Source organism: Momordica charantia (assembly GCF_013281855.1).
Source record: "Momordica charantia cultivar OHB3-1 chromosome 1 unlocalized genomic scaffold, Mcharantia_2.0 BLBB01000001.1, whole genome shotgun sequence".
NCBI lineage: Eukaryota > Viridiplantae > Streptophyta > Magnoliopsida > Cucurbitales > Cucurbitaceae > Momordica > Momordica charantia.
This window is the reverse complement of record NW_028275157.1, coordinates 11,573,107-11,632,856: the sequence shown is the minus strand read 5'-3', so window position 1 is coordinate 11,632,856 and position 59,750 is coordinate 11,573,107. Positions and strand designations below refer to the sequence as shown.

Below are 59,750 nucleotides of genomic sequence, written 5' to 3'. Positions count from 1 at the left end.
CAAGGCGGAAAGCTAAGGAGTACAATCAAAACCCAAAACTTTTGATAAACTCAAAAAACACGTCACGATTTCGTGAATGTCGCCTTAGTGGGTGAATGAAACTAACAATCTTCAAGCGACTTGCCAGATGTAATATTTCATCACCGAGTAAGTCGTAATATTTCATCACCGAACAAACTCGCTTTCAATTAGGTTAGTTTCCTCTCTTCCTAACAAACAAATTATTTTAATACAATTGAACTATGTTTCAATCCTGTCTTCCCTCTGCAGCAAATGATTTTTTGAAATTTTATAATGTCAATAAAGGATTAACTAATTCAAAGCCAATCAATATAAATAAATCACCCATCAATATAAATAATTTGATGATAACAAAATTCAATTATCAATTGATTTGCATCTCTATATATTTTTATAGATACATTTAACTATTTTATTTGATCTATTTCTTAAATGGCTAAATCTTTATTTTTTTTAGCTTTAACCATTAGATTAAAAAGAAAAAGCTGAATCTATAAATGCACTTAACCTTGCACGGGAAAAATATTTCTCAATTTTAATATTATATAAATCATTTTTAGTTTTATATCTTAATTTTTTTTGAGGGAATTTTATCTTTAAAATGAAAGCTGGTAAATAGTACTTGTGCTCATACTTATGTATTCTTAATTTTGCTACTAGTTTTTAGAAAAGTTTTTAAAATTTAAGCTAATTTTTAAAATAAAAAATAATTTTCAAATACTTTGTTTTTGAAATTTGACCAAAAATCCAAATGTATTTTTAAAAAATATAAACATATCAAAGAAACTGTGATCAGCAAATGGACAAAGTTTTAAAAAACATAAAACTAAAAGCGAAATAGTTATCTAATGGACTTATATTATCAACACATCTTAATATTTGAACTAATAGATTTAATTTAATTTAATATTTTCAACATACTCTCAACCAAAGATAGACTTAACTATGGTGGACTAAAGCATATCTAAATTAGTAAAGACATTGGTAACATGTTTCAAAGGTCGTAAACTCGAACTAACTATATCTTTTTCATGTGACCATATTAGATCTACTTATTCAAATTTATAGTTGAGTCAACTGGATTTGTCTAATTGTCTTTTTTTTCTTTTTTTCATTTATCCGTCATATTAAATGAGTCAAAATTCATTTAATATACATATACACTAATCAATTATTTACTCTTTCTAAAAAAAAGTTATTTACTCCATGATATTAACAATAAAAGTTGCATAGAATTACAATTCAAAGTCCAAGTTTTTTAATTTTTTTTTATAGTTTAGAAACTAAATAGCAACACATATCGAATTTCAAGAAGTAAATTTATACTTCAACCTAAATTATTTGATAAAAACCTAACACTGACATTTATTTTTCATAAATTATTTTGTTTATTTACTTGATGAATAAATATGCCTTAATAATCCAAGTCATATATAGCATGACAAAGTGCTAGCTAGCTAGATTCTAAAATGAATTCAAATATATATGTTAAGACAACAACTAATAAAAGATTTGTTTTTTCTCCAATGGGTAGAAACTAAAACAAAAAATTTTAAATTTAAGAGACTAACACAATATTTAAAAGTCTATAGACAAAAAAAAAAAGAAGAAGATTTAAACTTAGACGAAAGTTAAATAATGAAAATTATAATTATAAAATCTCATATATTTGATTAAAATGAGTTCACAAGTATTAATCCACCTAAGTTAAACATTAATGTCTTTTTTTTAATAGGTGGTGTTTGATGTTGATTTTTAGGTAAAGTTCACGTAGGTACCATTTGAGTGTTATGTATACACCTTCGAATTTGGTAATCAATATTTGTACACATAAATCTTTCACCAATGTGGTTCTTTGTCGAATGCACTCCGATAATTAAGTTAGAACTCAAGTACATGAGAGAGCAAGAATCTCGAGAGTGTAAGAGTTTGCTAGAGGATGTGTGTTGAATCCTCACAGTGAATTGTGTAGGAAAATTTAGCTTATCATGATTAGGGCTTCCAACCATGTTTGGTGTGTCCATACAGAGCGCTCGACGTCCTTTTCAATATGCTCGACATTCTTTTGGTATACACTCGACGTTCGTTCCAGTACGCTTGACATTCCTACAGACTCCCTGTGTCCCTATCACATGTGCCTTCGGTGGCACCTAATCGACCATTTCCCAACAAGTTGTAAATTTGAAACTACCTCTTTAACGTTAATTTGATCACAGATCGAAAGGAATAAAATACACATTATTATCCCAATGATCAATGGTTTTATCTCTGCCCGACAGTTATTGAGGCAGAAAAAACCACTTCTTTTGTCTCTCTCAATTTTTAAAATTTGCATTTTGTTTTTGAATGTTACATTATATTGCGTCTTCGAAAAGGAAAAAAAAAAAGATATTTCTTTTCAAATTGATGGACAATGAAATAAAGAAGAAGAAAAAACTGAAAGGATTGATTGACAGCACATCCATCCCACTGACTGTCTTATGATTTTTTAAGAAGAGGATTTGACGTTTCACTTGTCTTTTCATTCTCTCTCTCTGTTTTTTTTTTCTTTTTTCATTTTAGAAAAAATCTATTTTTTTTTAAATCTCTCTCTCTCCTCTTCTTGCTTTAGCTTTTGTATAATAAAGACTTTATTGCTTTGTATTATTTTATGTACTCTTGTATCCTTCATGTACAGTCCTCCCCCATCCCTTTGTTATAGTTATACTCCCATTTAGTTTTTCGCTTTTTTCTTTTTCTTTTCATTTCAGTACAACATATATGAGATGGGATGATCAAACTCACAATCTTTCGATTGGAGATATATGTCAATTACCATTGAGCGTTTTGGCTTTCGATTTAGGTAATATGAGATAAAAGATTCGAATCTCCAATTTTTTTTTTTATCGAGAATATTTATCTTAATTAGTTGAGTTATGCTAAGTAGACATTTAATTTTTTTATTAGAAATTCATAATGTTGTAAGGGAAAAAATCATTTTTATCACTATATATATTTAGCTGGGTGGTTAACTTCAACATTAAAATTTTAATTTGGTCAAATTGGATTTTAAATTTGAGGGAGAGTTAAATTATTTGAGTTATTTAGAGTTAAATTAAAAAAATATATAAAAAATCTTGTACATCCACTTTATTAATAATATGATAGAAAAAATTTAGCTACAAAAATTAGTAACAAAATATCCAAATCCAACTAAAAACATATCTCATAAAATCAAAAGAATTAGTATAAATTAAAACAACTTCATCTATTCTTTAAAACAAAAAACAAAAAACAAAAAACAAAAAACTTCATTTGGACACAAAATACTCATAGGTAGCCACATATTGTCAACAAAATGAAAACTCCATTAATTGAGTTAATTTATGTTTAGATTTTAATTTGATAAAATTTAAAATTCAATGTCAAAATTAACTCACTCAATCAAGTAAAGAAGGGAAAATTAAAGTGAATCTTTCCTAACAATTTAAAAATTTGTTAGTATTCTATTTTTCATTTTATACATATATATGTTTGATCAAGATTTTGAACACATTATTAATTAAATTAATAAATATATATACTATAGTTAAAACACAATTGTATCAAACAGTGACATAGTTTAATTTTCTATTTTTAGAAAATAGGTTGTTCGTTAGTAGTTTTGATTTTTTTTTCCTTTCTAAAAATGAGCTATTTTGGAATACAAAATCCAAACAGATTTTTATTTCAAAAATTAACAGAGAATGAGTTCAAACCCATGATCACACGGGCTCATATTTCTAAAAATAGAAAATTTTGCTTGAGACTGACAATCTATTTGTGTTACAGATTGTTTCTTTAGTAACATTTAAAACATAATCAACATCAATCAATAAGAGTCTAATTCTGTTATGTTTTCTACTTATAAAAAAAATAGTAATCCGTAAATATAACAATTTTTTTTCTCCAATGTCACTACTATTATCAATTTTCTACAATTGATAAAATATACATTAATGATATCCTAATTTAAAATGTATTATTATTTATGTGATAAAATATATTACTAATTACCATTTTTTTATAGTAGACTTTTTTAGGTAGATTTATTTTTAAAAAAACATTGGACTGCCAGGTTTAAGGTAACGAGGTAAAAAATAAAATAAAATAAAAAAAAGCCCCTTATAGGTAGAAGAGACGATGTGTGATTCGTCGCCTCTTCGAGAAACGACAATACTATACCATAGAGAAAATAATTTTTTTTGAAGCGTTATTGTTTAAATTAGTTTGAAAGTTATAATATTTTAAAAATAAGTTTTAAATGAGTAATATTAAAAAAAATATCCACTAAAATGATATTATTATAGATAATTTCATTTCTTCAATACAAGTTAAAATTTCTAAGAGTTGCTAAAATTGAGAGACTTCATCAAGAATAAATCCTCATAAAACTAAGAAAAGTGATTGAATAGGAAAAATGCAAAAGAGAGGAAGAAGGAAAGTTTGGAGAGAAAGAGAGGCGTACGTTCAAAATTTACAAACAAGAACCTTTAAAATTTCTTTATGTTTTCTTTTATTAAAAAAAATTAGGTTTAGTTTAAAAATATATATATTTTAAAATTCCCAACCAAATTGTAATGACTAGAAAGTGTAGGGTGTGTTGACGGTAATATTATTGTTTCTTGTTTATCTCACGTTATCAAAAACTTTTTTTTGTTTAACTTGGCTTCTTAGCGGTGAGGACAAATCTTGTCATCACCGTCATTTAATTTTTATAAAAAAAGCCTCCATTGCTTAGTCCCGTAAAGGAGTCAAGTATTTTCCAACTTTTCAAAATCAGAAAATCAAAGCCCCTCAAGAATGGCACAGTAACAAAAGCCTCGGACCTTGTGGTATCACCTATCGATCTAGGATTCAAACCATGTACTGGTCATCGTATTGCTCAAGGCGCACATCGATTTCGAAAAATAAAAGAAAAAATTCAGAAAACCAAAAACAAGACGGTAATCTAATGAACTACTCAAATTCACAAAACAGTTCCTCGGTTATTAATTTGTTTTCTTAGGGTTTGCCTTTTGTAAGATTCAAATGGGGCCAAGAAAAAAGATGGAAGAATAGAGAGTGAGTCTTTGGAAACCTCTGAAAAAACTCAGCACATCTCTTTTGTATATACATATATACATACATTTAAATATATACATATATAAATATAATATTCAACTACTTATTACAGCCAAATTGAAAGCCGACAAAACACAGAAAGACAGTGTAAAACGTAGTACTGTACTAAAACAGTAGCTCAAAGCTCAACAGTTTTGGCTGACCCTTTGTTTGTTTGTGTGTAATAATCCCACTTGCATGTCCTGTAATAGACAACACACTCCCAATTCTAAGCCTCATCACATAATTAATAACCATAACCATAACCCTCCCATCTTTTGATTTCAATGCTCTAAACATCCCATGCAACTTCCCCATACTTTCCCCATGTCTTTCATGTCAAACAGATCGAGTTCGATTGAGAAAGCAGCTCGGTACGAGTACGTAACGTCGCATTCGAACCCGATGCATCAGTAGAGGGTATATTGGGATGAAGGAAATATGGAACGTTTAATGTCAATTCATGGAATTTATTGTTGAGTTTGGTTTCATCAGAAAGAAAGTCTGAATTACTTTTGAAATAACATAATTTGGATAGATGCTTTTTTTGTTATTTCTTGATCAATCGTGAATGAGAATCCAAAGATATAGCATAATATAGAAATTCGTTTCTAGATATATAATTGATATGTCGCTCTCTGAAATTGACTTTGAATGCAATCGAGTAAAATGAGATCTAGATTCCCCTCAGAAATATTAAACAGATCTATCAATGAATTTTTGTAATTAAAGAAAAAAATTTGAACTGTTTGAATATGTATATACACTATGAATTAAAGTTTTTGTTTTCCTATTTTTACTTCTAACTAAATGTAATATTTTAGTTGTACTTTTTAATATATATGTTCTATAAATTCCATTAGATGATCATATAACAGTGGTTTGAAATTTGTACTTCTTCAAACTAAGAGGAAGAATCCTCTTTTGGCACATTACAAATAATATATGCAACTATTTCCTTGAAAATACCAATATTTGTGATATTATTCTTTGAAAAGATTATTTCAAGACTAAGTATTAAATTAGTAAGATATATTGATTTTATAGATGATAATTGTGGTTCCAAAAGACAACCTTAAAATCATTTTAGAAAATGCTCTAATGAAATCATCTTTCCAAAAAAAAAAGAAGATTTTAATTACTATCATGTCATGAAAAAGAAAGTCATAAAATTTAAATAAGTTAACTAATTAGCTTCGTCTAAGTTTAAAAAATTATTGTACTTATAAATAAATAAATATATATATATAAAGTTTTGTATTAAAAAAATCCATGAATTTGCGTACAATCTCCAAGTGTTTGTCAAATGTGAATTTTCTTTCTCCAAAAGCATTTAATTTTATTAGAATCGAGGGAAATTCAGATGAAATAGATCGTTGTGCCCGTGGATAAAATCCTACTAAGTAATTTCGATACGACCACGATGATACTAAATCATATATACATTGGTTACTCTCCAAGGTTAACATAATACCCAACTCAAATGTGCACTCGTTGATTGGAATCGAAGAACTTGCTCATAATTATTTTGTAATGAACCAAGAGAAAAGCAGTAGAAACCATGGAGAACTTTACTGTAATTCTATATCTATTTCTTCCAAACCAATAAACCCATATATATGGGTGAGGCCAAGAAATCATTTTGAAAACGATATAAAATAAATTAAACGTTATTAAATGATACAATTAATTTTTAAACACTACAACTGTCTTTTTAGTACAGTATGTGGGATGGGGGATCAAACTCACAACCTCATGGTTGGAGGTAAATGTCAATTAACGCTACAACTATTATTAATCAATGTCACGAAAATAAAATGATTATTATAAAACAACAAATTTATTTTGTAAAACATATTTTTCTTTTGTCATTCCCAACAAATTTTATTTTTAAAATCAGTGGTTCAAATCTCCGCACTCTCACATTTGTTGTACTTTGTACAATAAAAAGAGTCATAGTCTAAGGAAAAAAACTTTCATTTTTTTTAAACTATGATTATTTAAGCTATATACAAATGTATGCATAGAATATATGTTATGACTACACATATTTTTTACTTTTTTTTTTAAAATGCTTGCATAGTGTTGTAAAACTTAAGCTATCATTTTCCATATCTTGATATTTAAACCATCAATCAAGGTCTCACCCAAATACACTCAAAAGTCAACTTAATATCATTTTTTCAACAAAAATAAATAGGATTGGAGATTTGATTTAAATGAATGATTAGTGATCAATAATATTTGGAGGGTTGTGAAAAATATTTGTAGAAGAGAATAAAGTGGGGATAATGTGGTTGAAAATAATATTGAAGGTGGGTGTGGGTATTAATTGGAAATTTGACAATATTATAGTGAATATATATGCAGACCACTAAAGTAACAAAGGGAAGAGGCAAATTTTAAGCAAAACCCCACTTTTTCCCTTTGACCCTCCACCAATTAGGGCACCAACACCATCATTCACTCAGATCACATATCAACATTCTTAAGTGGGAATCACGTTATTGTGCCCTACCCTTTCCCCTTATCGATATTAGCTTACGCTAGTAGATTTCTACAACTGAAAATTATTAGATATCTAATATATGAATTAAATTTATCTAATCCATCAACTTAAACTTTCGGGTTGGGTGGTGGTTTATTTATCTTAATATGGTATCAGAGCCCAAAAGCTCAAACGAGCATCCGGTCCAAAAATAAGATTCGACGAAGATTGATAAGCCAAAAAAACCACGATCTTTAGGGACATGTTAAGGATCTTACATTGATAAAAGAATGAACCTTACATAGGTCTATAATAGACATGGGTCACTCCTCTCATTACCACTAGTGCAGAACTCGAATTTGAGACCTTGTACTTCAAGGTTCCAAGCACTTGCCGTTGTACCATCTCTCTTTCTCTCCCACTCTTTTCTCTCCCTCTAAGGACCTTTTATTGGGGCCCTAAAAGATTAATGGAGGGTCGTCTGACCTATGACCTAATTTTTCACGCAAACTATGAACAAAGTGCAAGAAGAAGTTGAGCTTTTGGTAGTATAGGTGTGGCCCATTCTTTTAACACCATAACCTAATGGTTTTGGGGTGCAAATGCCGTCCCATCACCTTTCATTTCCTTCACAAATAATGTAATTTCCTTTGTTTTTTTCTCCTTGTTTTATTTAGGGCATGATACTTGCAATTTCACTAAGCTTCCTAAAAAAGAAAATACTTAAATATTTTTCGTTCGATTGGTTAAGGATCCACGTTGATAAGATAAGGGACCTAACTAAGGGTTTATAATATAATTGGGCTACTGTTCTCCTTGCCAATTGGTTTTGACATAGAATCTATGAAAATATTAATACGATATCAGAGTCCAAAAGTTCACATAAGAGTTTTGAGATAGAACCCCCTGAATATTGATACAATTAAGACCTAATGTAGTAAAATTTTACCTTATAACTTTTTTCATATAAATATTTTAATTTTGAAGATTTAGGAAGAATAAATTAGAGATAACTTTAATTTAATTTTTTTTTTTAGTATAACATGCGAAGATGAAAATTGGAGGAGGGAGAAAGGAGGTGGAAAATACTTTGATTCCTTAACGGTGAGGACCTTTTCGCCACCATTAAAAATTGACAATTCATTAATTGTTATAAGAAGTCTTTGTTTTTGCAATTCTCTCTTAATTATCAAATATTTAGTAGTAGTCAGAACAATATTGCTCTTTATAAGGAGAAAGTATTTTCCACTCTGATGCCTATTTTCCTCGGCTAATTAAACCATATTTAAGGAACTCTAAACACCGATTTAATTCACACTAACGCTATTAGCTCTCATTTTTACCTTTTTTTTAGACAATTTATATGGTTTATCTCGACAGATATTGGTTGATAGAATCATAATAATTACTAGTTGATTGCCATATCATCTAAATTTCAGCGTATTTGTAATTATTCTATAAAATTATATCTTTATAACGATAGTATAGAATCTTTGGAATCGTCAAATTAAGTATAGCTCAACAGATTAAGACACTAATCTCTATCAAAAGATGGTGAGTTCAAAAACTCACCCACCACATGCTATACTGAAAAAAATCTCAATTATATTAGATCAAGGTTTAAGCTGATAAATAAAATAAATGTTTTAATATTATTTTGGTCATTGTATTTTCAACTTTAGTTTATTTTTTGTCCCTATACGTTCAACTTTTGTTCATTTTAATCTCTTTACATTCAAAACGCTTATTTTGGTCCTCATCGGCAAATTTATAATACAAATTTTACATACAATGGAAACCTCTAATACACATTTATGGCTCCATTTCAAAAAATTTAGTGAGTCTTAAGTATTATTGCTAAGATTGTGATCGAAAGAAATGAGATAAAAATGAAAGTGAAATGACCATAATGATCCATTTTTAAAAGAACAATGACTAAAATAAACGTTTTGAAAGTATATGAACTAAAATGAACCAAAATTGAAGATACAATAACCAAAAGTGTATTTTGAAAGTATATAGATCAAAATGATCCATAGCTGAAAATTTACCGACCGAAATAGTATTTAAACCTAAGATCTACCGTTTTTACTCATCGCGTCCGGGGTTTAGTTTGTTACGTTGATATAGTGATTTTGATGTTTTGACAATTTTATAATCATGCGGAACTGAATTTGAAAGCCATATTTCAACCCAAACGTTTTTGGGAGTCTTTTTCTCTCTTTCGCAACCTTTTCAAGAAATGAATGAAAAATTAATTAAGATCTGATTTATTGAAATTCATAGATTACACGAATATGCAAACAAAAAACAAATTAAACGGAAATATATTGGAAATAAAATTGATTAATCATATTTATCATGTGAAACTTATGGAAAAAGAGTGTAATTAGCAAAATAATCTTATTTAAGAAAATGGCAAATCATATGGCTTTAATGAGGCTTGAATTGTGTTGATTGAGATAAGTGTCATGTGCCCCAGTACAATAATGTTGCTAATTCTTTTGGCTTGATCTATTGATCATTAGAATTTTTATTACAAGATAATTATAAATTCTTTTTCAATACAGATTCGAACTTATAACTTTATAGTCGAAAATAAGTGTCTTAACCAGCTGAATTATATTCAAGTTGTCAAATAATTATAAATTTCACTATAATTTGAATATTTTATGAATTATGTTGGGTGTGTTCTAGAAATAAAGTTTCAAAAATCACTTTTATTTATAAATTTATTAAATTTTATTCTTTTATCCACTAGATTTAATAAAATTTGTATATATATCTTGCGAGCCAGAACATAACTTTAAATTTTATGGATTATATGTTTGAACCCTTTTTTATATTATTAAAGTTAACGATAAAATTTGATAGAAATATATGGCTTCTATATTTTTTTAGCTAAACCATTAAAATATTTGAAACAGTAATTATAAAAATGATGATATATGGGTTCAAGTTGAATACAACTTCTCTAACATTTACAAAATAATTATGTTAAAGAAAACATTTATAAAATAATTATTTACGATGTTAGAGGTTATTTTAGGGATTTTGAAACTTTTTTTTTTCTAATTTCATGTTCCAATTCTTGTTTTTTATTGTTTATAAAAAAAATAATACACGCGTATTTAATATTTATTATTTTATTTCTATTTAAAAAATAAACAGATATACATTTATTTCAATTTAAAATAATAAATGTTATTTTATACTTTATTATATAGGAATTTCTTTGTTCAAATTATCTCGTTCTAAAAACACTTTTAAATCTTATAAAATAAAAAATAATTTTACAAACTACTTTTATTTTTTAAATTAAAGTTTTCCTATGATTTATAAATTCTTGTAGAAATTAATTTCAAGACATAGAAAATGGTTAGTAATAAATATAATGGTCAAAAATAGAAAGCTAATGACAAATGTTTTTTTTTTTTTTAATATCAAACTAAGTGCCTAAATTTCTAAGCATATCATTTAATTATTCTAAAATAAGCACAACAAATATGAAATTTTATTCCAAATATACTCATATTTTGACGTTCATGATCATAGTAACAGACCACAGACAAGAAATTAGAACTTAATGGATAATACATCTTATGGGTAAGTCCAAAACATCATATGTACGTAGCTCCATTATCCCACGTGGATTAAGTTAATGAAGGATTGGAGGGAGCTGAGTGTACTCGGCCCCGGAATGCACCAGACGATATGTATATACGAAGGATATAACCAGCAAATAGGGTGCTGACACCTTGTACTCCAAATTACGATATGCCTTAGAGGATTGTCCAGATCATTGCTATGCCTCCTGCCTCCATATGCAGCACATAAGAGGAAGAAGTATGTTCATGACCCAAGTGCGACCTAGTACCCCCAGTGTCCGCCCTACGCTTAGAATTTACTCTCTCTCTCCATGTATAAGGAAGAGAGCAATCCTAATGAAAGTAAGTTGATTTTTCCTACTCAACTCCTTTTGAGAATTTGTCACATGTACACTCTCACCTCGAGATTATTGTTCTTCTACTCTATTTGCTTCATACTTGTTTGTTCCCAACATGCATATTATACCAAGTTTTAATTTCAATCAACTAATTGACACTGAAGCCAAATTTGAACATAATTCAACTGGTTAAGATATATGTTTTATCATAAATTCAAATCTTCAGTCTTACATATTGTTGAACTAAAAAAACATAATTAACTTGAGCAGTAAGTTTAAGTTATCATGCATGAATATCTCTCTTTTATAGGTTATAGGGACGATCAAATTCATGTATCGCATTTAAAGTTTTTAATTTTTTTTCATATACAACGCTATCAATAATTTTTTTTTTGAGTGAAAAGTCAGGCTAAAATTTTGATTGAAAGAAATAAGATAAAAAATCAAATAAAAAGACTAAAATTATGACTTTTTAAAATCGTTTAAAAAATAAATGGACTAAAATAAACAAAAGTTGAAAATAAAGAGACCAAAAATAAAAGTTTATATATAGTGATCAAAATGAGTCAAAGTTGACGGTAGATTGAGGAAAATAATTTTTAAACCTAAAAATATATATGAGAGAGAAACAGAATCCTAACCGTCATCATCAACCTTTGATTCAAATTTCGAACTCCATATTTATGCTAAAATTTTGGGAGATCAATTTATTAAAAATAGTATTAAAAGTAATTTATTCATCCTTACACATTAGTTACTAACTTTCTTTTAACAAAAATCAAAATTTTTTAATCAAAATTTGATATTTAATCATATTTTTTAATATAAAATAATTAATATATAAATAATATAAATTTTTGTTACAAATTTCAAACCCACCCATCAAATACAAGTATACTAACTTAGGTTTAATTAAACATCTCTCATGAGCATAGGTTATACAACCCTAGATTCTTTTTACATACTCTCCTAGCATAACAAATTCAAATTTAATAAATCTAGGTTTAATATAAAATAATTAATATATAAATAATATAAATTTTTGTTACAAATTTCAAACCCACCCATCAAATACAAGTATACTAACTTAGGTTTAATTAAACATCTCTCATGAGCATAGGTTATACAACCCTAGATTCTTTTTACATACTCTCCTAGCATAACAAATTCAAATTTAATAAATCTAAAGCTAACATTAAACATCTCTCATGAGCAAGGTTATACAAAGATTCTTTTTACATACTCTCCTAGCATAACAAATTCAATTTATAATCTAGGTGTTACAAATTTCAAACCCACCCATCAAATACAAGTATACTAACTTAGGTTTAATTAAACATCTCTCATGAGCATAGGTTATACAACCCTAGATTCTTTTTACATACTCTCCTAGCATAACAAATTCAAATTTAATAAATCTAGGTTTAATAAACCCATGCAAAATCTCTAAATATATAATTATCATACCTATTTTGGAAGATTTATATAAAATATCTTCCGAATGAATACGATTTTTTAATAATACTTTTTATTTATTACAAAGTTAAGTAATACTTTTAGTCGTCTACAATTATTTAGTAAACTATATTAAATACACTCTAAATTATCGATTCTTCGAGAAATAAAAGAAAAAAATGACTTTTAGAATCATTGATTTTATTTTAAAAAATATATTTCCAAAAATCATTCCAAACACACCGTTCCTCTCGCCCCTCTCATCCTCTCCGTGCCCCCTCTCTATATAAAATATAATAATACTTGCTCCTAGCCGGTTAATATGAATCTTTCTATCCTATGGCTATTAAAAATTTGACATTTAAAGAAAAAAAGAATTATCTTCGCTCTCCTTTTGTACCTTCTTCTGATCTTCTACTTGTCAAAAATCATTTATACCGACCAATCAGAAGGCAAATATTAGGTTAAAATACTATTTGGTTCTTGTACTTTCTCATCTTTTGTTCATTTTGGTCATTATATTATCACAATATTGATTTTGGTTCCTGTTATTTCAAAATGTTCGTTTGGTCCCTATATTATTAAAAATCGACCACTTTGTTCCCTATTTGCCAAAATTCAACACAAATTTCATACACAGCCGATGTTCTCTAATATATATCATTGGCTATATATCAATAAATATATTGAATACTGCGGTATCGTATTGAAATTGTGATAAGAAAAAGATAAAAAAAAAAATAAACGAATGATCAAAACAATCCCTTCTTAAAAGTAGAGAAACTAAAATGAACATTTTGAAAGTATAAGAACGATTAAAACGAAACAAAGTAAAAAATACAGCAACTAAAATAAACCAAAACGAAAAGTAGGAGACGATATTATTTTTGGAGTAAGAAAGTTAGGGGGTAAATGTGGCATTGTTGTGTATTGCATTGCATTGTATAGACAAAAATTACAGTGGGTAGGGAAGGTGGGAAGTGTTTTTATTGGGAAGTTGTCTGATGTTTTAATGATTTTCATAGTGGAAATGACAACACATACACATGAGAGAGAGAGAGGGGGGGAGTGATGTAGATGTTTGAATTGACATGTCACAAACACAAACCCTAGAGCTGAGTGAGTGAAGTCAGTGGTGCACCACAAAACAAAACCAAGCTAGGCCAATTTCCCTTTCAAAACTCTAGCCCTAACTACGAGTGGGTTCCGGCGTTAAAAGAATTTCACGTTGAAAATATAAAAGACCTAACAAAGGTGTATAGTAGACGAGAACTAACTCTTCTAATTGTTAATTAGAACCCATGAATATATTGTTAAGGATCTCACGTTGAAAAGAAAAAATGACACTTAACAAAGATTTATAATATAAATGGACTACTCCTCTAATTGTCAATTGGTTTTGAAATAAAACTCCATGAATTTTAATATATATCAGAGTCAAGCAAGCTCGAACGAAAATCCAAAGGTTCGACGTAATTTTAAGGTTAAACATATATTATCGTGTACTTAAATAAAAACGTTTTAATTTAATCCCTTAAAAACGTTTGAATTATTTAGAAGGTGAACTGGAGAGAAGAAAAGTTAAATTTTCTATACGTAAGAGAATTAGTACCATATAAATTTATTCAATTTTTAACAATTTAGCCATAGAAATTAGAGTATAATTATAAAATATCAAAATAAAAGGACTACATAAATCAATTAAATAACAAGGACTAAATTCAAAAATAGAACTAAATTAAAAATATAGTTATTATCATGATTTTAACTTTTGGATTTAGCAATGAAAAAAATTTCTAAGTTCAAGTTCCCATAGTTTTGTTTTGTCGTCATTTTATATTAATGGTTGGACTTTGTGTGTGTTAACATCAAAAGACCACCTATGAAGGAAAATATTGAGAATATACTGAAAAAGACTAAAATTTTCCCAACCAATCAAAATTTTCTTTTTTTTATTTTTTATTTTGTGGTGGTTTGACATTGAATAAAAATGGAGATTTTAAGTTTTTGATTTCCTATAAAATGTTATTTCCTCTCCATATATTAATCGCCTATGTTGTAGATCTTATGCTAATTATATCCATGAGCCCACATGTAGAGAATAATGTTGAAAATGTATTTATAAGATAAAACGTGTCCTAAATTATTGATCATTTGTGAGTTTTCATTCTAGTCATAATTTAATATACCATAAGAAATTGACTATTAAACTTGATAAAGCTTTTTTTTAATTTTTTTTTCTGAAAATGAACGATCTTTTCTAATGTCCTTTTGGAACTTTCTCATTTTTCAAGCATTCACAAATTGATTGAATCATACCAAAAGAGTGCAACGCGAATAAACCACATCGATCTTAGTTATAAGCGAAAGAAATGTATAGTTGAAAAAAATAACATTTTTTTTTTATACAAGACATCTGTGGCTTGTTTGGTAATCTTTTATTTCTTATTTATCATTTTCTGTATCTGTTATTGTTTCTTAAAAAGATATTGTGTAGAAATTTTGAAAATAATAAAATCAAGTTTTTTTATTTCTCTTTCTATTTCCAACTTTTTCTAAAACATACATGAAAATATTATTTTATCATTTATTACTTACAAAATGCGTATTAAATATAAATAAACATAACATAAATTTTTTTAATTAATATTCAATTTGAGAATAAATTTTTATATAAAACTTTTACTTTCATCCATTTAAAATTTTAGAAAACATGTTCCTCTTTCTTTTTTCAATATAAAAAAATGAACAAGAAACCGGACACATAAATTAGTTACCTAATGCAATTTTATTCTTTTATCATAAAATAATAAACAAAAATATTAAAAAAATACATTTAGTTCTTATACTTTCGTTGAAGCAACGATTTAATACGTTTACTTTCAAATTGGTAACAATTTAATCCATAAATTTTAATATATAACTTGCAAATACCTGTAGTTTAAAATTTGTAACGATTTTAGTCCTCAATCGTTAGATTTTTTGTTAAATTTCTTATATATGTAAATCAATAAATCTACGAAAGACCAAATGTGTTTATAAATTACAAAAATAAATAAATTAGTTTAGGATAAAAATAAAAACTCAATTTTGATAAGATTTATTTCACAATATGGACAAAATAGTTACAAATTTTAAAGTACATGTAATAAGTCGTTACAAACTAAAGTTCATAAATTAAATCGTTAATGAGTGGAGATACAAAAGCGAGAAGTGTTTTTTTAACCTAAACAAAATACAAGAAACAGAAACGTTATCGTAATCGGGCCCTCGAAAAGTTAAAAGAGAGATTCAAAAGCAAAAACAAGAGAGGGGAGAGGGGTGTCATAAAATCGCTTTCATTTAGTTATGAGATGTGAGAGAGGAGAATTGAATTGGCATCATTTAAATACACAACAGATTACCACTGTTGCTGGACAGTGCAACAGTGAAAGAAAATGGCAGAAAATTATAAAACTTTTAAAAAAAATTAAAAAGAAAAGGTTTTTTTCAAGAGACTTTTGAGTTCTGAAGGGCACTGATTCCCACGTGCTAACTGTGCCCATGCACATGACCAATTACACCACAGAGAAAAAATTTAAAAAAAAAAAAAAGAAAAAGAAAAAAAAGATTTCTTTCAATATGGGACTCTTCATTAAAATTACAGATAAGAAAGAAGAAAGGTTTTGAAAGACAATACTCTCACATGTCTTATCTTTCTTTTCTTTTCTTTCTTTTCTTTCTTTCTTTCAAGGTCTCTCTCATTCCTTTTGCCTTTTCTCTCTCTTCTCTCTCTCTCCTCTCTCTCTCTACTGTGTGGAACTGCAGTTGCACACTGACCCATTTTTGTAATTTCCCTCAAAAAAACCCAAATGGGTTTGGGGATGTCTAATATTGTGTGTATAAATGTATGTTTCCATATATATGTGCATGCATTAGTGTGTTTTGGGGGACTCTATTAATCTTGATACGGTATCAGAGTCTAAAAAGTTCGAACGAGCATTCAATTTAAAAATTGGATCCGGTCAAAATCTTAATGAGTTAAAAGAACTACGATTTTGAGGGAACGTATTAAAAATCCCACCGGTTGAAAATAAAAGAAACCTTATAAAGGTTTGTAATAAAAGAAACATCTCATTGTCGATTAATTTTAAGATGAAATCCACGAAGTTGATATATAAATTATGTGTGAATGTATTTGTGAGAGTGGGATGTTAAATTATAAAGGTTTATAAAGGAGGGATAAATTATAAATTTGATCTTTATGATTTAATCGTCATAGTTTCGATTTTGTTTATATAATTTTAAGAGTTTTAATTTAGTTCCTACGATTAAAACTATGTTTCAATCTCATTCGTATGACAATCCTCACAAAGGATGCTTTCGTTAACATATTCACATGTTTCTTTTTTATACAATTGTTTGATATCGTCTTGTAACTGTTAGTCGATTATATTAGGGTTCTGGACAACTGATCAATAAAAATTAAAAAGAAATAAATTGTTTGGCTAAATGGATTAGGTTGACATGTCATGATGGTTGGAAAACTAATATGGATTAAGTCAAACTTTCTTTGAATATTTTGTTAAGTTATTAAAAAATACAAACATTTTTTGTGTTATAAAAAAAATTTAAATATAAGAAACTTTTTAACATTTCTTTTTCTACTCAATTACTTTTGAGAAGTATTTAGTCAAACCCCTTGAATTATAAGGTTGATGTTGAACTGTTTTTTATTTAATTTTAATTGGCAAAAACCCATAAATAGATCCCAAGTACTTTTTCTTTTGGGGCAACTAGAGAAATGACTATATTAAATAGTTTGATTTGAAAAATGGCCAAAATAATCAAATATCACGAAAATGGTTAAAAGGCAGTTAGAGTTAACTACGAGATTTTATGTGGACAAATTTACCCTCCCATCAAAATAGGTAAATTTATCTTGACACTACCCCTATGAAATTGTGACGAAAATACCCATCATCAAAATCTTTAGTACACCTAAATTCTAGGAAACAAGATAGTAAATCAAAATTATACCGTTCAAAAATTTTAAATAATATCTAGATTTAGAAATTTTAAAAAATGTAAGATAAAATCTGTTGAATGCATACTTTGAAATAAAAAAAAAGATTGAATCAAAGTGTAAAATAGACTAAAAAAACGTAAAATCAAATTAGAAAAATGGAAAAATAAAGATTGAAGCTGTAAAGTACTGTTTTTAAAAATATAGATAGAGTAGTTGAAGATTAATATCATGTTAGGATCCATTATGGAAGGGAAGGCAACTCAAATGACTCCTTTCCACTTTTGCCCTTAACTCCTTCTTCTCACACTTGCCTTAACTCTCCCTTCTTAAAAATAAATAAAATTTGATTCAATCAAGTCTCAAGCCCCTCAAGCCTCGGCTCCCTCTTCAGCGTACACAATTTTCGACATCCCTCTTCCCACTCTTGCCAGAACCTAAAGAACCTCATTCGGATAAACTTTCGGTGTCCCTCTTGGGGTACACAATCTCCTAGCTTCGTGATCTCTGATTCCTCTAGTTGAAATCAAAATCTCTTGATTTCAATGGGTGGATAGCTTTAGGCAAAATACCTTGAAATCAAAAATTGAAATTCTAGGTGATTGTGTGATTTTAATTTTGAAACTTTCAATTGAAATCCTGTGTGATTTCAAATTGGGTACAAAGATTCTAGCATTCTTTCGGCAAAATCCTTTGAAGCTTTCGGGTACAAAATCTATTGAAATCAAAAATTGAAATCATCCATTGAAATCCTCCAAACTTCGACGTTCCTCCTTCAAGGGTAGGTAGTCGACTGTTTTTTTCTTTTTTTTTTTGTAATCGACTGTTTTGTAATACTCCAAACCTCATTGTTTTTGTTATCCAACAAGGGTATTCATTGATCGATTTTGAATGTTGTTTAAATAATTGACCGTTTGTTAACAACCTCCGATATTCAAGGGATTTTGTTGGACACAACCTGTTTTTAGGACACCTTGTAGATATGGTCGGTTGGGGAGATTATATTGAAAATATAATTTAGATTAAATAATAAATAATAATAATATTGTTAAAATTAGATTGTAGTTTAGTTTGAAAAAAAATTTAAATAAATTTCCAATCTTAAATCTATCTTAAATTTCAAATTTCAATAAATTTAAACTCAGATCTCAATTATGATGTTTCAATAAATATCATTAGTACCTAGAACTTGTCAATTCTGATGTTTTTTAGCTCAATGTAACCATTTTATTGTTAAACATTTAAAATATATTGTAAAAAAATCAAGAACATCCAATTAGATTCCGGTAGAACTAATTGATACTCATTAGTAATATAATATGTGGTACTAATTGATACTCATTAGGAACTAATTAATTTTAACAATATTAGGAATACGCATTCTTATTTGTTGGTTCTATCGGACGAATTTTTTTTGGGCTTGATTCTTGAATCTTGTGGAGTTTTCTTTTTTCATTAATAATATAATTTTCTAAGAACTGGGTTTGCTGCAATAGGAAGATTCTTTCGAGTAATGTTTCAATAACTCGATGACTAATTCTCATATATCAAGAATTAAAATGCAGCTTTTTAGAATGTAATAATCATGGCATATTAGTCATGAATGTTGATGGACAATGATAACCCATGGCCATCTACTCTATAGAATCCTATATCTACCCCGTTGTATTGACGTCTCTTACTTATTTTGTGAGATAACTTCTAGTAGCCATATATTTACACATTCATCGTATCTCCCCTTAGGTAAATATTAATATATGTTTCCTTGATTGCTAATATGCATTTTTTGTTTTGTTGGTTTTAGTTACCTCTTTGCCATATTTTATGCATTGATCTTTGTTCCGATGCAGTGATAAAGAAAGATTATGCAATGCAAAATATGGCTATTTTCTGCAGATAGTTTTCAATCTATTTTCGGCGTCTGAACTTTCACTACCTCTGTAGATGGTGTTATATACGGGCTTAGTATCTACAACTATGCAGTAGTCGCTGCACCTGACATCCGCCAACAGGGATATGACACACGCCACGTCCTTATCTACTAACAGCCTCATAATTATCGACTTGCCAGAACCATTTCTGAAAAGTGAAAGACAGTGTAATTTTTTTTCCTTCTGGAAAATAAAGATCTCTAGAGATACATTCACAGAGTTGTTGTAGGGTGGAATCGAATGGAATTGAAACGTGCCAGGTAATAAACTCTTGATAATTGTTGTGCTCCTCCCAACTAAAACCGTGGCTAACAATGATCGCATAATGTTCCCGCATTGATTGATTTAATTCTTGAAAAAATGTAAAAATAAAATGGGTGGAGATTAATGATCCATTGTGTAAGAATATTAAAGAAACATGTATTTTGTTTGAATCATATATGTAGATTTGGTGGTTTAAATTTTGTGGAAATATTTTAGGAATTATATAGATTTTGTGGTTTAAATTTTGTGCAAAGATTTTAGGAATTATGTAGATTTTGTAGTTAAGGTGGTTTCAATATTAAGTCTATAATTAGGGACCGATTTAAGGGGATGTGGGAGGCCTAAAACGTGGATGGTAAAATGGAGAAAGATTGCAAGGGCAATCTGGACATGAAATGTGTGGAGGGATAAATAAGGAGTTATATACCTCCCCAAATTTTAGGAAATCAATTTTAGCCATGTCATGCAATTTAGAAAAACTTTGGCCATTTTGCTTAACGATAACCTGTGAGTAGCCATTCCTAAGGATTTCTTTTTCTTTTATTTTCTTTTTAACATTTAAAACCCCAAATCCATTTGTTGAAAAACAAACCATTCATCCACCATTTTAGTGTGATTTTATCTACTTGGGCTTAAGCCCATGTACTTTTATATTTTGTGATTAATACCTATTTGAGTTTATGTCTTCCAAAATACGGGTTCTATTTTCATAAATGTCTAAAGTTTTTCAATTTTACATTTTTAAATTTCGATTCTTTTTTTAATATTAATTTTACCCTTATTTATTGTATTTATATTTATTATAGTTATATATATTTTTTTAATTTAAAAGATTTAAATCCTTAAATTGTAATCATATTCCTTTAATTATTGTGGGCCCATACAAATTTACAACACTAATCCCTTAATTCACCCCTTCAAAAATATTTATTCCCATAATTTACCAATATTATTAATTACAAAAATATCTCAATTCGTCTCTCTCCTTGTGTAATTTCCCACTAGTTGTCAGAAGCCACTGCTGTTTGGACGGATTCGATTCAACAACTACTTAAACATTATAAAATATATCCGACTAAACTTTTTGAGTTACAAAATATATCTAGATATAATCTAAATCCTATATAAACTCGGATATCTTACAATTATCTTCAAATTACTTACAACTATCTCATTTAGTTAATACTCTAATTCAAACTAGTTAATACTTACAACTAAATGATTTTAACCAGTGGAATCAAACTCACTATAAGATATATCCCCGTATATACAATAGTTCACACCTAAATATTGCACCATAGAAATCATAACAGTACGAAAACAACCATTGAAGATATATGGGTATGAAAGGGGTTTCGAAGAGGTTTAATAGTAGTAAAAAAAAACTAGAATTTTCAACATTGTTCAAATCTGAAATCGAAAACTAGGAGGATATAATGGAATGTAAAATATACCGATTTTTATATGGTGAGACAAAACAAACCTTCCGGTCGGTGACTAGACAATGGTCAGGATAAAAACGAGAACGAAGGAGAAGCTGGACGGACTACTCCGGCGATTGAGAAGAACGGAGACGGAGACCGGAGACGAAGGAATGCAGACGGCGGCCGGAGACAAAGTAGCAGATGGAAACAAAACGACAGAAGAAGAATAATAGTTGACGAACTGCTCCGACGATGAAGAAGAACGAAGACGACGGTCGGAGAAGAAGGAACGTAGATAGCAGCCGGAGACGAAGAAACGGACGAAAACAGAATGATAGAGAAAGAAGAAAAGTCAGAGGAATGAGGTTTTCGAATTTTTTGAATAATGGGAGATTTTGGGGATTTGGTATTTTTTTACTTTGGAAAGTATAATTAGGCAAAATTTAAGGGATTTAAATTGTAACCTAACCAATTTTTCATTTTAAAAATTAATTAATATTGAGGGGTAGATAAAAAAGATATACTATTAATTTTGGTGTTGGGTAACATCTTAAATAGGATTGTTTCATGACAAAAGTGTAAATTTTATATATTCAATTTTTCATCTAATTATAGTCTCTAAATAACTTATCAATGTACCAATCCCTATATATTTTCTACTCTTTATTCACGATGTTCCTCGTGATCAACAAAAGATATCGAACCTTTCCAATCGAAATCTACATGAGCATAACACAAATAGTTGATTGATACGATTCAAGAAATGATTTTATATATGATGTTGAATCTAGCATTTAATTTTAGATATTATTTTGATTTAGATGTTTTATTTCTATTATGACTAGGAATCATTCAATTTATAAATAGGATGATATGTTTTGTATCAGATTAAGACATTGAAATCAATATGAAACCTTATTTTGTAATTCTCCCTATCTTCTCTCATCCATAAAGGCCTCGTAAATTTAGCATTGAGTCAGAGGCTCGAACTTTCCGCCCTTATAGTTTAGTTTTTCTTTTCTTTTCTTTTCTTTTTTATCGAAGCTTCTCTCGTGTTATTTACTAATAGAACTCTATACCATAGTCTCAACTACTTATTTGTTTATCTAAGCATTTCATTCAAATCACTAAATGTAAACCCGAACACTAATATCACTTGTTTAGACAACAAATCCGACTACTCATCTTCATATATGTATATAATATTTCCTGTTTAGGCCTATACTCACATCGTTTGATTTTGAATAATCCTACTGGAAATGTCTCGTACTAATATAGACGTTGTCTTTATTTATAAAAACTCACGATCTTCCCTCCTTTAAATCGAATGAAAAATCTTTAGAAAGGGAGAAAATTCAAAGAGACAGCAAAAGCAAGCTACAGAGAAAGAAACATTGTGCTAGATTTGGAACTGTGACTGTAGACATTTTTGCCATTGTGTGCAAACATGTACCATTCAAGATCAAATTTTTATTGAAACTTTCAACCTTTTTCCAACTTCAGAAAGTGAAAATCTTTGAAGATTAAACTAAAGAACAAAAACCATACACTATATGTAATATATTGCTGTTCATATTCCATCAGTTACAGTAGCTGATCTTCTTACAAATGTATGAGCCAATGGCTTTTTTTCTTTACACTGGAAAAGCGAGAGACTTTTTATTCCTTTTTTCGAGTTCAACAATTTTGCGGAAGGAATTTGAATCTTTGTCTAGGAAATAACAAGTATCTTATCTATTGAGCTATTATATATTCGGATCGGTAGCTAGTTCAATTTTGACTTCAATGTTTTTGGAAGTTTCAATTTTACCCTCAACATTTGAATTTTCCCTAATTATAATGAATTTTTTATCACATTAACAATCCAAATTTTTTAGATATTAGGTAACTGTCTCATGAGATTAGTCGAAATGTGCGTAAGCTAACCCAAACACTCATATATATATATACTCAAACACTCGTGCATATCAAAAAATTAGGAAAAAAGAAAAATTAAGTTACATTATTATTCTTTAGTTTCTAGGGAACTCTTATTTCTCAAGTTTTCTTCGACTTATTTGATTGTGACCGCATATAATATCAACGCAAGAGAAGAAAAACTAAGAGAAAATAAAAATTAAGAGTCATGACCCATTTGATAACTTTATTTTATTTATTTTTAACTAACCATTATGTTCGAGGTACTATCAATTTAAAAAGAATTAGTAAATTTAACTTAATTAGTATTCAAATTTTAAAAACTAAAAATAAAATGTGATCAAAATCAAACTTTTAACTAAGTGATTTCATTATCCAAATGATTAGAATCTCAAATTGTGATTAGAGAAACAATTTATTTATAATTTTAGATGACCACAAACGAAACCCCTTGGAAGTAGAAGGAAAAAGAAAAACTTTTGTTACTATATATATTTTTTAAAAGAAAAATTTTCCGGTCAAACTGTGCCTAGTCATTGAAAAATTGTCATGGGTGACTCATTGGTCCAAAGGGACTACCAGCTATTTTAAGAAGTTGGAGTCCAAAACACAAAACAAAACAAAAAGGATAATTATAGAACTAGTTTTTTTTTTATTTGTTGAAATTGGTAAGTTTTTTAAAATTATTTAATAATCACTTTCGTGCATTAATCAATCTTAATTTTCGTAGAACTAGTTTTTTTTAATTTATATTTTTTCAAAATTATTTAATAGTCACTTACCTGTATTAATGAATATTAATTTTGTACCAATCTTAATTTTCATCAAATTAGAGAGTTTTTCAAGTTTTTTAAGTTATGTTTTGGTAAAATTAGTGTGTGAATTTGAATAGAGAGTAAAAATTTAATGATTCAATTTCATAATATAAAAAATTTATACAACTTACTAAAGGTAAAAGTTAATACTCCATTCCTTCCCACGCCTTAAACGTTGATGTCGATGGAAATGTCATGGAAATATCGATAAAATGTTGATGTCAATGGATATTTCTGTAAAAGTTATAGAAATTAAAAAATCGTAAAAATATTTAAATTAACAAATAAACATTTTTCATATTTTTAAATAAGTTAATATTAGTGACATTTTGTTGATATTTTTTTATATTTTATCAATTTTTTGTACTACGATAGAAAGGTCGATTTACTCCTCGTATCAATGTCGAATCCATGAAAATATAGACATATCGATGGAAATGTCAAGCCATCGAACTCTAAACCCTAATAAAAATAAACCATGCTTCACACATAACTGAATTCAAACAATAAAAATAGAAATAGAAATAAATTTTTTCCTCAATTTATTCTTTTTAATTTTTGTAATTTATATATTTATTGAGTGGGAGGGGACAAGCGTGGGGCTGTGTTGTCAAATCAGTGTACTGACTGTCCTCTCTTTGACTCTGTCCCTCTCTCTCTCTCTTTTTCACTTTTTTTTTTTTTTTTTTTTTTAACAACTCCCATTATTCTCATCCTTTTACTTACCCTTCATTTTTGTGGATTTTTTTTTCACTTTTATAATTATCTCTCTTTTTTTCTTGTTTTATTAGATAGAAGGATTCGAACCTCTAAGCAGCGGGACCAAAATCCATTGTCTTTGAACGATCTCTAACCTCTTTATGTTTTACCACTTTTGTTAGAGGAAGAAGAAATCACAAAATCTTATAATCTCTATCGTTGGCCGATGACCTTTGAGCAGCAATAGAGAAGTTTCCGCCATAGGCAAAGGCTTGGCAAATGAATAACAAGCCTTTCATTTTCTACTTACAGAGAACTCATGTGCTTGAGAGTCCATGATGAGTTAAAAAGATGAACTTTAAGTTTTTTTTATACTTTTAATTATTTCCTCCTTTTTCTTTTATCTTATTTGTATTCAATATTGTTACAAACGATCAATATGTTTGCAATGATGTAAAAAATTTAACAAAGTATAAAAATGTTGAAAAAATAATGTTACGCATCCAAATGTAAAATCTCTATTGTTATAAGAAAAATGTAAAATCTCTCGAGGAATTTTATTCACTAATTCAAATAATTTCTATTGAATTTCTTAAATATATCCATCAAATTTAAGTTTCAAAATTTTTCATTAACATCAACATTTATTTTATTGAATAAAGAAATAGATTCATTTTCCAAAAAAAAAATTATGATAAGTTTATATGGAGCCACTTTTGGAATTGTGGGAAAAGATGGGCCATTGAATGGCCCAACTATCATTGAACCAGCCCATTAGTGAATTTTTTATTCACTTTTTTTTAGTACATCATTTGGGTTAGGCTCGATACATGTCAATTACGCTTTGGTAATATTCACTAATTCAAATAATTTCTATTGGTAATATACATTTTAGAGAGGACAATATGGCCGTCTTGCTTGATCTCATCATACAAAAATGTCACTTTCTTTCTACTTATGGATGGACTTTCAATTGAATATTCATAAAAAATAAGTGAATTTTAATACATTCAATGAATTACAAGATAGAGAACTAATACAAATGCATGAAACTTCATTGAAATATTACATTAAAGTTTGATTTTAGTTGAAATTTACAGCAGATGAATAGATAAGGATGCACCGATAGGATAAGACCCTGCACGATATCCATCCAAAAGAATCTGCTTTTGAAATGAGAACTAAACTATTACAAAAATGCATAATAAAGAACAATAATTAAATATGAGATAAGATATGTCTGCACGATATCTTCACCTTTATCATAAGTTACTCTAATAAAGATATTTTGATAAAAATTTCTTTGCCTCTTTTACGTTGCCTTTTCGACTGGCAAGGTGAGGAAAAATGTGGATTTACAACCATTTCTAAGCAACACTTCTCATATTTTGCGATCCAATCTATGCAAGTTGCCAATTATTTTGAATATTGTACCCTTCTTTTGATACCTTCAAACCCAGTTTGAATTGTAATCAACAATAACAAGATGTGAACAAACTCTTTCCTCAACTACATTTCTTATGGCCAAAACAAATGATAAATACAGCATTCTTGTGAATAAATGTACATTTCAGCCATCAAAACAACAAAATATAGAGTTTTTCAATTCTATACTACAAACTAAGAGATCCTTTTTTCGCTCCACCCTTTACAGCTACCTAACTGATGACACAACTTCTAATTACAAAGAACATTATTTGCAACTCAAACCGTTTCTCGAGTTTTGCTTGAACGGCTGCAAGCTTTTCCTTGTCCTTCAGAACCTGAAATTACATCCGTAATCACAAAAACATCAAATTTTTGCAACATTTCACACGGCATAATCAGCATGATCATGTCACTTGAAAAATAAGATTTAGAAAGTGGGTACCTCATTCTCAGCCCAATGTTCAAAGGCAGCATATTGATGATCCCAGGGCAGTGTTAGGCAGAGATGCATGTGATGAAAGAACTCCTGTTATTTCATCTCTGTGGTGAAGGCAGGTACGTTTGTTAATTATTCCAACGTGATGGCATGAAAAAGACCAAGCAACAGTTGACCGAGTTTTAGTTCGAGAGACGACTTCGAGTAAAGATTTCTAAGATGGCCAAGGCCTGAGGCTTAAACTTTGATAGGCCCTAGGGGCTTGAAGGGTAACTCTAAACATCCCAAGTTGTGGGTAAGTTGCACAAGTGTAGATCTAAAACGTGAAAGAGAGGAAATACAGAAGATTGAGATGTGTAGAAATTACCCAAGAGAACATATCATCATCTGCTAAGCTTGAAGCTGGACCCAATATGGGCCACCACAATCAAATTAAAAATCAAATGTGGCATGGAACCCGACTTTCTGAGGTCTGCTTCTGGAGCTGAGAAGGAGATGACACAATAATGGAGGTTGATTTGTTATTTTAAATCGACCTATATAAGGGATCCATGGTCTGCTAAACCTGAAGTTGAACAAATTATTTGTAATTTAGATCGAGGCCACAACAATCAACATGTTTGATTAAGATTTAACTGAAACATTTTTGTAGCAGAAACAAATAGCAATGGTTGGTTCCATTTGGTTGAACAACTCTCAACTGTTCATGAATAAGAACTTGAAACAGAACAAGACCGCTGTCTCCTAAAAGTGGTCAAAGAGTGAATTTGCCACTGTTCATGAAATGCATCATGCAAATATCACCTTCCAAACCTAATAATCTATATTTCAGACTTTCCTAGTAATGACAAACAATGATCTACAAGCGCAAGAACAGGGAATAGAGCTATAATGAGATATAAGCATAGGAAAAACAGTGGAAACTTTTTAAAGTGGGGTAGTGATTAAAGAATGAATTTAAAGAGCAAACTCTTTCTATGTTGTATATTAGTTCACGGAAGTTGAACATTCATGTGAATTGGGATTTTATAGCCTAACTGAGAAGCATAATTTTATATTCTAACAATCTGGGGAAACTTTAAATCCTTCCCCACTCAATAAAATTTTGGGGCAAACCAGTGAGATAGATACCAAATTCTTTTCAGACTTGTACAGCTCACATGTTCTACTATCAGATCATCAAGATCTTCAACTTAAGGAAGTCCAATGGATAGTTCCCCCCTCCCCCAAGTAAATATAGGAATACCTCAGCTCTGCCTAACCCAGTTTTTTTCCAAGCTATGCCTCAGGCCAAGAACCTCACACTAAGGCCTGAGCACCATCACCTGTAGAAACAAAATCACCCATCAATGACACAGTAACAATAAGGATTTTTTCATTATTTTGGTTACTTGTCTTTCGTTTGGGTCAACTTATACCTATCCCGACTAATCTCTCAGGAGTCAAGACAATTAGATGACCTTCTAGTATTTGCTTGTCTAGAGACGTGTAGCATATTAATATCATAGGTATAATAGGTAGGTGGTTATAATGGAATTTGTACTCATTCTTTCAACGTTATTTTTTGCTCTTTTACATGTACAGCTCATGCAGAAAGGAAATTTAGCTGCCAAAGCATGGATGTGAAACCATAATCAGGTTGATTGTTCTTTAAATAAACCTACATTATGATTTAAAGGGATTCTTTGTCTGCTAAACATGGTTTGCAGTTCCAAATTCAAATTTTAACACATTTCTCTGAACATTTTCATTTTTTTTTTATACGAAACCATACTTTCATTGAGAAAAATGAAAAGGATACAAAATATACACCAAAAAGCTTAAAAAGGGCATACAAAAAACAGCCCAGCAAGAGGAAGCCCCCTAAAGAAAAGGGCTCCAATCCAAAAGAATAAGGCCAAGTGAATAATTACAAAAGAGATGGGCCAAGTGAATAATTACAAAAGAGATGAGAAACCGAGCCCCATAACGAAGTGTTAAATCTAACAATGTCCAAACATAATCCACAAATTTTTCCACCCCTTAAACACTCTATGATTCCTCTCGAGCCAAATACCCCATAACATAGCTAGAAAGCAAGTCTGCCACAAAAAACGACCCTTATCCTGAAAAGGGGGGAATAAAAGCACCTCCTCCATCATAGCCCTACAATTCCTGGCACGGACCCAAGAAATACCAAAGCACAAAAAGAAACAATGCCAAAGATCCTGAACAAACTGACAAGTCCACAGTAAATGATCAAGGTTCTCCGAGGCACTCTTACAGAGAACACACCACTGCGGACCCATGCAAAAACTCCACATCCTTTGAATACGATCCAAGGTATTAACTTTCCCAAGAAAGACCTACCGCCCGAAAAACTTGATCTTCTTCGAAACATTTTCATATTATAGATACAGCCACGAAATAAGGAACCTGTCAGATCAGTTGCAGGGGGCGATTTGAGGGAACAGTATACATGATTTTTGCATGAAAAACTAGTATGATGCATTTGCAAGTTAATAGATGATTCACATTACTGGAGAATACATGAAACACAATGACCGTAAACCACAATTTAGAGAGAATGAAAAGCATTACCTGACCATCAAAACTAATTAGGTTTCTCCCTTCAATCTGTTCATGCTTCAAACTTCAAAGAATATTTATTCTTCTGATTTCTTTCATAGTCCAAATGCTCGCTCCCAACTGGTCTTTCAATCATTTCAAATGATTTCATGACATGCTATTGTCGCATGGCAGGTTAACCAATATGCTCGTGTTTCATCTGGGGAGCATAAAGATGCCAAAAGAATTCCAAGTTTCATAGAACGCCTCCTTGACCGATTATTGTTACTCAGATAAACAGATATCCTATGCTATTTTATCCTATTAAGATATACCAATAAATCATAAATCTCCTTGGTCTTATCGTGTGATCTATCTCCTGAAACAAATCCATGAATTATTCCTTTTAACCCAATGAAGCTCCAACCCGGTTTCTTGGCAAGATCTTTCTCATTCACAACACTTCGTAATTTTTCAACTTCATGCCACTGCCCAACAATAGCCTGTGCATTGCTCAACAAAGTATAATAGCCTACATTATCAGGTTCTAATTCAAGAAGCCTGTGTGCAGCATAGTTAGCGATTTTATTGTCTCCATACACTCAGGACGCCCCCATAAGAGCACCCCATATCCTGCCATCATGAAAATTTGTCATTCTCAATATAATTGAAAAGGCCTCCCTTACTCTTGTTGATCTACTCAAAAGATCAATAAGACAAGTATAGTGTTCTAATTCGGGCTTGATGTTGAATCTTGACCTCATTGAATAAAAGATTTGACAGCCCTCGCTTACAAGGCCAGAGTGGCTGCAAGCAGATAACAGACTTAAGAAAGTGACATTATTTGGGGTCACTTCTTCTCTCATCATTTGAAGGAACAGATTGAGGGCGTCGAAACCTAGTCCATGAGCACCATATCCTTCAATTGGAAATCCATGCCACAACATCTTTGATTAAGATTAAATCAAAACATTTTATAGCAGAAACCATGCTTCCACATCTTACATACATGTTAAGGATAGATGTTCCTAACTGCGTATTATAGATCTCCAATCCGTTGAGTTGGATAAGGTAACAATGTATTGCTTTCCCTAATTGCAGAGCACCCAAATGGGTGTATGCATCAATTAAGTGTTTTAAAATTCCAACACTGGGTTTCAAGCCAGCAGCTTGCATTTGGTTGAAGATCTCGACCGCCCCATCAAAATGTCCATTCTGAATAACTAGACATCATAGCTCCCCAGGTGATGATGCTTTTACGAGGGATTTCTTTAAACAACCTAGTTGAATTTTCCAACTCCCCAAACTTGGCGTACATATCCAAAAAGGAAGTCTGAAGAATACCATCATAAAGGCCACTTTTAATTGCTAGAGAATGTAGATTAGGATCAGATGCTCGGAATCAGGTGTAGCGGTTGCTGATACAAGTATGGTTAGTGTCTCAACGCTGAGTAGAACTTCACCCATGATTTTGTTGAAGATATCCACAACTTTCACAAAATCCCCTCGAGAGGAATAAAAGGATATAAAAACATTCCAAGAAACAACATTCTTGCGGTCAACTTCAGAGAACAAAAAACTCCAACTTCATCTTCCCTGCCTAGACAAGTATACATTCGCAACAATGAATTCTGCAGACCTATATCAAACAACAAACCATTCTTAAACACGACTCTGAAGCTACCTTCCCAGACTCAAATTTCCAGTCGCACAGCACGCTTGCACCATCACCATTATCGTCACCGAATTCGGCTCCAACTCCCTCCTCATTCCCTCAAAAAGATCCAGACCACAAACAACATCACCCCTACAAACATACACCGAAATCATCGACATCCAAGAAACCAAGTCTCTGTGAGGCATTTCATCGAACACATTACGAGCAGAAACCAAACACCCACATTTCCCATAAACTTCTATCATTGTATTACAGAAATATAAATCCGCACCAAACCCCATCCGAATTCCAACACAGTGAACCATTCCCGCATAGACCACATCAAGCTGAATCGACATAATAATTCGGTTCACCATCGGAAACGTAAAGCCATCGTGCTCAACTCCCAATTCCCTCATCTTTTCATATAACAAAAGGGCAGAAACAAACAAACCCGATTCAACGTGAGACTTGATGATCGAGTTCCACAACACGGGTTCAGGTGCAGGGAAGGCATTGAGAACAGAGACGGCACTGGGAAGATCGTCAAAGTGGGCATAGAGGCGTACGAGCTTGGAGGCGGTGGAGACAGTGTCGAACCCAGATGAGAGAATGATAGAAGCATGGATTTGCTTCAGCCTATGAAGGTCTCGGGATGCGTGGAGAAGAAGAAGAGAAGGCGTCGGTGGTTGTGAGAAGTGAATGGTTGTTGTCAAGTAATGGGAAGAGAGTAAAAAAGAGGGCTTAAAAGGGATGGAGAAGAACAGAAAAGGTCGCCGGAGGACATGGGAATGGAAGGGAATGGTGTCTGTACTGAAAATTACGAAAACGAAGCAAATCAAATTCAAAAAACGAACGCCTCTATCTTCTTCGATTCGTTTAAACACAAGCAAAAAGAAAGAAAACCCAGAAGGGAAAAAAAGTTGTAGGAGTCTGTCAGACCGCCCTGCGACCATCCCGGCAGGACCGAGGCCATGCCGCGAACGATCCTCTACAGCCGCCGGACCAAGATCCGGTAGAGCCATCAATCACACTCTAGCCGCAGGGCAGTGGTTCATCAACCAGACGTTAGTTCTTGCCTCCTTAGAACTCAAGGAAACAGTTGTACAACCTATAGAACAGATCCTGTTCAAGTAAGGTCGTGCCCACTTGACAACGCTCTTCCATTTAAGTATTGCCCTTGTTGTTTGAAAGCCTTCGATGTGGGATAAGTTCATAATTTGGTAATCTAATTTTGATTTTTTTTTTCTCTGAAAATATCTAATTTCCACTTTTGATCTCAGAAGAAGGAAGTTGGGAACAGAGATGTCTCCTAGAAACTTTCATTCAAACGAAATATGGGGAAGAAGAGCTTTTGATATGGCAAAAATGAAAATAGTTAAATAACAAAATTTAGTAAAGTGTGATTTTATTACAAATTTTTTTTTTGTATGGAATTAAATTTTGATGTGACTATGTCTCAAAAAATATGTTGATGGGACAAAGGCATAGCCAACTAATTTTACAGGGAAGGGGAAAATAACTTTTAATTTTGAAACAATAGAGAATTATCTTAGAGAATTTATTTGTATTTTTTTAACAACATGGAACTTTTTCGTGGATTCCACCGTTAAAAAAAATTGTAAAAATAAAATTCCAAAAATTTTCTATGGACATCTAATTTTATTAATTCGATTTCAACCTTATAACTTAGGTTAGAGATGAATTATCTTAAGATCGAAACTCTTGTGACGAAGAACAATTCCCTAATTGAATGTTGGTCCATCCGATTTTAAACTTAAAGACTTGGGTTAGAGACAGATTACCTTGAAATCAAGATATTAATTACAAAAGTCTCAAGAAACTTCTAACTAATTAAAGGCTAAAATTCATTTAAAAACTGATATAATCTAAAATAACTTGATGACAAAAACCATCGAGTGAAATGACTAAGATACTCCTACTTAATATGCTCCCAAGTGATAAAATCTAGAAAGCAATAAAATTACATTAAAATTATTAAATAAATATGGATCATAATTTGAAATCCTTGCAAGTTTCCTAAATAGTTTTATTTTTCAATATAAAAAAATAAAGTTTCATGAATTTAATTAAATATTACAAATAAAATATCTAATTAAAATGAGTATATAATAAAATTTTATATTTATGTTTTTATGTATTAAATAGATACTCATTAATGAAATTATCTCTTCATCCATGTATATATAGTATATATAAAAGCTACTATTAGGAAAAATAAAATTTTAGGTCAATTTTTTGCCCTATTTTATAACTCTTTTTAACAAAAATTTGGTGGCAATTTTGTCTTTTACTTAAATTAGTGAATTAAATATACATAATTTATCATTTACTAATTTTATTTAATAATTAGTCATGAGCCAAGTCCAAACCTATACATCGGACGCCTTAGTCATCAGTCGAGTCGATCAACACATACTTTTGCAGGTATAGAATTCCAACACGCCAAATTTCTTGAACCGTTGGAGAGTTATTGGAGGGTTGTTGAAAGTTCCACCTATAAATAGAGTTTTCCCGCCTTAATTTCAGGTACTCAAAACAATATTATCTCTCGAGTATAGATCGACCAACTACTGAGTTGAACGTTGAAGTAAGACTCGTTCATAAAAGTTAGCTCGCCCATTGCCGACCTTCACGGACTTGATCAAATTCTTTATCAAACACCCTTTAAGTTATATTAATTTAATCCGTTTAAAGTTGAAGAATCTAATTTTTACTAAATTTGTAATTTAAATTATATTTTATATTTATACGGATAGCACTTTATTAACATTCATTTTTATATTTTCAATATATTTTTCAAAAAATAAATATATTATTCTTTCTTAATATTATCGCTGAATTTATAGGAGTTGGGTGGTCTTTGGTTGATCTCGTAATTAAAAAATTAGTCTTTTACTCCGGTTATACTTTCACTTCAAAGATCGTTAAAAAAAAAAAAGAAAAAAGTTCACTCATTGAATAACTAATAAAATAGAAATCTAATACAAAATGATGAAACTTCAACGAAAGACTATACTAGAACTAGATTTCTACTAAAATTTACATGGGATGAATAGATAAGGATGAACCGATATGATAAGATCCTGCATGTATCTATTCTAAGGAATCTGTTTTTGAAAAAGAAACTAAATTATTACAAAAATAAAAAACAATGAACAATAATTAAAAATAAGATAAGATATGTTGCCACAACATCTCCGACTTTATCACAAGGTACTTCAATAAATATGCTTTAATAAAGTTTCTTCGTCTCTTTTGCATTTTCGTTATCTGCAACTTAAACTTTTGGTAAGACAAAGGTGGCAAGGAAGCAAGAAGGCAAGGAGAGGGAAAACGCCTACTTACACACACAAATTTTTTCTTAGCAATACTTCTCATCTTTTGCTTAAATTTTTCAAAGATTGCTGAATCATAGTCTTGTAAGTTCAAACAACATTATATTGAACTCAAACCATTTCCTGAGTCTTGCTTGAACGGCTGCAAGCTCTTCCTTGTCCTTCAGAACCCAAAATTACAACCATAAATCACGAAAACGTCAAATTTTTGCAGTATTTCACACGGCCTAATCAGTATGATCTTAACAAAGCCACTTGAAAAATAAGATTTAGAAAGTGGGTACCTCATTCTTAGCCCAGTGTTCAAAGGCAGCGTATTGATGATCCTAGAGCAGTGTTTGGCAGAGATACCTGTGATGAAAGAACTCCTCTGTCATTTCATTTCTCTGTAGTGAAGACAGCAGGTACGTATGATGATTATTCCAACCTGATGGCATAAAAAAGACCATTAATTAAGTGTACGAAATGAACAAGCGAGAGTTGACCGAGAGAGACGACTCGAATATAAAACCTTTTGACAATTGAGCAAAGATTTCTAAGATGGCCAAGGCCTTTGATAGGCCTAGGGGCTTGAAGGGCAACTATAAACATCCCAAGTTGTGGGTAAGTTGCACAAGTGTAGATCAAAAACGTGAAAGACAGGAAATACAGAAGATTGAGATGTTTAGAAATTACCACGGAGAAGATATCATCATCTTCTAAACTTGAAGCTGGACCCGTTGTTGGCCACCACAATCAAATAAAAAATCAAATTTGGCATGGAACCTGACTTTCTGAAGTCTGCTTCTGAAGCTGAGAAGGAGACGACGCCATAATGGAGGTTGATTTGTTCTTTTAAATCAACTTATATAAGGGATCCATGGTCTGCTAAACCTGAAGTTGAACACATTATTTGTAACTTAGATTGAGGCCACAACAATCAACATGTTTGTTTAAGATTTAACTGAAACATTTTTGTAGCAGAAGCAAATATCAATGGTTGGTTCCATTTGGTTGAACAACTCTCAACTGCCTTATCAAAATGTCCATTCTGACTAAAACAAGACTCCCATTGCTTCTCTAAGTGATGAAGCTTTATAGTTTATACTGTTTGTCCATTGTGAATAAATTCAGTAAAGGGGCAGTATTAAATGGCAAAGAATGGTAGATTTTGAACAATCAACTAACACATTGGCCACCCCAAATGTTGCATTTGTTCAGCCTATGAATTTTGGTGAACACAAGACACCCAATAACCCATCCTCTTCTCTTTCACCCCTTCCTTCATTTTAGCATAGAAAGACAAGATGGCAAAATAAATTCCAACAACAAAAAAACAGTTGTTGACTAATTCCCACAAAAAGAAACCGATCCGACTTCATTCTCCCATGAAACATATGCAGGAATTGGGTTGAAGTTTAACTGAAAACCTAAACTCCAATCCAACTCCCTCTGCGGCATTTCACCAAACACTTGAGGAGCATAAACAGAATATCCATATTTCTCATAACCCACTATCATCCCTATCGCAGAGTCACATCATAACTACACATATAATTCAACAATGAAACTGGCCGCAAGAAAGCTGAGAATAGAAACAGTACAGAAAGGAAATGGTAAAAGGATTTTACGTGTCTATATAACTTCCAAAGTAATGATACTTATAAAGTGAAGTACAGTTTAATATTGATGACACTGTCAACCATATCCATTATCTCCATCCCCTTCCCCTTCAGCTTCACCTACATTTCCCATACAAGAGAAAAGATATGAAGATAATCCAAGCACCAAAATTCTTGCATCCAACTTATCATAAAGAAAACTCAAACTTTATATTAGATTACCCATTTCGGTTTACACCTCTCTCTGAGGCATTTCGCCAAACACTTTATGAGTGTAAACTGAACATCCACATTTCCCATAACCATCCTTCGTCGTTCTCACAAAAATACACGCACCCATTCTACAAAATAGAGAGCTATGTCAACCTGAAGCCAGCAAGAACAGAAACAAAAAAAAAAAAAAAAAAAAAACAACATAGCAGAAGAAGTCAAAAATCCAAAAATTGTAGTAGTCTGTCAGACCGCCCCGCGACCATCCCAGCAGGACGAGCCATGCCGAGAACGATCCTCTACAGCCGCCGGACCAAGATCCGATGAGCCATTAATCACGCTCTAGCCGCAGGGCAGTGGTTCATCCACCAGACTATGATTCTTGCCTCCTTAGAACTCAAGGAAACAGTTGTACAACCTATAGAACAGATCCTGTTCAAGTAAGGTCGTGCCCAATCCCCTTCGCACTTCCGTTTAAGTATTGCACTTGTTGTTTGAATGTCTTCGATGTGGGACAAGTTCCTACTTCGGTAATCTAATTTTGATATTTTTTCCTCTGAAAATATCTAATTTCCATTTTTGATCTCAGAAGAAGCAAGTTGGGAACAGAGATGTCTCCTATAAACTTTCATTCAAACGAAAGATGGGGAAGAAGACCTTTTGATATAGCAAAAATGAAAATAGTTAAATAACAAATTTAGTAAAGTCTGATTTTATTACTTTTTTTTGGTAGGAATTAAATGTTGATGTGACCAAAGGCATAGCCAAAAAATTTTATACGGAACGGGGAAATTTTTACTTATATAATCTTTCAAATTTGTAAAATTTTTGTGGTGTAAATTTAAAAGAAATATATTTTTAAATGTTTTTCTTTTATATATATATAATATAACTTTATTAGCCTCATCCAAACTACGCACAATTTTCCATCTACTGCTAAATGTAACAAGTTATTCAATATCTACTTAAATGTAATATCTTATTCAATAAATAGTTAAACGTGACATGTTATTCAATAAATAGTCATTCGTCACAGTAATGAGTGACTTTGCGGGAGCATGTCGGGTTTGGATGTCTGATATTGTATCCGATCGGTGGGAGCATGTCGGGTTCTTGCTATTCTTGTTGGATCTACTCTTGCTAGTCATGCTGAGTTTATATCTCTACTCACAATAGTTTAGTTAAGTGAAGCTTGTCGCTCTAAGAGTGAACGAGTGTCTGGAATCGATTGAGTAGTCGATCATTTGCTCTTCTGCTCAAACCGCTAAGCTTTCCTCCATTTATAGTCCTTCATGTAGTAATGTCATTTCATGACCACAACAAATATTTCAATAGATATTTTTTAATTCAAAAAAGAAAAAAACAAGAAAATATAGAATAAGTTATAAAACTCTATATTTATTTAACAAATATATCTTTAATCTGCTTAGTGGCAAGTGCATGTGCCAACCCCTACATTGTTCGCGTGCATTTCATATTTTTTCCGAAGGAAAAAATTTTCATCAATTTTATTTTTAAAAAAATGAAAAAAAAAAAACTAAGAGATATTGCAAATTTTCTATTTTAGATAAGTTTGTGGACCTTTATAGTCTAATACTTTTTTTATATAAATTTTATATGGATATTCTTTTTTTTCCATCATCATTCTCCATATTCAATAGTTCTTATTTTTTATAAATTTTACTTTCTAATTCTCACAAGAAATCGAAAATTTGGAGATTGATTGACTAAGTACATTTCTATTACCTTTACATCTTATATACTATGAATTTTGTAACTAACATGTTTCTTTTATTTTTTTGAAACATTCTCATAATTGTATAGAAATTTCGGAATTCATCTTTCTTCCCAACGAACCCATTTTTCTTTTAATTTGGAAGACGGGCATTACGTTCGAAAGACATGATTTTCAGTATGTCTCCAGATAGGGCCCCCACTAGTCCGGCTAGCTAGTGATCGGTTCTTTCGGCAACCAAAATAAGTTTCTTCTTTCTTGTTCCATTTACCATTTGTTCTGAAACATAAATAAAAAATTTGTTTTATTGTACCTGAATTCATGAATGTTTGAGCCATGCAATTCATTTTTTTTTATTATTTCGAGAAGTGGAGAGACTTTGCAATTTCTCTAAAATCAAGAGAAATGGACGAGAAGGGATTGAGATACATCATCTCTTCTCTAGCAAGAGTGTCGTGAGTGTTGGTTCTTTGTAAAAACTTATTGATCTGAGATGCAATGAAAGTAAAAACTCGCCTTACAGAGTGGATGTAGACCTCTTAGTCGAACCTCTCTATACTTATTGTGTATTCTTCTCATCCTTCTCCCTTCTTATATTGTTAATCCGTGATGATTCTGATTTAGATACAAGGGTTTGATTGTGCACCTAGTTGTAGTTGTGATAATCTTCTGAGTTTTCTTATCAACATGAACAGAACTCTTTCCTCAAGTACATTACTTATGGCAAAAAAACAATAATAATAATAATAAATACAGCATTCTTGTGAATAAATGTACATTACAAGCATGAAGAAATTTTCAATTCTATACTACCAACTAAGAGGGAATTTTTTGGCTCCACCCTTTTCACCTACCCCAACTGATGACACAACTTCTGATTTACAAAGAACATTATATGCACTGCAACTCAAACCGTTTTCTGAGTCTTGCTTGAACGGCTGCAAGCTCTTCCTTGTCCTTCAGAACCCGAAATTACAACCATAAATCACGAAAAATGTCAAATTTTCGCGGCATGTCACAGGGCCTAATCAGTATGATCATAACAAAGCCACTTGAAAAATAAGATTCAGAAAGTGGGTACTTCATTCTTAGCCCAATGTTCAAAGGCAGCATATTGATGATCCCAGGGCAGTGTTTGGCAGAGATGCCTGTGATGAAACAACTCCTCTGTTATTTCATTTCTCTGTGGTGAAGGCAAGTACATATGTTGATTATTACAACTTGATGGCATCAAAAAGACCACAGATTAAACGTATGAAATGACCAATGAACAAGCGAGAGTTGACCGAGTTTTAGTTCGAGAGATGACTCGAATATAAAACCTGTTGACAATTGAGTAAAGATTTCTAAGATGGCCGAGAGGCCTGAGGCTTAAACTTTGATAGGCCCGAGGGGCCTGAAGGGTAACTCTAAACATCCCAAGTTGTGGGTAAGTTGCACAAGTGTAGGTCTAAAATGTGAAAGAGAGGAAATACAGAAGATTGATGTTTAGAAATTACCCAAGAGAACATATCATCTTCTGCTAAGCTTGAAGCTGGACCCATTGTTGGCCACCACAATCAAATAAAAACTCAATTTTGGCATGAAACCTGAGAAGGAGATGACACCATAATGGAGGTTGATTTGTTCTTCTAAATCAACGTATATAAGGGAGCCAAATAGCAAAGGTTGGTTCCATTTGGTTGAACAATTCTCAACTGACTTATCAAAATGTCCATTCTGAATAAAACCAGAGAGACACCCATTGCTAGTGCAACCCCAGGTGAAATAAATGAAGGGGCAGATTTAAATGGCTAAGAATGGTAGATTTTGACAAATGAAGAAACACATTGGCCACACCCAGAATCCAGATGTTGCACCTGTTTCCTTTCAGCCTATGAATTTTGGTGAACACAAGACAACTCACCCCATAATCTTCAACCATCATCCCCTTTTCCCTTTCCCTTCCCCTTCATTTTAGCACCCAAAAAAAAAAACCATTTTTGACTAATCCCCACTAATCATATGCAGGAATTGGGTTGAAGTTGAAACCCTAAACTCCAATCCAACTCCCTCTGCGGCATTTCAACAAACACTTAAAGAGCATAAACAAAAGATCCAGGTTTATCATAACCCACTATCATCCCCATCGCAGAATACAATACACTTCTTGAATACAAAGATCTTACAGAAAACCAAAGGGGAAAAAAATGCAAAAAATTTGTTTAGTCTGTCAGACCACCCTGCGACCATCCCAGCAGGACGAGCCATGCCGAGAACGATCCTCTACAGCCGCCGGACCAAGATCCTATGAGCCATTAATCACGCTCTAGCCGCAGGGCGGCGGTTCATCCACCAGACTATGATTCTTGCCTCCTTAGAATTCAAGGAAACAGTTGTACAACATATAGAACAGATCCTGTTCAAGTAAGGTCGTGCCTATTTGCCTACGCTCTTCCGTTTAAGAATTGCACTTGTTGTTTGAAATCCTTCGATGTGGGACAAGTTCCTAATTCGGTAATCTAATTTTGCTTTTTTTTTTCTCTGAAAATATCTAATTTCCATTTTTTTATCTCAAAAGAAGGAAGTTGGGAACAGAGATTTCTCCTCTAAACTTTCATTCAAACGAAATATGGGGAAGAAGAGCTTTTAATATAGCAAAATAGAAAATAGCTAAATAACAAATTTAATAAATTGTGAATTCATTATAATTTTATGAATTAAAGGATGATGTGACCAAAGATATATATAGCCAAAGAAGTTTATTGGGAAGGGGGAAATTTAAGTTATAACTTTTTTCTTTCATCATAATCTTTCAAATTTGTAAACTTTAAGAGGTGAAGGCAAATTTTTTTGAAAAAAAATATATTTTTAAATGTTTTTTTAGATATAGTTCAATTAGGCGAGGTATCCAAAACGAGTATAGTTTAGTAGTAATCGACATATATCTTCAACCAAGAGGTTGTGAATCCGATTCTCCACGTGTTGTACTAAAAAAAACGTTGAGGCATATATCCCACATCATAGGATCGAATTCTCACCCTCTTTTTCAAGTATGTATCAAACGATTTTTATTGACGGGTCATTTCATTTGTGTCACAATCTAGCTTTTTTTTTTTCTCACGGTCACATCATATTAAATAATCTAATTTTTATGAAAGGTCTATGAATTATAAATTAAAATTTTTAAATGTTTAGAAACTAAAGAAACACCATTATCATATTTTAGGATTTTAACTTATAATTTAACTTAAATTTTAAAGTATTTTGAAACTTTTTTGGTTAAAACATACAAATATAGTGTTTGAATTTCGATGTTGGTGTCTATTTAGTCTTTAAATTTTAAAAACAATCAATTATGTTCTTGAACTTTAAAATGTGATTTTATATAGTACCTAATATTAACATGGTTAATTAAACAATGATATAGTAATGAACATAACTTAACTAGTTAAGGCATATATCATAGATAAAAAGTAGGATGTTCGAATTCCACTCTCATATTATGACATATAGAGGAGAAAAAAAAGAAAAGGATAAAATATGGCATTTATATAAATGGAATAAAATAAATATTTTTTAGTTCATGTATTTTCAAATATACTACGGAGTTGCAGATTTTATAAAAATAACATAATTTAAAGTGAAACTCAAACTCAAATGTAATAGACATATCAGAAAAAGTCCCCTTTTTTAGTCAAACCCTTTTTTTTAATCAAAAGTTATAATATTTTAAAAAATACATATTAAATTTTTGCCATGCAACAAAATTTTCTTAAAATATTAGTGTGTATACACACACATGCACATGCGTGTAACAATCAAGTTAATAATAAAAAGATAGGTTATATTATAAGTTTAGTCTATAAACTTTTATGTTTGTGTCGAATAAGTCATTGAATTTTAGAAAGCGTCCAATTGGTTCCAATCTTTCAATTTTGTGTCTAATAAATTATAAAATTTAAAATGTGTCTAATAGGTCCCTAAAATTTCAATTTTGTATCTAGTAATTTTTGACCTAGCTATTCAACCTTTTTTAAATCTACTGACATATTAGATACAAAATTTAATTATATGTGTAATAGATTTGTTAATTAAAAAAAATGTGAAATAAAGCAGGACCTAGATGTACACTAAATTAGCAATTTAAAGAGTTATTAAACAACTTTTTAAATTACGGACCTATTTGACACGAATTTGAAAATTCAATGACTAAAATTTGTAATTTAATATAGACCATAACGAAAAATCAATGTTTCAAATGTCGAGCTACATTTTGAGATTGCAAACCCTTTGACATCTGATGAGCCGATGAGGGGTAAAATTTCACATTCATTTGATCTCTCTTTAATTAGGTAAGCATGTAAATATTTTTTTTTTATATCTGTGTGTCCAAACCAGCTTGCGCGCACTTCGATTATTCACCAGCCAACTACATGATCCTACTACATTTGGTTGACAAGGAAACTCGTATAATATTAAATCCTAGTTATTATAAAAGCATCATAAATTAATTTAGACAATTTTTGTCGAAGCGAGCATAGCTGAGCGATAATTGAAATATATCTCCAATCAAGAAGTTGTAAGTTTGATCACCATCCCCACATATGTACTAAAACAAAATAATAATAAATAAATAATTTTCATCTATTTTCATTGTTTTTTTTTCAAATGTCTGTCCGACGCCAACATATCAACTTGAGTATAATTCAATAGGTTAAGACATCTATTTCTAACCAAAAGATTGTTAGTTCATTTTTCACCCATTTATTATATTAAAAAATGATTAGTCAGTTAATCTCTATTGTTTAGTCAAATTTCACGCCATTTTATTTATGATGATAATTTTTTTTTCATGATATTGAGTGATTGTATTAGATGAGTATATATGCTTCGTGGTGGAGTGAAAAAAAATAAAAAAATAAAAATTCCAAGACCAAATTGAAACTAAACCTACCCAGTTTTTCGAAATTAAAAGTTTTAAAATTAATTATAGGCACTAATCTAAACTTAAGTCGAGGACTAAATTGAAACTTTGAAAGCTATAAAGGTTAAATTTGCAATTTAACAAAAATTCGTGGGAACAGTTAACACCACTCTCATTTTGGAAACCGAGAGGTTCTGATTCAACTCTCTCTTCTTCAACCTCTCTCTCTTTCTCTGAGAGATTGAAAAATGGCGAATCTACGAAATGGTGGTAGAAGCCATGAAGAACAAATTCTTCGAAGCGTGGCCAGAATTTTCTCCTTCAGAGTTCTCGCCTCCGTTGCATTGTTCATCTTCTTCTCTCTCTCCGTGTTCACTTTCAGCACCGACACTTCTGATCTCCCATTTCCTGTAACTGTAAGCACTCCTATTTTACTCTTATTCCGTCACTAATCGTTGGTTTATGAAATTTTCTTCTTCATCTCCGAGAAATGTAATCGCTCTGTTCTATTTTGCGTCACTGGATCCGGCTGTGATTGATGTTTAGTCGCATTGAAATTGACAAGTTTTCATGAGTGTGGTTCACTGCCGAACGTTTGATTTTCAGATATTTACATTAATTATGGTGTTTATTTATTATTTGTTTCCCTGGAAATTTGTTGCAATGATTGAAGTTAGGGAGTAAATTTGTTCATGTTGTGTTATGAAATTAGGGTTATGGTTCTGGCTCTGACTCTGATCGGATCAATTCCGGGAGAAGACTTCCATTAGCTGTGAAATCGGATCCTCTGAAACCGCGGCTGGATCAGATCCGGAAGCAAGCTGATGACCATCGGAATTTGCTTCAAGCATATGCCTCTTATGCTCGAAGGCTTAAGCTTGAGTACTCGAAGATTGTTAGGGTATTCGCGGATCTTTCTCAGAACTATACGGATCTCAATAATAAACCTGCTTACCGTAGTCTCTTTGAGCATGACACGCCTACCATGGATGAAGCTCTGCTTCGTCAATTTGAGAAGGAGGTGAAGGAGCGTATAAAAGTCACCCGACAAGTGATTGCCGAAGCGAAAGAGTCGTTTGACAATCAACTCAAGATCCAGAAGCTGAAGGATACGATTTTTGCATCGAATGAACTGTTGACGAAAGCCAAGAAACAAGGAGCTTTCTCAAGTTTGATTGCAGCAAAGTCTCTTCCGAAAAGCTTGCACTGCATTGCAATGAGGTTAATGGAAGAGAGGATTGCGAATCCTGAGAAATATTCAGACGTAGGAAAGCCAGTACTGCCCGAAATAGAGGATCCAAATCTATACCATTATGCGATATTCTCGGATAATGTTGTTGCTGCATCAGTGGTGGTTAATTCCGCTGTGAAGAATGCCGAAGAACCATGGAAGCATGTGTTTCATGTCGTTACTGACAAGATGAATCTTGGGGCAATGCAAGTTATGTTCAAATTGAAAAACTATAATGGAGCTCACATTGAAGTCAAGGCAGTGGAGGATTACAAGTTCTTGAATTCTTCTTACGTTCCAGTGCTTCGCCAGTTAGAGTCTGCGAATTTACAAAGGTTCTACTTTGAGAACAGTGTTGAAAATGCGACGAAGGACTCGACAAATATGAAGTTCAGAAATCCCAAGTATCTATCAATTCTGAACCATTTGCGGTTTTACTTGCCTGAGATGTACCCAAAACTACACAGAATTTTGTTTCTGGACGATGACATAGTGGTCCAGAAGGACTTGACTGGCTTGTGGAAGATTGATATGAATGGAAAAGTAAACGGAGCAGTGGAGACCTGTTTTGGCTCGTTCCATAGATATGCACAGTACATGAACTTCTCACATCCATTAATCAAGGAGAAGTTTGATCCCAAGGCGTGCGCGTGGGCTTATGGAATGAACTTCTTCGACTTGGATGCTTGGAGAAGGGAAAAATGCACAGAAGATTATCACTACTGGCAGAATATGGTAAGAGGAGCTATAGTTCATTTCCTTCATAACAAGCTTTTTTGGCCAAATGGGGACTGTCCCATTTCAAATATCTGACTTTACTTACAACTACATCTTCTCTAACACTTCTCTGCGAACCTCGTGTTATTAGCATTCTCTGGTTTCGTGACAATTCTGATAGAATAATATTGAAAACCTTACACTCTTGAGCTAACATACCCTTTTATCACCGGCTAACTATTGAACGTGTTGTGTGCAGAATGAAAATCGAACGTTGTGGAAACTGGGGACGTTGCCTCCTGGTTTAATCACATTTTACTCGACGACAAAGCCACTGGACAAGACATGGCACGTCCTGGGACTCGGTTACAACCCGAGCATTAGCAAGGAGGAGATTCAAAATGCTGCAGTTGTGCACTTCAATGGGAACATGAAGCCATGGCTGGACATTGCCATCTCCCAGTTCAAGCCATATTGGACAAGGTATGTGGATTATGACTTGGAGGTTGTCCAATCCTGCAATCTTGGCCTTTAGAATATGGCTGATCCCTCTATTTATTATATCCATATAGTTGGTTGTTTGTAGTTATAGCCTTATAGGAGCAGATTTTGGCAGCTTTTTTCCCAAGGAGAAAGCCAACATTATTTTGATCCAAAATGTAGTAATATCTTTAAACATTAATTCACTCTTTTCTATTTGTTTACTAGGATTATTTGAGTTTAAAGTAATTATATATTATTTTGTTTTAAATTCACATTATGATCTTATAAAAGGTAAAAGGAAGAATAACATTTGAAATTTAATATATGAGATAAGGTCTAAAAATAGGAACGACAAAATCATGGGTATCTCATATATGTGTGCACATGAAATTATCAGTCGAATTGCATGTAAGCCATAACAAATCACTTCTTTCAAAGCATGCTCTGCCAGACTATGATTCTTGTCTCCTTAGAACTCAAGGAGGCAGTCGTACAACCTATCGAACAAATCCTGTTCAAGTAAGGTCGTGCCTGTGTCCTCTCCATTTCGTCTCTCCATTTAAATACTATTATTCTTACTTCCTACTATCCGATGTGGGATATCATTTTTCACATGACCACTTGGAAGCAGACACCACAAATAACCAATCAAATCAACAAATCTCTTTTTGAATTTCTGCACTCTATTATTACTTAATGCTATTCCGTAGAGACTACTCAAATTCTCTATTCAAAGTTTTAGAATAAGAACATAATCAAATTTTTTTTAATTGATTTATAATTTAATCTGAATTTTACTCTTAATTAATCCTTAATTTTGATGTCAAGATCTTTGATCTGCGTTAACTAGTTTGAAAAACAATTACAATTCTGATTCCCTTTTAGCCCTACATTTATTTTTATTTTAAAGTTGCTTTCTTGATATTCATCTTCCAAGTGATTCTCCATAAAAATTAAAAAAAAAAAATTCTTAAATTTGACGCACGTGTAGAAATAGATGGTGGTCTGTAGGGATAATATTCGTCCTTTTAAGTAGCTCATATATAAATGGTGGCGTAGCCCCATCGCAAGGAAATGTCGGGACAATTAGAGCCAAATTTGAATTTCGAATCTTGGAGCGTTACATTAAACCAATTTTATTTTCTATAAAAACTATTTTTAGTCATCTAAAACTGCCTTAAATACATTTTAAATTAATAATTCTTTTCAAGTACTTATAGGAAAAGTGATTTCATTGAAAAGGCGTTTAAGAAAAAAAAAAAAAAGTAATCCCAAACGAAACTCTTCCCTCAAGTATACTTCTTATGGCCAATAAAATTTTCAAAATTTTTCCAAAAGAATATACCACAGGAGAACACAAATACATCATTCCTGTGAATAATTGTAGTAATAATAAACACCTACCCAACTGATTACCCAACTTCTTATTACAAAGACAGAGAGCATTCTATGCTACTCAGACAGCGTCGTTGGATGGGAACAACTTTTCTAACTTGTTGTTTGAAAGAATTTTGTTCGGGTCCAATGCCCGCTGTGCCTTGTTGAATTCGTCGACAGGAAACCGTTTCCTAAGTCTTGCTTGAAGGGCTGCAAGCTCTTCCTTGTCCCTTGGAACCTGAAAATATTACATCCATGACAACGAAGAACGTCAACTTTTTCGTGCGATTTTCCAGGTGGGCTTAATCAGTATGATTATGGTTCAGAAGTTAGTGAAGCAAGCCACTTGAAAACATAAGATTTTGAAAGTGGGTACCTCAATCTTAGCCCAGTGTTCAAAGGCAGAATATTGATCCCATAGCTGTGATTGGGTGAGATGCCTATAGTGAAAGAACTCCTCTGTTATTTCCTTCCTCTGGCGCGCATCCAGAGTAGGCAGGTACATGATTATTCCGACCTGATGGCATCAAAAAGACCACTGATTACTGCACGAAATGACTGATGAAGAACAAACCACAGTCAATCGAGTTCTCATAGGAGAGACTCAAATATACTATCTTTTGACAATTGAGTAAAGATTTCTAATATGGTCAAGGTTTGAGAATTAGCAACTAGGTAAAGCTTGGGAGAGTCACCAAACAGAAATTATGAAGAAGAAACACTAAAATTCTTGAAGGCGAGATTGTAACGGTTAAAAATGAGAATACGAAATTGTACCCTTTTCTTCTATGCGACAACCGTTGTCTAATCGTCCAACCATAAGCAATCACTAATAGAGGGAAACGGATATACTAGTAGAATCATCTCAATATAAGACCATAACACTGTTCAGAAAATGAGATTCTTTTGTATAAACTTTATGACACTTCGTTTTTACTTCTATGCAGAAAGAGTGTAAATTGCTTCCACCATTTCTTCAAAGATATCTCATGCACAATACACAAGTATAGATCTTTGTTGAGCTAATCCCCGGGAGGTTTCAGAGACCAACTCGGGAAGACAACAAAGGTTTTAAGTTATTAAAGTTAAGCCTAGGGATCTTACAAGGTACCTCAAAAGCTTAAAACTTAAAAAGAGAGGAAATAAAAAGATTGATGTGCAGAATTTACCCAAGAGAATAGATCATCCTGTGCCAAGCTTGAAGCTGGACTCATGGGGCTCTTGCTACAAGCCGTCCAGCGTTGCTCAATAGGAGCAGGTGCAGGTATGTTTTCTTTTTCAATAAGTTGCTTCAAATCCTCTATATATTTAATGTCTTTCATGCTAGGCTTTGCGAGAGTACCAGCCGGAAAGCAAGTCTCGGAGACCCATTGTTGGCCACCACAATCGAAACCTAAAATTTCATCACTCCATCCAACTTTATATCCCTCCGACTTCCTCCAGAACTCAGCCTCTGCTTGATTAACTTTCGTGACATGCTCTTTGTTAAGAGGATCGAGGGCAAGTAGTTTATCGCGCAACTCAGTATATGAATACTCATTTATGTCTGTTTCGTCACTAGTGCTGCAATTATCAAGAAAATAATCAGATTAAAGGAAAATAACTTGGAAAACAGTACGAGGAAGAAGATTTGAAGAAGATTTACCTTTAAACATATATACACAGAAAAAGGAATTTGTAGAAGGGGAAGGATAACTGACTCTTGATGAAAGATGAATATCAACCAAAAGACGAGAGACAAATCGAGAGGAATGAAAAGTGCTCTGAGAGGATCAACTATTAACATGCATACTTCATTCAACCTGTTCCTGACATCCTAAAATTATTGATAACTAAATAATACTCAAACAGAAGGTAGTTGTAACCTGTATTTTTTAAGGGACTCCGCGTAGAGATCACGAACATGTTGTATGGCTTCATCACTAGTATATTTTGGTTTCAACTTGGGAGGACCTCTCCATTTTGAGATAGGATTGCAAGTCACAACAACGACAGCATCAGTGTAAGGAATATACAGATATTTCACGTGCTTATTATCAGTCAATAATTTCCTGCAAACAGAGAGAGTCTTAGACCTTGGATATAAGAGCCTTCTTAAGAGTCACTTGGCGAGAAACAAATCAACGAATCTTCAAAGGTAAATGACTTCTATTTCATCAATTTTTTTTTAAAGCTATAGTATATTTGGTTGTTTCTTAGTGTAAATGCTACCCATGTTCCATCACTATAGTTTTTCTTCCCTTTTATCCAAATGAAGAGGTTTTATGTAACCCTCTTGGATGGGGTTCCCCTTTTGTAATTTCATACCATCAATGAAATTGTTTCTTTTGTAATTTCATATGCTTCAATCTAACCTTGAAACATTGTAAAAAGAAGAATAAAGGTGAGATATGAACTATCATTTCATACTGTAACATAAAATACAACTGCATTAAACTGTTAAAAAAATACACAATTACTTGTGGTTCTTCTTGATGTCATTCATGTTGGAAATGTATGTGTGCTCCACAAGTTCCTGTCTCTCAACACACTGGAGGGTAACTTCAGCAACCACTCCAAGGCCCCCGAGACCACAGCGAGCTAGATAAAACAGCTCTGGGTCTTTTTCTTTGGAAATCTCTATTGTACCCTTGGCTGGTGTGACCAATTTCATAGCGATGACCTGCTCGTCAATGGGAGGCAATTTTGGACCAGTACCATGTGCACCAACCTAAATGCATAATTGTGAAAAGAGCGTAAGAAAGATTTATTACAGATCCAGAAAATACATGACTAAACAAAAACTTCAATTGTCTTGAAGCCAGATATTAAATGCAATATCAGGATTTTTTTTTCCTTTGTGGGGCAGAGGTGGTTTAGAAATATCTCCTTAAAACAGGCAGAAGAAAACATGGGATGTTCTTTCAGTTACAAAATCACAAGAGATTAAAAATGACTCTCCTATAAAAATAAAATTAAAAAAAAAAGAAAAAAAACCATCAAACTGATCAAAATTGATTGGAATTTTGCAGATCAAATCAGATCGGTTTCAGTACATTCTAGACAAGAAATCAACCTTATCCCATTTCTTTACTCAAATTAAAACCACTTTACACCACTGGATAGAGGCAATTACTCATATTTACATTCATGTATTTGAAGTTCAAAATTTCAAATAGATCAAAATGCAGCAGAAAGTCCAACGGTTAACTTCAATAATCAATTGAATTACATCAAAAGCACACAAATCCTCATACAAAGCTCCTGAATGATGCCACAAATCTACTGCTCCCTGATAGAGGCAATTACGCAAATTTGTCTGCTATACTTTCATGTCTTTGAAGTTCAAAATTTCAAATAGATCAAAATGCAGCAGAAAGTCCAACGGTTAACTTCAATAATCAATTGAATTACATCAAAAGCACACAAATCCTCATACAAAGCGCCTGAATGATGCCACAAATCTACTGCTCCCTGATAGAGGCAATTACGCAAATTTGTCTGCTATACTTTCATGTCTTTGAAGTTCAAATTTTCAAATAGATCAAAATACAGCAGAAAGTCCAACATTGCACTTGAATTATCAATTGAATTACATCAAAAGCACAGAAATCCTCATACTAAACACCTGAAATGCTGCCACCAATCTACTGCTCCCTGATAGAGGCAATTACTCAAATTTGTCTACTATACTTTCATGTCTTTGAAATTCAAATTTTCAAATAGGTAAAAAAAAATGCAGCAGAAAATCGAACATAGCACTTAAATTATCAATTGAATTACATCAAACGCACAGAAATCCTCTTAAAAAGCACCTGAATGATGCCACCAATCTGCTGCTCCCTGATAGACGCAAAGTTCTGTAAAGTAAGCCCATGTTCCTTGATTCCATCCACAAGCTGCTGAACTCGAATTCCCGCCTGAACCCTAACCCTCTTCTTCTCCTTATCCACTTCCAAAACCTTATCCATTAACGCCAAATTCACCATCCCCATCCTCGACAGCCCAATCCCATTAGGCGAAAGCCCGGACCCAACCGGCCGAATCCTGGCCTTCTTCTCGTTAGCCTCCTTCACCACTTGCTCCAGCTGCTCCAAATTCTCCGGCTGCTGAAACACCCGCGTCTGAACCTCGTGAGTCCCGCTCCAATTGGACACAGTGTGGAGATCCTCGGGGAGAGGAGCGTATCGGAAGATCTGGGCCTTCTTGTGCTTGGCGTTCTCGGGGAAAGGGAAGGAGTAGTAAGTGGCGGCGCCGCAGAACACGACGAGGGCGCCATAGCCGAGGTACTTACGGAGCTCGGAATCGAAAGAGGACGACGGCGGCGGAGGAGAAACAGTGGAAAACGAGGGAGGATGATGATGATGATTCAAAGGGGTTCTGGAAATGGCGGCGGCGGGTGGAGATAGGAGGCGGCGGTGGGATCGCCGGAGAGGGAGAATTCTGAGCATTTGTTGGCTTTTTTTGGCTGGAATGGATTGAAAAATCAAGATTGAATTTGGGGTTTGTGTATAAATGGCCCAACAAATTCTGTCAAGGAATTTAATACAAATAGAGATTTTGCTGTGAAAATTGAATTTGGAGTTGGGGATTAGGACTTGCACAGTTGCAGTTGCAGGAGTGTGGAGGAACAAGAAATAGACATGGGAAATTTGATCAAATCTCTATGGTTCTAGAAATGGGCCAACATGTGGAGCCTTCAAATCCACTTGAGGAACCCTCCTTTGGAAAAGTTGATGTTTCTTGCTTGTACTTCACAAGTCCTTACCTAGTACTAGTAAAGAGGCTCCTCTGATCAAAGAATTTGCTACAATGCTCCTTTTGAATTATGAGTTATAGGTCTCGAAATTACGCGTTCGGTAGTGTAGCGCATCTGTTTACAAGGACAGTTAGGAGGGATTGCTAGACCAACAACAACTGTAAAGTGATTTGACGAGACAACGGTTTGAATTTATCGGTTGATTGAAACTTTTTTTTTTAATCGGGGTGCCCTTGCCTACTAAACAAGGCTCCTAGAAAGTCTTTTGCAGATTACTCATTTCGAAGGGGTGAATTCATATTTTCATTACTATATGATAGAAGTGTGGTTAATTATATAATTTAGTCTTGCTTGGATATATGTTTTAATTCCTAAGGTTCGGGTGTTTTTCGAATTTAGTTTTGTTACACTTAGTAAGTTGTATCAATTTTTACTCTATAATTTTAATTATGGGTGTACATAAGTTGAGTTGGGTTAGATTGGATTGAGATACTTTTTAGACCTAATCTAATTGTTTAGGTTGGTTCTAAATTTATTCTATCCAAACAACTTTTATTAAATAATAAACTCAACCCAACCATAAAATCTTTAACAAAAAAATAAATTATAATATTTTAAACATTTATTTATATATTATCTAACATTGAATCAAAATTCGTAAGTTTATTTATATGGTGAAAAATTACAATTCAAAAACTTTAAAATGTTGTTTTTGAAACCAGTAGGTGTCTATTTGGTCCTTGAAGTTTCAAAATGAACACTTTTCAAAAGGCATTTGTAACTAATCGCGTGGGGGATTTTGGTTTATTATTAGGGATTTTAGGTCTTTATTGGACAACGGGGAGTTTTGAATTTCGCGATTTGTTTAAAATATTCAATAACTTGATTTATAATAATGAGGTTAATTTCTTATTTGTTACTTTGTGCGCGGTCCTATTATTTGCAGGTGCAGTTGCTAAATCCGCTCAATTTCCTCTTCATGTATGGTTACCTGATGCTATGGAGGGCCCTACCCCCATTTCGGCTCTTATACATGCTGCTACGATGGTAGCAGCAGGAATTTTTCTTGTCGCTCGGCTTCTTCCGCTTTTTATAGTAATACCTTACCTAATGAATCTAATAGCTTTGATAGGTATAATAACAGTACTATTTAGAGCTGGTCCTTGAGGTTTAAAATAGGTTTGTCCTTGAAGTTTGAGACATAGTTCTAAATGGTCCCTCATTTTTTTAACGGTTAATTAACTAAAATTAAAATTATGTGACAAATTGCAATTAAATTGTTTATTATAGTTGTTGATGTGATAAATTATATTAATTAAATGATATATGTCCAATATGAATGACAGACGAAGGCGGCAAAGACAGTCGCCAGAGAAAGGTAGGAGAAAGAGAGAGTAAGAGAGGGAAAGAGGAGAGAAAAAGTTCACCTACACATATATATTATTTAATTAATACAATTTGCCACGTCATTTTAATATTAGTTAATTTATGGATCATTTAGAATTATTTTTCAAATTTTAGGAATCAAAAGTGTTCATTTTAAAATTTCAGGGACCAAGTTGACACCTACTTTAAATCTCAAGGACCAAATATGTTCATTTTGAAACTTCAAGGACCAAGTAGACACCTACCTCAAACCTCAGAGATCAAAAGTGTTCATTTTGAAACTTACCAAATAGACATCTAACTCAAACCTCAGATACCAAAAGTGTATTTTGCCCTAGAATAAATAATTCATAAAGAATCATTGAATGAAATAAAACTAAAATAAATATAACTATATAATTTTTTATGGTGAGTAAAAGAAATAATTTTAAAATTATTTTTTATAAAAAAAATTAAATTAATAATAAGTTTGGGTTGGTTTAGCTCAACCCAAACATATTTTAGGTGAACTCTTAAATCAAGCCAATCTATAGAATTTGCATCTATTTGAACCTGATCCAACCCAAACAAGTTTATAACCCAACCCAAACAGTATGGATTTGGTTAGATTGATCAGGTTTTTCAAATTATCTAGTTTTTTTTAAGGGAAATTTAGGTGAGTGGCTAAATTTGGCCACCCACTTAACAAAATGTCCATTAGTTTATAATTTTGCAAAAATGGTTAAAGGGTATATTTGAAATTTTACATTTTAAAACTTTTTCCCCATAATGCCCTTCCTATATTTTGCTTGGAATTTACATATATTTAACAACCCTAACAAATTTGATGTTCAATTCAAACTAAAGTTTGGTTTCCTACCTTCAAGGGATTTGTTCTTAAATATTTTAATTCTTTTATTAGTAATTTTATTTAATTTAAACGTTATCAGTGTTCCACTGTCCCGATCTCATCCTTCTACCATTCTACTGTCCTCATCTCATCTTCTTGTCATTCTATTGTATCTTCTTCTTTTAGCTCATTCTTTCCTTCCAACAATGGTGAATGTAGTAATCACAATTCTATACGGTGACATGTGGAATAAAAAAAAATGGGTACAACAATTTCAACATCTCTCATATATTAATTCAACAATGTATCGAAGGCATTAGGAAGAATATTCATTTAACAGACGGGCAAAAAGTTTCATGTATATCGTTGGTCAAGAATAATAGTTACACGTTTCTTATTATAAGACTAATTGAGGATAGAGATGTCACATGGTTTTTAACTGTGTTGTCGAATGAGCTGGGGACATAGTACTGCATTGTTGTTGATACTGTGGATACCCATATTGACTCCATAGATAGAAGTGAGAAGCTATTTCGGACGAATGTAAATGTCAATGGTTCTATTTCTCAATCTTTCTGACTTGCTCCTACGGGTCGAAAAGACATCTACCCTAGCTATAAGAGTTCTACACAAGTGTAGTCTACACTAGATAGCACAGTTGTAAATACTCCCATTGACCCCATGAATGGAGGTGAGACATCAGTACAAAAATCCCACCATAAATGCAAGGAACTCATACTAATAAATCCGAGTCAAACTCATGCAACTCAATCATCAAAATATGTATGAGTTAATAGATGATTGAGTAAATATATGTATGCACTAATAATTCAACAATTAACAAAACGTGAAAGTTAATAGATGTATATATCAATTCAAGAAACAACCAGATACGTAAGTGAATACATCTATTCACGGTTTTACAACTAAATTATCATAATTATATAAACTAGTACATATATATCCCAACAATTCAACAATTAACAAAATATGAAGTAAACAGATGTATATATCAATTTATCAATCAAATTCAAAAGTCAATACATCTATTGACTATTGTACTACAAAAGCTAGTACATGTATATCCCAATAATTATCTCACTAACAATGCACTCTTTCTCAACTATCTTGAGATATTTTCCTTTTCCCTGTAGCCTACGAGTATAATTAGAATATAATTTTTAAATATTACTATTCAACACCAACATCCACTGACATCCACTGAGTTCTTACTTTCTTGGTGGATTCCTTACAACCCAAATTCCTTTTAAGGTCAATTTTAATTTGTTTTGTTTTACCTTCGACCAAGTCTCCTCCACCCCTCTTTTTGCTGGTATTATTCAATTTCTTACTTTTCTTTCCTTGGACAACATCACATCCTACAATATTCATTGGAGTCTTTCTTTGAGGACTTGATGATTCAATCTGTATATATAAAAATATAAAAAAACATATTAAACTTGAGGATTTTTAACAAAACAAACCACCCATATGTAAACGGATTTATCTATACCTCTTCTTCACTGTCTAAGCTAATTGTGCACGTTTCTCTTCGACCCCCTGTTATTCCAGCAGCCTTCAATCGTTCACTCGATCGTCGAGTTATTCATCCTCTAACTTTACCCACATCTATAGATTTTATTTAGATTTAAAGTTACTTAAATATAGTAAGTTTGTTAGAGTTAAACACATATACTCCTTGGTTATTAACAACACGCTCATGTGGTAGGTCCCACATTTATATATTTTTAAAAATACACCTGAAATTTAGGAAAACAAAAAATTTCTTTTAAATTAAGTTGCAAAATCAGAACAAAGACCTTCCTCAAACAGTCGGGATATTGATGGACAAATCTTGTTCAAACAGCAGGGAGGTATTCACGGTGCAGCGGCCAAATGGACGGCGCGGCGGCGGTTTTAGTCGGTACTGCGGTTTCGAGTGGCGGCTGACAAAGCTCTGGCGGATGGGGGACAAGAGCGCCTGAGCAGCGGTTCGACGACTGATGGATGGGACGGCAGTTCGTGCGTCGGCGTGGATGGGGCGGCAGCGTGAGCAGCCAGTTGGGCGACTGTTCTTGCGAGTTGGGCAAACCACCGATGACTGGACGACGGCGTCTGGCGAAGCTCCGACGGATGGGAAACGAACTCGCCTGAGCAATCGTTAGGCGACTGATGGATGGGGTGGCGGTTCATGCATCGGCGTGGATGGTGCGGCGGTGTGAGAGCCAAGAAGGATGCTGCGGTGTGTTTTGCGTGGATGGGAGCAGCAGCAGCGGCTAAAGTAGTGACGGATGCCGCCGGCGGCTGAAGCAGTGGCAGCGTCTTCTTCTGCAAGCTAGAGGAGGCGGCAACTGAAGTTGTCAAAAGCAAGAAGGAAGGTTAAAAGCTTTTTTTTTATTATTAAACCCTAATTTCTTAAAAAAAATCAATAAATGTATTACTTATATTTACTCTCTTATTTCTAAATCTTATATTAAATTGAGGTAAATTTTAAAATCTATACCAACACAGTTTTATCAATTTTATATTTACTCTCTTATTTTTAAATCTTATATTAGACATGGGTAAATTTTAAAATCTACACCTAACACAGTTTTATCAATTTCTTTTAAAATCTACTTTCAGATTCTAATTAACAATTTAAAATTAGATTTAAAATAAATATTTTAATTTCATTTAAATTTTATTAGATACGGTTGATTCCCTAAAATTAAGGTTGATTTTTTTTTTCAATTGGTAAAAATCTTAGATCCCTACAATTATGCATATATACCTAATTGGTTACAAGGGTATATTTATCTATTAAAAAAAAACGATTTAGCCGTTATTGCAATATCTCATAGGTTTGGCCATTTTTTAAAACGTCTTATTAAATTTGGTGTGCACTTGCCCCATTTTTTAACATCTCTACTTTCAATATCATCAAATTGGACCCCAAACTTAGATTAAGGGTGTCAAAAAACCCAATGACCCCAAAAAATCAACCAACCCAACCAAACCCATGTAATTTCGTAGGGATTGGGGCGAGGATTTCCCACAGGGAATTTGGGGGGATGCAGTTCCCACGGGAAATTATTCTCTATTTATCATTTTTATTTTTATAATAATTTCTCAATTAAATAATTTTTTAAAAAGAAATTTTTAATTAAATATTTAATCCTCGATGATAAATTACTATTTACATGGTTAAATCCAAGCAAAAATTATTAAACTACCTAATATAAAAAATATAATAATATTTGATATTTGTCGAGTTATATGTACACTACACATTTGTATCTATATTTATATCTATAATATATATAAAAGTACAAATATTGAAGAAATATTTTAGGGACAATATTTGAACAACCCCATGCTGTCCTCGAGATTCTCGTCCTCGAGGAAGACACTCAAGACACTCGTCTTGCAATGCTCGCCTACACCATGACACATGCATGTGCCATGGAGAAACAAGCAAGGAAAATCGAAGTCGAACTAAAGTAGAGCGCCATTTTAAGAGTCATTGTTGTCAAAGGAATAGTGACAATGACTACAAGCAGAATTGTCGAGGGTCAGAGAGACCTGCACCAACAAGGTGCAAAGTTGAACAAGCAAGAAAAAAGTGTCCAAGAGTTGGACACTCTAGCTAGTCATGAGAGTCAGTCAAGTGAGAGGGAAGTAACTATACACATGAGTTACTTGCCCTGCCAAGGTGCTCCAAAAGCTGCGAGCACGTGTCTCTTAAGTCATTCCATTGAAGGTAATACGGGCTTGTAGGTGCGCTCAAGAGAATGAGCCAAGTTTCATGACGATCCCAAAATGAGCAACTTCGTAAGCAAAGTTTCAGGTGTCAAAGTTAGCTCAAGAGAAAAAAAGAATGTCCGTTTAGCAAAGCAAGAAAAAGAAGAAGCAAGGATGCAGTGAGTTTTAGAGTGAAGCGACATTACAGCTTATCTACACAGCAGGTGGCCTAAAGAGATGTTGGCTAAAAGGTAGGGCCAACTCGAAGCGAGCATCAAAGTAAAGCATTAGCTATCTCAGTTAAGTGTCAGTTGTTCAGCGAACTTGAGAGTTGAAGCCAAGTGGCTTGAAGCAGGGGCTGATGTATGCCCAAGTTTAATATCGTGCTTCATCAGGCATGTTTTAGGCCAAGTCCAAGAGTAGGGCGCGAGAAGGTCTGCAAGAAGGGACTTTTTTATGAGCATTGTGCCAAGTTGATGTTCGTCTATACGCTGGAAAGAGCCGAGTCAGTTACCGAAGAAGAAACATCATCGAGGACGATGACGAAATTAAGTTGGGGAGAATGTCTCAACTCTACTATAAGAGAGTGAGTTGAGACAACTCACAAAGTGAGCAAGCGGGTCGATCGGTAGGTCAATGTCAAGCAAGTAACTTGACACGGTGAAGTAGGTAGCTGACATGGTTAAGCAGGTAGCTTGACATGATTAGACAAGTAGCTTGACATGATTAGACAAGTAGCTTGACATGGCAAGGAAAGCAAGCGGCTCAACAAGTCAGTAAGTAGCTTGATAAGTCAAGCAAGTACCTCGACATAGTCGTCCGTTAGGCCAAGAAAAGAGTCATGATGCGACCAAGAAGAATGATGCACCACCCAACAGATCATCAAGCATTTCGAGAGGGAGTGATGATCTCAGTGGCGTCCAATGAGGGTCGAGTGGGCCCCGGCTCGGGACCCTAAAGACGGGATTTCAAGAAGAGTTTGACAAGCAGCTTTGGGGTTAAGTGCAACATAGTGAGATGTGTAAGCACGTCAAGTTTCACGTCAAACAGAATTATTATGTGTTCTGTAGGTCAGCGAGTTAATGACTCCATGCCAAAAAAACGTTCATGTCTGCCATGGTAAAATTGCCTTCGAATGTATTTTCAAGAGGCATGGTGTCAGCTTTCTACCATCCTTAAGACATTAAACAACATCTTAATATTAATCTTGAGTTTTTAGATAATATCAAAATCATTTTATTTTTAATTTTAAAAAAGTACAAATTAAATTCAAAGTTTTAAAGACATTTTCACTCCCACAAGTTTAGTTAAAATTAATCTTTAATTAGTTAGTTCTCATTTAATTAGGGGCTTAATCTGAGGAGACGAGTTGAAACTTTTTTTTAGTACAACATGTTGAAGAGGGGATTCGAATTTACAACTTTTTAGTTGGAGGTATATGACAATTATTGTTGAGCTATCCTCGCTTTAGCAAATATATATTGAAACTACTAATTTAAATATATCTATAAATCATAAAATTGATGGATTATGAGAATGTGAAGAGTTTTAGAATATAAACAAGTTTTTTCTTTTAAGTACAGAATATAAAAAAGTTGAATATTTAAAAGGGTGAAATAATTATTTATATTAATTAATTCTAAGATTATGACTTTGGAATTTCAAAATTTTAAAAATTTAAAAGTTAAATAATTTTTAATTATAAAAGTATAATAGTACATTAAAATTAACAATTTATGACCAAAAAAATGTAAAAAAAATTAGAACATGAGAATAATATTGATTATAAAAAATTTCTACCAATTTATTTCTAAACTAATTATAAAAGCCTAGTTGCACGAAATCTTTTTTTAGAAATATTAACCCTGAGTTTTAGATAAAGTATTATCATATTTTTAGTTTTAATTAAAAAAAGTTTGAAGTCTTTTCTATTTTTTCACTTCACTATCCACACATATTTACATCAAATTTAAATTAATATTTTGTTTACATTGTTTAATCCTTAGAAAATTGGATTAGTAAATGAATTTGAATTTATTTATTTAGGTAAAAATAAAATGAGAAAGATTAAATCCAACCACTATCACAATCTCACCCATTCATTTATTTCATAATAATAATTTCTAAAAATTTTAAAATTTATCATTAGTTATAATAAAACAAAGTCATATGTCTTAATTAATTTATAGAAATAAAGATATAATTTTTCATATTCTCACACTTCACATTTTATCACAAGTCCGTTCTATGATTATGAAATATATTTAAATGAGCAGTCTAGTTCCTAATATATATATATAT

The 59,750-nt window shown here is 32.2% G+C and overlaps 2 protein-coding genes, 2 long non-coding RNA genes, 3 other non-coding genes and 1 pseudogene across 12 annotated transcripts; 1 reads left to right on the top strand and 7 right to left on the bottom strand.

The window, feature by feature from the left end:
* Positions 1 to 26,575: 26,575 nt before the first annotated feature.
* On the bottom strand, positions 26,576 to 32,469 carry LOC111021309 (putative pentatricopeptide repeat-containing protein At3g01580; annotated as a pseudogene). Its single transcript, XR_015791658.1, has 3 exons — positions 29,531 to 32,469; positions 26,957 to 27,515; positions 26,576 to 26,849 (listed from the first exon to the last, which is right to left on the bottom strand). The product of XR_015791658.1 is annotated as a putative pentatricopeptide repeat-containing protein At3g01580 (transcript).
* Positions 32,085 to 32,297, bottom strand: LOC148213272 (small nucleolar RNA U3). Its single transcript, XR_015793134.1, has one exon. It is a non-coding gene; the product is annotated as a small nucleolar RNA U3 (small nucleolar RNA).
* Positions 32,470 to 34,251: 1,782 nt separating the features above from the next.
* On the bottom strand, positions 34,252 to 36,994 carry LOC111021290 (uncharacterized). Of its 5 annotated transcripts, XR_015792384.1 has the most exons (6): positions 36,577 to 36,994; positions 36,337 to 36,455; positions 36,124 to 36,234; positions 35,189 to 35,386; positions 34,798 to 34,940; positions 34,252 to 34,674 (listed from the first exon to the last, which is right to left on the bottom strand). It is a non-coding gene; the product is annotated as an uncharacterized LOC111021290 (long non-coding RNA). The 5 variants fall into 5 exon arrangements; XR_002602810.2 differs by having other exon boundaries at positions 36,337 to 36,994; XR_002602811.2 differs by having other exon boundaries at positions 36,170 to 36,234; positions 36,337 to 36,994.
* Positions 36,565 to 36,774, bottom strand: LOC148213271 (small nucleolar RNA U3). The gene has a single exon (XR_015793130.1). It is a non-coding gene; the product is annotated as a small nucleolar RNA U3 (small nucleolar RNA).
* Positions 36,995 to 38,747: 1,753 nt separating the features above from the next.
* Positions 38,748 to 40,764, bottom strand: LOC148213269 (uncharacterized). Its single transcript, XR_015788456.1, has 2 exons — positions 39,559 to 40,764; positions 38,748 to 39,207 (listed from the first exon to the last, which is right to left on the bottom strand). It is a non-coding gene; the product is annotated as an uncharacterized LOC148213269 (long non-coding RNA).
* Positions 40,266 to 40,475, bottom strand: LOC148213270 (small nucleolar RNA U3). The gene has a single exon (XR_015793141.1). It is a non-coding gene; the product is annotated as a small nucleolar RNA U3 (small nucleolar RNA).
* Positions 40,765 to 43,129: 2,365 nt separating the features above from the next.
* On the top strand, positions 43,130 to 45,668 carry LOC111021306 (galacturonosyltransferase 8). Its single transcript, XM_022298209.2, has 3 exons — positions 43,130 to 43,381; positions 43,678 to 44,931; positions 45,173 to 45,668. The coding sequence occupies exons 1-3, from the start codon at positions 43,214 to 43,216 to the stop codon at positions 45,446 to 45,448; spliced, it is 1,698 nt and encodes a 565-aa protein (XP_022153901.1). The 5' UTR covers positions 43,130 to 43,213; the 3' UTR covers positions 45,449 to 45,668.
* A 994-nt stretch (positions 45,669 to 46,662) lies between these two features.
* Positions 46,663 to 51,495, bottom strand: GLDH (L-galactono-1,4-lactone dehydrogenase). Its single transcript, XM_022298210.2, has 6 exons — positions 50,568 to 51,495; positions 49,233 to 49,483; positions 48,639 to 48,824; positions 47,943 to 48,336; positions 47,150 to 47,290; positions 46,663 to 47,011 (listed from the first exon to the last, which is right to left on the bottom strand). Exons 1-6 carry the CDS (start codon positions 51,201 to 51,203, stop codon positions 46,853 to 46,855), a joined length of 1,767 nt encoding a protein of 588 aa, XP_022153902.1. The 5' UTR covers positions 51,204 to 51,495; the 3' UTR covers positions 46,663 to 46,852.
* Between the last annotated feature and the right edge of the window lie 8,255 nt (positions 51,496 to 59,750).

Excerpts from the sequence above, each read along its gene's own strand:
- LOC111021306 (XM_022298209.2), top strand. The coding sequence starts at position 43,214 with ATGGCGAATCTACGAAATGGTGGTAGAAGCCATGAAGAACAAATTCTT. Across the intron at positions 43,382-43,677 it reads ATCTCCCATTTCCTGTAACT|GGTTATGGTTCTGGCTCTGA; the intron begins GTAAGCACTCCT and ends TTATGAAATTAG. Across the intron at positions 44,932-45,172 it reads ATCACTACTGGCAGAATATG|AATGAAAATCGAACGTTGTG; the intron begins GTAAGAGGAGCT and ends TGTTGTGTGCAG.
- GLDH (XM_022298210.2), bottom strand. The coding sequence starts at position 51,203 with ATGCTCAGAATTCTCCCTCTCCGGCGATCCCACCGCCGCCTCCTATCT. Across the intron at positions 48,337-48,638 it reads GAGTCCCTTAAAAAATACAG|CACTAGTGACGAAACAGACA; the intron begins GTTACAACTACC and ends TGATAATTGCAG. Across the intron at positions 47,012-47,149 it reads AACACTGGGCTAAGATTGAG|GTTCCAAGGGACAAGGAAGA; the intron begins GTACCCACTTTC and ends TAATATTTTCAG.